The 60,813-nt window shown below is 36.1% G+C and overlaps 1 protein-coding gene across 1 annotated transcript; it reads right to left on the bottom strand.

Moving 5' to 3' along the window:
* Window positions 1-6,250: 6,250 nt before the first annotated feature.
* LOC125683526 (leucine-rich repeat-containing G-protein coupled receptor 5-like) lies at window positions 6,251-52,888 on the bottom strand. The gene is made up of 20 exons (XM_048924774.2): window positions 51,702-52,888; window positions 35,585-35,656; window positions 34,487-34,558; window positions 32,527-32,598; window positions 31,490-31,633; window positions 28,809-28,880; window positions 20,035-20,106; window positions 19,790-19,858; window positions 19,409-19,552; window positions 17,074-17,214; window positions 16,352-16,417; window positions 16,079-16,222; window positions 13,342-13,413; window positions 12,628-12,814; window positions 11,855-11,954; window positions 11,418-11,573; window positions 8,756-8,989; window positions 8,476-8,655; window positions 8,201-8,326; window positions 6,251-7,923 (listed from the first exon to the last, which is right to left on the bottom strand). The coding sequence occupies exons 1-20, from the start codon at window positions 52,007-52,009 to the stop codon at window positions 6,359-6,361; spliced, it is 3,996 nt and encodes a 1,331-aa protein (XP_048780731.2). The 5' UTR covers window positions 52,010-52,888; the 3' UTR covers window positions 6,251-6,358.
* Between the last annotated feature and the right edge of the window lie 7,925 nt (window positions 52,889-60,813).

Genomic DNA, 60,813 nt, shown 5'->3' with positions numbered 1-60,813 from the left:
GTAAAATTTCCTGATATAGAGTAGATTTAAATTTGTTCACATCATGGCCTTCGGGGGTAGGTGGGGTCACAAAAGGGGATCACAAGTTTTACATGCAGATATATAGGAAACTCTTCTCCAGAACCACTGGGCCAATTTCAATCAAACTTGATACAAATCAATCCTTAGGTGAAGGACGATTGAAGTTTGTTCAAATGAAGGGCCATCCCCCGCAAGGGGGAGATAATCACAAAAATGCAAAAATAGGGTGGGGTCATTTAAAAATCTTCTCAAAAACCACTGGGCCAGAGAAGCTGAAATTTACATGAAAGCTTTTTGACATAGTGGAAATTCAAGTTTTTTAAAATCATGATCCCGGAGGTATGTTGGGGCCACAATAGGGAATCAAAGTTTTACATGTGAAGATAAAGGGAAAATCTTTTAAGATCTTTTCAAGAACCACCTGCTTATAAGAGTGGAGATTTAAGTGAAAGCTTTCTGGAATAGATTAAATTCAATTTTGTTCAGAGCATGGCCCCAGAGGGTAGGGTGGGTCACATTAGGGGATCAAAGTTTTATATGCTGATTTATAAGAATATCTCCTACTCCAGAACCAGTGGGCCAATTTGAATCAAACTTAATACAAATCACTCTTAGGTAAAAGGGATTCAAGTTTATTAAAATGAAGGGCCATGCCTTCTTCAAAGGGGAGATAATCGCAAAAATAGAGTGTGGTCATTTAAAAATCTTCTCAAGAAAAATCATGACCTCTGGTGTTAGAGTGGGGCCACAATAAGGTATCAAAGTTTTACATGTGAAGGGAACCAAACTAAATGGCACAAAGCATCCTTAGATAAAAAATTGTTAATATGAAAGGCCATACCGGTCTACAAAGGCATATGATATTTAATGAATTTGTAGTCAAGTTTAATAATTAAGTTTGATATTTTTTGAATTTTTAGTTGTTACCTTTCTCATCCAAGCTGTTTGTATAATGATAGTTTTGCGCAAGTGTTTATTGCTAGGAACTGCTGCTCAGGTGAGCGATGTGCCCCATGGGCCTCTTGTTTTTTGTTGTGCTTGCAGATGTTCATTTGATAGTTGGTATATTGCTTGTCATAACATTTTACAAGTAAAGTTTGAATTTTGTGATTTTTCGCTGAGTTATGGCTCTTGGACTTCGATTGATGGATTGAATCTTGTTTAAAATAACGTCCCTCTCGAGAATTTTTCACTCATATGGAGACGTCATCAATACCGGTGAAGGGCTTCAAATTTAGGCCTATGCTCGGCACTAATGGCCACTGAGCAGTGAGGGTTCTTTAGCGTGTCACATCTACTGTGACACGGGACATCCGTTTTTAAGGTCATTTCCGAGGACCCGTGACATTCACACCTATGCCGACTGCCGAGCGTTTGGCGATGGAACTGTCACTACCTGTTTTAACGACTTGGGTCTGTCGCTGCTGGGATTCGAACTCCGACCTACCGCATGCGGGACAAACGCTATACCTCTTGACCACCACGTCGGTTCTTGAAAAATAGTGTAAATTATAAGTTTTTGTTCTTGTCTAGTGGAGTCCCATCCACACCTGAGCTTAAAGTTTACACCCAAGTCTCTTATTTCTATAGATAAGAATACTACACTCATTAAAACTTCTAGTATAGTAATACAACAATGTAGTTAAATTATTGATGATCACCTACAGTTCACAGTTATTTGACCTGGTTAAAGACCTAAACCTTATTATAAATTTGTCCTTTTTCCTGGTTTACTCTTTGTAACTGAATAGTAGTTGATTTCCAACCATTCCTATCCTGGTTCCCCAATTTTCACCTTTACCATAACCTACATAATGAACTTCAAATAATGTTGCGGTCTAATAATTTTTGCAACCGTTAGGAACTACATGTGTATATATTATCATGCAATACTCCCAGAATGCTCGTTCAAGGTCAAAGTCGTAGTATCAGTTAATAGGAAAACCGTGTAGACAGAATACAGGCCGAACTATTGGAGCTAGGATATTACAACCTAGTAGATTTAATGTACACTAATGAGGTTTATCCAACAACAATCCAACCATACTGGTGAGAAAAGTCTGATTATGCTGCATTTCTGTCAAAGAGGCAGGAAAGGTCTGCACGAGTTCACTCTCAAATCCCCTTTGTCTTAAATAAATACGACATAGGTAAGGAGTAGTTTTTGATGACATACAATTAGTTGGACAAGTAACGCCATGGTGCGGAATCAAGAGGAATCTATCATTTACTTATATTCCATATCTGAAAGTGATCTCTTCTCAGTCAAATCACGTGGGCTGAATATGTCGAAGCGCAACCCCAAGAATACATTGTCATGCAATACTCTCATAATACCTGTTTAAAATACGACCTTGACCTTTGAACATGAGAAACAATAGGCATCCTCCACTTGTCATAAGGTGTATGTGTACCACTTTTGACGGTCCTAGCCTCAAAGTTTGGTCTGTATCCTGCCTACAGGGTTTTCCTATTAACTGATATGATTTTGACCTTGAAAAACAATAGGCATCTTTCTCACATCATGGTGATTAAAAGTACGAAGTTGCAAGATCCTAGCCCAAATAGTTCGGTTTGTATTCTGCTTTCAAGGTTTTCCTTGTAACTGATACTACGACCCTGACCTTCGACCCCGGACCTTGAAAAACAATAGGTATCTTCTTTTCATCATGGTAATTAAATGTACCAAGTTGTTAGATCCTGGAGCTTACAGTTAACTTTGCATTTTACCTACAAGGTCCGGACAGACAGACGGACGACGTCACACTCTGATACGACCCGTCTTTGATGGGCGTATAAGAATGTTCAATTGTAAACGCATTGAATCACTGACCATTTTGGTCCCACCTTAATACCAAAATCCCTACACTTGGAATCATGAAATTCACAACTTTGGTAAAGAGCTACCTGCTCATTCTGAATATATATTTAGTTTCATTTTAGTATCAATAGCATTTAAGATGTTTTTAAATGTTTTCCACATAAATACTATATACCAAGTTTTGTCCCGCCATGGAGTCAGAACCTCTACCCCAGGGTTGCAATTTTGGTAGAAGTTGTCCTGTTCTACATCACTATGCATTTCGTTATGTCTTCCCTCTTCCAGGGGGAGATATATTGTTTTTGTACTTTCTGTCCGTCTGTCACAATATCTTGTTAATGATTCTCCTCCTGCATGGTATATCGGATAAACTTGAAACTTTGCACAACGCTTCATTGCCATTTGTAGATGTGCATTTTGTAGGGACAGGATGATCCAATCATTTTCCTAAAAGTTATAGTGGATCTAAGAGGGGTGGAAGATGTAAAATGGTTTGTGCACACTTCTCCTATATGGCTTATCGGATAGGGCAATTCAACTTCGATTATCATCCGGGGTCACAAAAAAATATTGGGCGGGTTAGGAGGATTTAAGTTTTTGATTTCTATTTCCCGGGAAAAATGTTAATAACAAAAGGCATCACTCAAAGTGTTAATCAAGTTAACATTCAAAGAATCCTTGGTAGAAGATATAAAACCAACATTCTGTGATTTTAATCATTCACTCATGTCACTGGGAAGGGTAGGGGTCTAATTATCATATTATATCGAACTTTTCGCCGAAATTTTCAAGGGATGCAGCTGGTAAAAAAGAAAACCAAGATGGCGGCGTGATATATCTTGTGAATATTATGTTTACAGGAAGACTATTTTTTTAATTATAGATATTTAAAACGTCGAATGCCTGTGCCTGCAGGCTATCTACGCTTTGACGCCATCATGCAACTGTTTACTTTCAAAATTCCGCTTGCAACATCACGTGACCATGCATACCTCGAAATTGGGCATTCACTATCGGAAATTGTATGATGAAATAGGAAATTAACTTGATTACCTTTTCATTTAATTGAGTTAAATTGCATATAATTTGCATATAGAGTACAACTTAATAAATTGCTTGATATACATGTAACAGACATGCTTTTTATTCCTACGGGAATATCCAAAAAATACGGCATATTTAGTTTGAAATAATACTCTGGGGGTACATATTGAAAATCACAATTTTTGATATGACACTTGCACTTACATTACCTAATGCTGTAAAATACAGTTACCTGCCTTTTATACAATTTTGTAGAATGCTACATATATCTGTCATGTGCAAGGACGTTACAACATTCCACAATAATTTGATACTTATTCACTCGGGAACAATATGGAGCGCCAAATTAACATAAACTCAAATAATTGAAGATATCTTCAATAATTTGAAGATATTATCAATTCATTTGATGCGCGCAACAATTGAATTAAAGATCTCTTCAAATAATTAATGATATCTTCAATTCTGAATTATTGCGCGCATTAATTGAATTGATGAGAGCATTAATTCTTCAGCTGATTTGATGCGCGCTTTAATTGAATTAATGATCTCTTCAAATGAATTAATGATATCAAGAATTGGATTGATGCGCGCTACAATTCAATTGAAGAGAGCAATAAATTGATATAATGCGCGCATTAAATCTATTGATGAGAGCAATAATTGAATTGATGCGCGCATTAATTCATTTGATGAGAGCAATAATTGATTTAATGCGCGCATTAATTCAATTATTGCTCTCTTCAATTGAATTAATGATACCTTTAATTCATTTGAAGAGAGCAATAATTCTTTTAGAGAGAGCAACTATATAATTAAAGATATCTTCAATTCAACATATCCACAATTCAATTAATGACATCTTTAATTGAATTGTTGCTCTCTTTAAACGAATTGATGCGCGCAGTAATTCCTTATACAAAAGCATTGTAAATGATTTAAAGATATCTTCAATTGAATTAAAGAGATCATCAAATTATTTATACCGAACTCTAAATTAATTATTGCCAGCAATATTTCTACTAAATTGATGCTCTCATCAAATGAATTGAAGAGAGCAATAATTGAATTAATGCGCGCATCAAATCTATTATTGCTCTCATTAATTGAATTAATGCGAACATCAATTGAATTGAAGAGAGCAATAATTGAATTAATTCGCGCATTAAATCAATTATTGCTCTCATTAATTCAATTGATGCGCGCATTAACTCAATTGATGAGAGCAATAATTGAATTGAAACGCGCATCAATTCATTTGATGAGAGCAATAATTGATTTAATGCGCGCATTAATTCAATTAAAGAGAGCGATAATTGTATTGATGATATCTTCAAATAATTGAAGATATCTTCAATTATTTGAGTTTATGTTAATTTGGCGCTCCATAGAACAAAATATGAAAAACATGTAGTCTTTCCATAATTAAATGATCCTTTGCATTATTCTAGCATGGACTGCCATATACATGTAGGCAGTAGGCATGAATATGAAAGTTGGATAAACTATTATGATAAAGATTTCAGACTGTCAACTTGATTTTTATCTACATAGAAATCCACAGAATGTTAGACAACCAAGGACATGCATCTAGCTCGGTAGTCTGAATTTAATCTCAGCTGATGTTTAAATACCGCGTACAAGAACATTAATTCTCAAGATGTGGCTTTTCTTGAATGAATAATTGACTGTATTCTGCATCAATCTACTTAAGATTAGACTTGTAATTCCGCTCATCAACGATGCACTCCTCTGCCTATGATATAGCCCATAAAACGAATGAAGTGCGATAGAAATGATCTAAAGCGGAGAATTGATGACGTGGCGGACTACGACAAATGACGCCCGGTGGAAATATAGCTCATACTACCTAAGACTAGGTCAGATAAAATATCAGATTAACACCAAATAGGCAGATGTATTTTCAGAATTTATGAAATAAACGATGTAAAAAAGATCCTAAAGAAAAATACATGACCAGTCTTTATAGATTATCCTGTCCTCCCTCTTCTTACTTTACGTTACAAGCGCTCCGAGTTTTAGCTAACCTGTGCCATATGCGTGAGTGAGATTTTTCTCACTATCGTTTATCAGTCGTTATCGTCGTTGTCCTCGAATGCCAACTTGGAACGAAATATCCTTTGGTCAATAGGGATTCAAGTTTGTTCAAATCAAGGGATATATTCCTCACTAAGGGAAATAAATGGGAAGGATTGAATTTTGCAGAATCCCCCCCACCACCACCAAGAACCACTTGATAAGAATGGCTGAAACGAGCAGGGCAACTGCAGAAAAACTTACATATAATGCAAATTCATATTTGTTGACTCCCGGAGTCATTGATTAAACAAATACAACTACTAATGGCATGAAAATATATTTTATTTCAGAATTATCTGAAAGACATTGGGAAAACCCATCCTCCATTACACCATTACTCTGTTTGTACCAGTAAGGTACCCATCTTGATAGTTACGCTTCAGAACTAAAACCACTTTCTTTATCACACACTTCCCGTCTTGGTGAACACGTATTAGACACTGAAAGCAAATGACTACGCTCGCTGGCATTTGATTGACAGATGTCACCCACCGTTTGTCGTTTCTCACAGGTCTGAAGTTCATATCTGTCATCAGGTGATTGTGACATATGTTTGGGAGTCACAGACTTAGAGTGACTCATAGTATATGTTTTGCAATTATTATATTCAATCATTTCCTCTTCATCCTCGTATGCAGAATCTCTGTTGCTATTCTTAAGCAAGATATATCCCTCATGGTGTGACGATAAACTTCGCCTCTTACATGGTGATCCCTCAAATCCTTTTTTTGTGAATGATAAGTCTACTAAACTGTTAGATTTATACGACTGAAATCTTTGTTCTATGGCTAAAGAATTTGTCCATATGTAATTTAAATGTGAAGACTTTCTCCATTCATTTATGTGTGAAGTTTTGTCCGTGCCTTTCGCAGTTGGTAGAACCAATACTCCTTTACTTTCGGGCATTTGAACATTAGGAGCAGACCTCCCATGCTGCTTTACCGCTAAAGGTGTCAAACTTATCGAATCGTTCTTTACTTTGCGTTTCTTAAAATGATCTGTAAAAGAACGTTTTGGCATGTCGGAAACTTGTTTGAGTAATGTAACGTCATTATCTTCTGTTGATGACGTGTCTTCATTCTCAATATTCGTTATTTGAGTCGCACAAGAATGTAATCGCTTCGGATGAGATTTGCCTTTCGAAGTTTTTGGACACTTTCCATTTTCTGTGGTATGGACTTGTAAAATCTGGTCACTTTTGTCATTTAAATGAATAACTATGGCTGTCTCGAGACCACCCCCATCATCTGAAACCTCTCGATGTCCAGATTCTCCAATGCAATTACAAAATGAATGGACATCATTGGGGTTTGGCAGATCAGATGACTTATTTTCTTTCTGATTTTTATTTTCTACAACACTGAACTTCACATCACCGACTTTACTTCTTTCGTTGTTTTCAAACAAGCCACTGTTGGTTTCTTGCACTTGACTTGGGCCCCCTCCAACACTGCCACCAGATACCGAGTTCGTAATACTGCTGCGTTTCTCTGTATGAAATGCACTGTGTAACTGAGACTGTCTCCACGAAGAACCAAATGACACCCTTCGGCTATTAAGATTTGAAAAACTGCGAGTCAAGGAAGACTCTTCAATTCTTCTACACAATTTCACACAATCTCTTTTGAACTGTTTAGTGAAAATGGCATATAGAAATGGATTTGCACAGCTGTTTAAAGGCAAAACAAAAATTGTAAGCACTTTCGCCTCATTCAGGCCAATCAGATTCTCTCCGAAGGCAGACGTAATTGAGAAGAAAATGATTGGAGCCCAGCAAAGAAAGTCTGTAAAGACGAGAATAGCCATGCGTTTGGCGATACGAAAATCTTTGGAATTCCAAGCGTTGGAGCCCATAATGGAACAGTACATCTTAATGTAGCAGATCACAATGATGATGAAAGATACGGCATTGAAGAGCATCAGGAAACACACGTATGCTGTAAAGTTATAAAAGTTTTTTTTAAAACATCGCATCAATCATACTCAATAATAAATACGATAAAGTAAACTTGTATGTGCATGTATTTAAACACGTGCGGTAAAACCTGATCAACCTCTAGAGTCAAACAGTTTCATTTTAATCTCTATTCACTATATACATGTACAGAGTTGCATTAATATTTTTCTTACTTTGGGGAACCACATTATCCTGAATTCACTATTACCGTGTTATTGATTTGATTCACTGCATTTTACTGGGTGTTTTAGTGTTACCTAAAGAGGCTCTATCTGATGTTTCGAATGGAAGGCAGATGGCAAATTTTCTGTAGTCACTGATTCCAAAGAAAGGTAGACTGGCACTGGTGATTGCGAAAGCCCACCCAAAAATCATTATTATTCCTGAAAGGGAAACGATTCTCATTTTCACCCAAATCATGCAAATATCTTCTGAAAAATATGCAATATTCTAGTACTTCATTTTTCTATGCAAAACACGGTCTGATAAAGCCATTGACATACTTGCAGCAAGAGAAAACGAATACTAGTACCTGCTTGTTTTAGCCGTATTCTTTTATTGAGCTGCATTGCATTTGAAATGGCATAATACCTCTCCACAGTGATAACAGTTAAAGTGAAGACACTAAGCATACTGGAGACTATGCCCAAGAAACCAGCAGTCAGGCAGCCACCACTTCTCTGCCACTTTATGGCGTAAAATTGAAATTCGTCTACAAAAAAACCCCTCATTCAACAATTATCTCATAAAATGTAATCCAATGCCCTGATAAAAGAAATACCATTGTGTTCATCCATGTACATGTATCATACCTAGCGTTGAGGCATCAAGAATGGCCAAAATTCCCAGATAAGCTCCCATCATAAGGTCTGCACAAGCAAGGTTACATATGAGAAATCTAGGGACATCCATGGCCATTTTAGACCTGGCTGTAATGGATACAAAGAGAACGATTCCATTTCCGAGAACAGCTAGAAGGAAAACAATCCACACGCCGCAACGGAGGGACCACCATCCAAAGAGATCATCGCAGGGAAGGAAGGGGCCTATAAAAATAAAAAGGAATTCCAGATATGTCATCAGAAGGCAGGGAGGGGCCTGTCAAAATAAGACAACAGCTATTGATTGATTGTTTGTTTGTTTCACGTCCCGTCGAAATATTTTCACTCAAACTGAGACGTCACCATTTGTAGGTGAATTTACACAAATTAAGACTTATGCTTAGCTCTTTCGGCCGTAATAGTGAGGATTCCTTAACGTGACAACGCCTGTCGCGACCTGGGACCTCTGTTTTTAATGTCATGTCTAAATTTAAAAGACCCGTAATTCTCACTCCTAAATGTAGAGTGTTTGACGAATGAGCAATCTATGTAGAGCTCACGGCGGGTGTGACCGGTCGACAGGGGATGCTTACTACTCCTAGGCACCTGATCCCACCTCTGGTATATCCAGGGATCCGTGTTTGCCCAACGCTCTGTTTTGTATTGCTTATGGGAGTTATGAAATTGATCACTGTTCGTTATCTTCGCCTTTCATGTTTACGTCTTGGGTTTCACGCGGACATGGCACGAGCATGGCTCGAACTCACGACCTTTCGGTTACGATGCGAACACTCTACCACTGAGCTACCGCGCCAGACAGGGATGACCTGTCATAATAAAAAAAAATCACATCCAAAATAGGTCATCTTAGGGTAGAAACGGGCCTGTCCAGTAACAGGGACTAAATAGGCCATCGCAAGGCAGAGAGTGGCTTATGAAAATAAGATGAATTCCAGAGGGGTCCATCAGAGGGCAGGAAGGGGTCTGTCAATGTAAAAAGGAAAGACCCGTTAAAAATAAATTCCAGAGAGGTCAACAGAGGCCTAAAGAGGTCATTAAAGGCCATGATTGGACCAGTCTAAATAAAAGAAACCAAAGAGGTCGTCATTGGGAAGAAAGCTATCAATAAAGAGGTAACAGGAATGGGACAATCAAAATAAAGGAAACAAAGACGTCATCATTACACAGGGACAATCAAAATAAAGGAAACAAAGACGCTATCATTACACAGAGACAATCAAAATAACGGAAACAAAGACGATATCATTACACAGAGACAATCAAAATAACGGAAACAAAGACGTCATCATTACACAGGGACAATCAAAATAACGGAAACAAAGACGTTATCATTACACAGGGACAATCAAAATAACGGAAACAAAGACGCTATCATTACACAGGGACCTGCCATTACCAAGGGAACTAAAGGTGTCATCGGGGGTAAGGACCAATAAACATAAAGAAACCAAGAGGTCAGTATTGAATAGTAATGTACTTGTCCTAATAAAGGTAACATACATGTAGGAGGTCACTATTGGACGGAGTCTGTAATGACAACGGAAACAGGGATGGAATGAGTTGTTAAAATAAAGGAATGTAATCATGTTCTGAAGACGAAATACTGTGAATGAGAAAGACGTAATTATTTTTATTATATAGCTAATAAATAGTCTATTATAAAATCTGCGTAAAATCTAGAGAATGTTAGCGTTCAATATCCTGAGAATTTATTGAACGCTAACTTTGTATTGCGTAAATTGTATGCGCCCGAAACATTCCGAGTATGAACGTTCAATATTGACGTTACCGTAACGATGTAAACAAGCCAAAATGGCAGACGACGGTCCTCCGAATCTGACAGAGCCGGTATTTGATATTTACTTAAGCAAAATGTTTTACTGTACATAAATTATGATGTCCCCATTTACAAAATCAGTTTGCTTCATGTATTAATGACGGGTTAAATATTGAACAGTTAAGAAATGCATGCTGTTATTGCACACCTTCACCTTAGATGCCAATATTGATGAATTCTCGTCTGTTTTGGAGTCGCAAGCTCGTGCATTTTGACAGCCAACTCGTGCCAATATTCACCAATATAAGTTCAATAACCCTATAATACTACCTTCAACTATTTACTGTATGATAGTGCTCCACCCAGCTCATGTTTATCGATAGTACATAAGAAATAGTGAGCGGGTTTATCAAATTTATTCCTGCTAATTCCTCATGAGACTTATGGTATTCGTAAGAAAAAGTAAGTCATCTAATTGATGAATTTTTCTGATACTAGTACTCTGACACGGATATACCCTGTTCCCTGTAGTAGACAACAGAGTATATCCGTGACGTGTGCTACTTCTGCATTGCTTTTGTACTGCCTTAAAGTGTGATATTTTTCCATTAATTATCCTTTCTTCCCCTTGATAAACGTGTGTGTGTTTCACGGGCGAATGCTCAAGTGTACATTTTTGATTGATCTGAAACGATCAATTTAGATAGAGATTTCGCAGGAGGAATCTTTTGGTCATGTTGAAGTTGAAGTCAATTTTATCATTAGATTAACATGTACTTTGGTTACCTTTTAAATCTTTCGAATTCATGATTTTCACCATTGGATATTTTGGAATGCTTTCTGGTGCTATCTTACCTGGTACAGGTTCACACTTGATAGGAGGCTGGACTCGTGCCATATGATCTGTTGGAATGGACTCAATCACGGGAATCTTGTCGTCTGACTCAAATGACGGAAGATGTACGTCATAGTTCGGGAAATCGATAGGAAAATCCACCAATGTTTGGTTTTCTTACAGGAATAAAATAAATGTTTGTCATGCAATTTGCATTTGCAATTTCGAAAAAACGGATACGTAATAAGAAATTAGAAGTGTCTCATAATACATGTATGTAATGCCGTGTTATCATTTATTCGATGACCACCATTTTTGTTATGGTTTGCTGTTTACGAAAATACCTTCGAACAAACTCATTATTTTCAACAAAACTACGAAATGAGGCCCACAGAAATCTATGAAACAGTTGATAAAAGACGAGTTTCGTCCTACGGTAGTTCAACAGTGTTCTTACCTAATGAGAATAAGGTGTGATGGCCCCACAAACTGTGATCCGTCTTGTTCGGATTGTGCAACCAAATGACTTCTTCATCCACTGTAACCTTGGACCCACCCTTGAAATCAAAATTACAATGTATTTTGAACTTTTACAATGCAGATATATGATTTATCGTATGAAACACGACAGAAATTGACAATGAAGCAAATTATGTTTAATGTTTCAAGTTTCCATCACTGAGTTCATGTAAACTTAGAAAACATTCTTGACAGAATAAATGTTTATCTTTTCTGTAAATTATCCTTCATTCCCGAAGCTACCATACTGAACCCCGTGATCTTATTGTTGAATAATGTAGGTTATCTATAAAATGCTTTCTGCACAGAGTTTTGGAATTTATACTATCATTCTGCCTCCTTTTCCATCCTTATTTATCCACATCATTTTCTATTCCAAAACCTCTCTGCTTTTGCCAATTCCCTCCACCCCTATCTCACTCCACCTACAGGCCTCATCCATTCTTACTCCGCCTACAGGCCCCATCCACTCTCACTCCACGCACAGGCTTCATCCACTCTCACTCTGCCTACAGGCCTCATCCACTCCCCCTACAGGCCTCATCCACTCTCCCTCCACGCACAGGCCTCATCCATTCTCACTCCACGCACAGGCCTCATCCACTCTCATTCCACCTACAGGCCTCATCTACTCTTCCTCCACCTACAGACCTCATCCACTCTCCCTTCGCCTACAGGCCTCATCCACTCTCCCACACATCTTACACCTACATCAGCTTTTCTGGCGTTGATGAAACTGCAGCAATGGTAAGCGTAGGACAGCACTAGGTTCTGGATGTAAGGAAGGTTCTCCGGGTCTATACGTTCTTGGAGATTCTTGTTGTGGAACGTCTTCAGAAACTTAAGGTGTATTAATCCGTCCGTAGGAAGCCTTGGGAAGTCGTTCTCGGCTACGTTTCTGAAACATTATCGACAGTTTTAGATAAGACAAACTTTTAATCAACCTACAGTCTCTTTGATGTAAATGTGGTTATTTTGGGTCTTTAATTTGCTATATTAATCATTAATCAAAGAAAATTGAAGAACCTTGCAACACAAAATCGAATCTTTAATCATTCATTGAAAGGCAGTTGATGACCTACGCAGAGAACGCGAGCATTTCTGGAACATTATAAAGTAAGACAATGAGCGTTCCTATTCTCTCCTGAATGAGATTTCCTATATCAAAACTTTCCTCAGATAGATCACGAGATATTTCCCAAATTCGTATTTATAAAAATCAAGTATGTTATGAAAATCTCTTTCAGTGTCGAGTCAAAAACCATCACAATTTAGTACTATAAGTTCTATTTCGCAGCTGTCTATAACTATTTTAAACTTATCCTAAATGAATACCGTCTTATTCTCTGTTCTGACGAAAAATGAGGTAATTTTAGGAAAGCTGGATGACAATATCTAAAACGCTTTAAATTTAAATTGACTTACAAATCAATGAGAGATTCAAGAGGCTTAAAGGCATAGGGCTCAATCTCCGCTATCAGGTTGAACTGTAAATCTCTGGAAAACAACAGAATATCGCATAAAAAGATATCGTTGGATGATAGAACATGTAAATACAAAATTTGCTATGCGACATTGAGCAACAAATGTGGTCAAAATAATCAACGGAACTGCAAAGGCGATCATATTGCTAAATACATTACAGTATGCACGATTTTGACAAAGGTTCGATAGAGTATACTTCAACGAAAGAGTAGTTAGTACTAAAACAATGTCTATATATAAATCTGTCATGTTCTGTATATTTGTTTCAAACATCAGTTCTATTCCTAATAAAAAATTCATTGTACGCTTAACCTAAGTTGTTTTAAAACTTTTTATTGGCCTTTTTGATAGGAAACAATGTTTTCAAATAAGATCTTCAATTTGATTAAGCAGATGTTGTATAGTAGATTACCCCACGCAGGAGACCCCCTAAAAAGTTGAGTACAGAGTAGTTCTTCCTAATGGGGAGGGGGGGGGAGGTGTTACAGGGGGGCATTGGAAATGTAGTAGAATACAGTACAAGTGTCTCTTTTAGAATGCTTTACCCCCATTTCAGTTTGGTTTGATCTTATTTGAGAGTTCAGACGAATCTGACTGAGCGTTGCTACATGGAAGTACGGATTCCGGAAAGAATCCGACACGTCACAGTCATACACATCATCGGTTACCCAAATGTGCTTCTCGTCGATTCTCGCCGGGGGCGTGTGTGGACCGTGATTTGCGACGATGCGTGATGCACCAAAACACAAATTGCGGAACCGTTCAGAGAAATGTCTTTCGGCCTTCTCAAAACGCGAGCTGAAAAAGTGTAAATTTTTGTTTGTTGAATATACACTCTAACTGTGAAAATGGCGGCCATTTTGATAAATTTATTTAACAAAATAGTGACATTTGTCTTAAAAAAAAAACAACAACAGCAATAAAGTTCTACAAACATGTTTTGATGAATCACGTCCTCTCTGATTCTTATAGGAATGATTATAGCATGGTTCTGTATTATGCATCAAATGATTACAGATGCAGACTTTTATTTTAATTTTTAATATTATTGCAGATTTTCAACATGTTTCGAAAAATCGAAGAATCGTAAAAGTAAATTCAAAAGGATAGCAAAACTGAAAATTAAGACAATGTTTGAATGATTCTAAACAAGAAAATTAAGACAATGTTTGAATGATTCGAACCAAGAAAATTAAGACAATGTTTGAATGATTGTAAGCAAGAAAATTAAGACAATGTTTGAATGATTCTAAACAAGAAAATTAAGACAATGTTTGAATGATTCTAAACAAGAAAATTAAGACAATGTTTGAATGATTCTAAACAAGAAAATTAAGACAATGTTTGAATGATTGTAAGCAAGAAAATTAAGACAATGTTTGAATGATTCTAAACAAGAAAATTAAGACAATGTTTGAATGATTGTAAGCAAGAAAATTAAGACAATGTTTGAATGATTCTAAACAAGAAAATTAAGACAATGTTTGAATGATTGTAAGCAAGAAAATTAAGACAATGTTTGAATGATTCAAAACAAGAAAATTAAGACAATGTTTGAATGATTCGAACCAAGAAAATTAAGACAATGTTTGAATGATTGTAAGCAAGAAAATTAAGACAATGTTTGAATGATTCGAACCAAGAAAATTAAGACAATGTTTGAATGATTGTAAGCAAGAAAATTAAGACAATGTTTGAATGATTCTAAACAGTACTTTTTCTTATAAATATCACAGAAATACTCAAGAATTATTGAAAGTGTTTATGGAGTTCATAAAGAATAATCAAACAATACACTTCAAACTCTTTTATTTGCATTCAATAGCTCCCCCCCCCCCCCCCATATTTCTTCGATGTCAACCACGATCCAGGCTGGTATCTTATTTACTGCCGAAACTTTGAAAGCGACAGGTGTCAATTTTCCTTCATCTAAAATATTTATTTGTAATTTCAAGCAAATTTAAAAATATTACCAAAAATAAAATCTAACTAAAATGAATTTCTTTAATTTTTTTCTGACCAAAAGAAACTTCCGACTTTTTCGCCAATCAAAAAATCATGCGATCTCCTGTTTTTGCTGTTCTATTTAGTTTTTTCACTTTACGGAACATGGTTGTAAATGTGTATATTGTAGACCTTAGATTTTGTCGTAACTTTGCACGTAAACGAACGTTACGACTTTTAGTAAAACGCGTTATAATTGTACGTTAGGCCTACGTCTACGTTTGACTTTTCGAACTTTAGTAGAAATGTGTCAAAAATCTGATCATGAACTAATGAAACGGAGAGGGGGGTCTCTTTCACAGGAATGACCTGTCATTCAAAGGGGGGAGCCTAACTGTATGGTCATATGTCCATAATGGAAATCCTTCTACATAGTAAATCATACGGAAGAAAGAGCTTTTCCGGGAGAAAGGTGGACAGTGGGAAGTGTTTTCTATATATACATTCGCCATATCATGAATGCAAATGAAATGTCATCGTTTAATTCCAAACATGACACAAGGGAAAACATTAAATGTAAATTTAGAAAAGTATCTGCAAAAAACCTTGGAACACAAATATTTCACGATCTGCAATCATAGTAATGAAACTAAAAGTGGCCCCACTTGATAACGGTTTCTAACATCGCACCCACTCAAACTTTTAATGGTTGTAGAATAAAAGATCAGCTCACAAGTACTCCAGTTTCTGTAGTCCTTTGAACGCTCTATTTCCAATAAAAGGTACATAGTTATGCGATAATGTCAAGTCTTGCAGGCGACTGGCGTTCACAAATGGACTTCCCTCCAGAGATGCTATCTTATTATTGCCAAGGTTTCTGTAAAAGAGGAAATGTTTTAATTTTATAGCTTTCCTTATGGAAAAAATAACGTGTCGAGATACGAGAGTGTGATTTATGTATACATGATTTGTGGTTGCAGCAATAAATAAGTGAAAATTGACTTACAATTGTTTCAGATTGTGACAATATTCCAGTAATGGAATCCGGGAGATCTTGTTGGAATGCAAATCTCTGAAACAGAGAATCGATTAAAAAGTTTAATTGCCTAAGGTAAAATTCGTAAATATTCGTCACAGGCCATTCGGAAGGGTACAGCGTACTCAGTAATAGGAGGGTGGGCACGATAAAGAGCATTCAGGTCTGTAGCTGACATGGATACAAAACCCACACGACTGATGTTGTCTCCATGATTACTAGCAATAAATGTAAATGAAAAAATACCTCCCTATTTCAAGAGTTTGCTTTTAAAATTGCTAGTTCAGTAAAACGTTTAATTCAATATAAACATACATGTACTTTATAAAAACATAACATTTCCACATGATTTCAATACTATGAATCCCGTAGGGATCCGGGTTAGAATAGGCCCTCTGTACCCCTAACATGTCGTAAGAGGCGATTAAATGGGGCGGACCTTAGGATGAGACCGCAAAAATCGAGTCCCCGTGTCACAGCAGGTGTGACACGATAAAGTTCCCTCCCTGCTCGAAGGCCGTAAGCGCCGAGCATAGGTTTAAATTTTGTAGCCCTTCACCGGCAATGATAACGTCTCCATATGGGTGAAAAATTCTCGAGCGGGACGTTAAACAATATACAATCAATCAATACTATAGATAGCAATGGATTCTAAATGGATTTCATTATATAAGATACATGTATATACTAACAGAGTACTTAGATTTGGTAGAGTTTGGCAGAGATCGGACGGAATCTCTGATATGCTAGCTCTATCCAGTCTGAGTAACTCTAACTTGGAGGACCCCGTGACGTTAGGAAAGTGCTCCAGGTCCCGCGCTTCCGATATCGTTCTGAAAAAGAAAATCTATTTCTGAAGTGTTTCTTATTAGCAATGCTGTAATTGTGTTTATTGGTTTGTGTATTTCGATAATGACGACCATTCTTTTTGGCTTTTACGATCTGTATCCCCTATGTAGTTGATTTATTTGCATATTGAACATATCCGGTGTTACTGGTTGTCGTAACAAATTGTTCTGTCTGATTCGAGAGCCATTTTGGCACTTATTGTCTGAACGATCGATGATATTCGTTGTAATATTACGAAGATAAATGGAAATGTTCATTCGTTCCACACTTTCTCACGACTTCCATTTAAATACTCAAGCAGACATAATATTTTTTTTCCGTTTTCTGTATCTCTGTAAACTAGCTCATGACAGTTGTTTTAAGAGGGTTGATATTTCATTGTATCATCAATAAAACCGTTTGTTCATTCATAAAGATTCTGCTGTATAAGTTTTCATAGTGTCGTCTGCTAATTATCTAATTGGTCATATGCACTCATTTAAAACAGGAGATTGTTAATAAGTAAAAGACAATATCGCAAGTTTGAGAGAGAGAGAGAGAGAGAGAGAGAGAGAGAGAGAGAGAGAGAGAGAGAGAGAGTGAGAGAGAGAGAGAGAGAGAGAGAGGGAGAGTCAATATATGATGCATGTATGCAACTGATTTGAATATAGTCTGGAGAAAAGATCGATGTCCTTTAAAACTACCTGGACTTTAAAACCAAGGGTTATGTGATGTCTTCAACATCGATTTCTGCTCAACTGCTTGCATATTTTTTGTTTTATTTATACAATTCCTTTCGATACATTAAAAATATGATACTTAGTATTGGAGACAGGTGATTGAATTGCAAGATAGTTGTGGAGACATCGAAATATTTTCACGTTGAAACATGATAAATTGAAAACTTTAAATACAGTGCTCCCTCGATATATTGCCCCCGTTATAATGCCACCGCTGCATATTGCATGAAAATCCTAAAGAACAGATTTCTCCCTATGTTAACACCCCCGTTATAATGCCAACCCCGCATAATTCCATATGCCACTGATTTTCACAAACAAATGGTCAAATCTAACAGGATTCACCCTCGATAACAATGCCAATTACCCTACACCCATCGGTAATCATACCTGTAATTCAAGAGCAGTGTCGTGAAGTGTGATAGTCTGGACAAGGTATTCAGGTGTTGAAGTTAATTACAAATAATTGGTGACTTAAGGTGGTTCACTACACCCAGAAATAGTTTCTCAAATCAGTACGAATTGGTTTAATCATAAAAGATATGATGATATATAATAAGTATATATGCCAAAAAGGCAGAAAATATGCAAAATTGGATAAAAACATGATTTTCAAAAAAATTATTTCAACACATATGAACAAAAGACTCTGGCGGATTTGAATTCGAGATCTGCGGTTCACAAGCCCAACGTTTTAACCACTGAGCTACGATGTTAGACAAACAAATCGATCGATACAAATACTTTCACAAAACATTTAAATCGCCATCTTGTGACGTAGTGTCATAAAGAATATAAGTGTAGTGAGCAACCTTAAACTCAACATTATCTAAATGTTTATACAGAATGGAGCCCAAATAAATTTGCAGAGTTGAATTTCTGTTGACTGCTCAGTAAATCGTTTGTAACGGTGAATTCGTTGTATTGCCACCTCCGCTTTATTGCCAAAATTGGCTTTGAACAAAAGTTGGCAATATATCGAGGGAGTATTTCAATGTATGGCATAGAACACATTACAGATATTTAATAGTAAGATGTGCGTTTTGTAAGTCACAATATGACATTAGTGCAAAGCATACAGTATACTCCAGATAAATTGAAATTTCAGGGACCAGCTGATTATTTTCAAAATATTCCAAGTTCAAAATAAACGATGGTGCGGAAAATTTTAAATTTTCATTTCAATTCCATTCATATATGCAGCTTATGCAAATCCGAACCAAATTGATTAGTCACATATTTATCATTTTGTAAATATGTACATAAAATGAAATGAAAATGAATTAAAGTTCAAACTGCATACATACACGAGTACATTGAGCCATGGTGATGATAGGTGTACTGTAGTACTTTGTTACATCGCATGAATTTTGAAGAGAAACTTATCTAATCACGCACATTTTCTCCCGAATAAATATTTGGTAGAATTCTAAGTAAACATCAATTGAACAATTCATACAATTCTCTCAGACACGGAAGTCCTTGAAAAGCATTGACGCCAAAGGATGAAATTGGATTGCCTCGTAGCTTAATGTCTCTCAGGTTTTTGTTCAGTGCAAAGACGTGACTTGGGATGAACTGGATTCGGTTGTTCTCCAGATTTCTGAAAGCAGAAGAACAACTATGTCGTTGTGTAACCCTAGATACTCAAAAGCAGCAATAGGTTGCTTGCATTGAACACCGAGACGATGGCGTAGAATCATCAATTACATTTTCATACAGTTTATTACACTCATTTATATCAGTCTGAAGATTGATGTTCATGATACAAATTGCAATACATTGAAAGTTTTTAATCATGTTTATATACTAGCAATACAATAGATTGTAATTAACGTACAAGTCCATGAGGTCTGGTAGTGCCACTATTCCGGCAGGGATGTGTGTCAGTCGGTTTCTCTGCAGCTCTCTGTTCAAATACGGTTAAGTAATGAGACAAACACGCAAACTCTAATACATCAACACCATTCAAAGTACATCAGATATCATACACTACTCATTTAGTTTTTACGTTGTAGAATTTACGCAGTAAAACAATATGAAAAATCAACTAAACACAGATTGTTTTCTCCCCAGCTTACGTACAAACTTGTTAAAACGTGAAGTCCTTCAAAGGCATGGTCACAAACAAGCGAAATTCTGTTGTCATGAAGAGCCCTGTTAAAAGATTAAAGCAATATTTCACTCAATAAAGACACTTTCCCCAAAGTCTTCGATGAGTTTCCCGACATACATCTGGCATTTATAGGTCTCATCCGAATTACTGACATCAACTATCTTATACACCAGTCGCTGCCTATTCTAAAGTTTGTCATTGCATTTGATACTTGTTGTTTTCTTTTTAGAAAAGGTAAATTAGTACTTTTGAAAAAAGATAGAAGAAGGATTATCTTCCACAAATGACAGTATCATTCAATTTACTTCGCAAGATTGCGTCATGGCAAGAAAGGTCGCTGCGCGTGCTCCTCTTTTTATCGGTACTGTGCAGATGCATTATTGTGCATGTTAATATGATAACGAAAGTGCAATAATCGCAGACATGTTTCTGTTGCATATACATCAATTATTCATGAAAGACGCATTTCAAAGGCAGAGATTTACTGTTTTCTTTTTTGCAACGAAGTTTGACCACATAAATTTCATTGTTCTTGTGAGAGAAACAAGCAGATACTGGATGTTTTCAGAAAGTTTAATATCGTAGTAAACATTCTTACAGTCATAATCATTGATTAGTTCGGTTCATTCGGATGACAGACCCGGGAACAAAATCAGCGATAAGATCGCTGTGGTGAAACAAACAGCGGGATTACAGAACGAGTTCGATTTTTCTGCTGATGGCAGTTCCAGACAGTACCTGATTCTAGGTCAAAGATAATTTTCTTTCCTTATTGAAAAAAAGTACTTCTAACGTAAAGCTGGATCTGCAAGCAATATGTCTAGCGAAGATGGCAATATGTATTACAGAATATCTCTGAACATTATAGAGAAAAATATCTGTTAACGATACTGTTGGCACCATACGACTTTCAGGTTTCGTTTTAGGATGGATAGATAGATAGATAGACAGATAGATAGATAGAGAGATAGATAGAGAGATAAATAGATGGATAGAAAGATAAATTAAAAAAGAGATAGAGAGATAAAAGAGAAATATCTAAAATGAATAGTAAAGCGAGATATGGTACTACTTCACTTTAAACAAAAGATTCAATGCAAGGTGAAGATAACGAACAGTGATCAATCTCATAACTCCTACAAGCAATACAAAATAGATAGTATCCCACTTATCCCATGACGTCATACACTATTATTTTGTTTTATCCCACTTATTCCATGACGCCCTACACTATTATTTTGCGTCATACAAACTGACTGCCTGTACGTACCTTTTGATGTGGATTGTAGGAAGAAACCACCCCGTCACCTTACATCTCATTCTATAAATATGTGTCAGTGCATACTATTTAAGTATCTTTTATGAACAGTGTTTTTGCAGATTTGAGGCTAGATTTCAACAATCTCAAATGACGACCGACCATAAAGTTTTGTGCACAAGTACAAGTATAAAGAATTCTACCACAAACATTGCAGAGATCAAAGAAATGCTGCTCCCATTATTCTCCAATGTTTGAATAATGAAACGCTTTCTTTGATGATGAAGGTCACAAACATCGCAGAACAAGATGTGTTTGTGAAACACAAATGCCCCCGATAATGGCCAATTCCAAAGATGGCCAAGGTCACAAGGACAAATATCTTGGTACTAGTAAAAAATCTTGTCATAAGAAATGCTCATGTGTAATATGAAAGCTCTAATGGTTACCATTTAGAAGTTGTGACAAATGTCAAATTTTTAAAAAGTAGGTCAAATGCCAATGTCAAAAGGTTTAGTACCCATGGAAAGGTCTTGTCACAAGAAATACTCATGTGAAATATCAAAGCTCTAGCACTTACTGTTCAAAAGTTAGCAAGATTAAAGTCTTCAAAAAGTAGGTCAAACTACAAGGTCAAGAGGTCAACTATTTTGGTACGTACCCACAGAAAGGTATTGTCACAAGATATACTCATGTGAAATATCAAAGCTCTAACACTCACTGTTCAACAGTTATTAGCAAGGTTAAAGTTTTTAAAAGTAGGGCAAACTCCAAGGTCAAGGTCACAGGGTACAAAATGTTGGTACCCACGGAAAGGTCATGAAGTACATAATATATAGATGTTATTGACCTGCAAGTTATTCCAACGATGGTAAAGGGAAATAGTCCTAGAACTCTAAACTCAAAAACTAAACCATTGTGTAAAATAGATAAACTTTATTTATTATACTAAATTCAAATAAAAGGTAAAAAATAAACCAGAAACATATTTTCCATCCCTTTAAAAATAATGCCGCGAGGTGGGTCACAGAGTTCGTGAAATGTGTATATTCACGTGTGGACAGACGATACTAAAACCGGATCTATCTAGATCTAACTAGATTGGAACAAAATGTGTTTTAATAGTTGCAAATGACAAGCAATGGGTTTCAGTAGAATGAATAAAATTCTTATAAAATATATATTTCTATCATGCGCAAAGTTTTATTTGATAAAGATTTTTTTTTTTACAAAAACCTATGACATCACATGAGGATCGATCTATCTTAAACAGGATACACTTAGTTGATATAACAATATATCGATTCTGAAGTGATCCACATATGGGTTTAAAATGTAATACTTATTAAGACCATATCGTTTTGACGTCGTCGACCTGATTAGACATTGTGTATTTATTGCCTTATAACAGCTGTTGGGTGTATATCCATTTTATGGCTCTTCCGCGATCCTATCTCCTGTTTTTACACATTCGTGATTTACTAAAAACAATAACATCAATAACTGATAATTTCACTTCATTATCATGAAAATTAATCAATGTGCACGTACGTCGTTACACACAAATTTATGAACGACTGAAGGGTATTTGACATTCATACAAAAATCATTCGTCTGCATTCCGAAATCGATACTCGTGCAAATAAAGATGGCGATGCAAAGAACCAATTCCATATATATTCAGAGCTAATCAGATAAATACATTGATATAACCCGTCAACATCAAACTAATACATGTATCTATCAAAATAGAAGACTCTACCATATTTACTTTTTGTAAGCAGAAACATATACATGTATTCCGTTTCGGAAGCTGTTATGACGTCATGAAATGATCTAATTCGTAGCTGTATCGAGAAACCGAGCAACAGTAACCTGTTGTAGAATAGAAATAAAGTTCTTATTTTCGTGAATGACGCAGGAAAACCTCAGTTTCAAAATGTTTGATATTTAACAGTCACGGCTTTTATATTCAAAAACAATTCATGGTCATAAAAACATTTCTCGACCATGAAGGTTGTCCTGCAATTTAACATCCACGAAAAAGCGTACTTTATTTCTAAAATAACCGAACGTAGAAGGCACTTTATCTTCACTGTAGGCCAAGGAAGGATTAGCATTGCGGCAGTGTACATCAACATCTAAAATCTGCATTTGAATATATAACTAATTCTAATTCATATCCATATCCGACACGACAGACGACGGTGTCTGTCCAGCACACTGTATTATTGCCATTTTTCTCACAACCGTCCAAATCCATATTGACAAAAGAAGGACAATGAAAAAAGTACAGACGCATTAAGGGGGATATAAGTTCAATATACCAGAATAATTATACATTTCCGGAGGTCCAGAATATTATTAAAACCTATTGTGCATGCATATAGTATCATGGACATTGGAATTTTCAGCAGTCATTATTAGTGAGTATGGTTGGTTTTATAACCTTAATACAATAATACTAAGACTATGTGAGCACAATATCAAATGCCTCTTGTGCTGTTTTGCATTCAGTGACATCCACTTCACGACCTCAAAGTTCTATCACATGACACGACTGCATGATGCGGAGATTTCATAACTGCTGTAAGGGCATACATACTTGTAGTCATTTAACGCCCATTTTCAAAACACAAGCTTTGTCCCTGGTCAAATATGAATTAACACTGGTTGTTTAATTAGAATTGGCAGACCTCTTCGGTTTAAGAGAAACTGGTCGTTTCGCACCGAAAAATGCCTGAGTTGTGGGAGTTATTCCATTCAAAAGCGATGTAAACTATATGTAGTATTTGGAATTTATTATATACTTTCAATTTCATCTCTTCTTTTTTCTTTAAAAGTTTGCGGGCATATATCGCACGATATATGCCCGGAAACATTCCGGCCCGCAAACATTACGTCACAATCAAATTTCTACGCCGTTAATTTTCAAATTTTTCGTTTTTTTCATTCTTTTACTCAGTTAAACCGATAAAGTTATTGTTAAAAATAAAATTATTGCTAGTTTCTAAATGAAATTGAAAGTATATAATAAAAAGGTTATAGACTTTGTATGGGAAATATGACGACCTCGATTTTTGTCATATTTTCCCATACAAAGTCTATAACCTATAAATATATAATACACTTTAGGTGCCATCCAAAATAACTTCAGCACAGCAGTCAAGGGAAACTTAGTTATAATGGTACAAAATCAGGAAAGAATACAACACGTGTACATTGTATAGTGTATCATATTGGATTGAATCAAATTGAGTTACTACATGAAAACGGGCTACTGAAAATTCTTCGTTTAATTTAAATGTCAACTTACAAATGTACGTTAATATATATCTAGAAGAGAACAATACACAACACGTTTTGTAAGAAATGTGTATAGCTGCTGACACGTCGATATAGTCTGCAGCACCCTAATCACAGAATAGTGTCGGTATAGTCTGCAGCACCCTAATCACAGAATAGTGTCGGTATAGTCTGCGGCACCCTAATCACAGAATAGTGTCGGTATAGTCTGCAGCACCCTAATCACAGAATAGTGTCGATATAGTCTGTGGCACCCTAATCACAGAATAGTGTCGGTATAGTCTGCAGCACCCTAATCACAGAATAGGTTGGAATGAGTGGTATCTCATTTTTGTCCATTTTGTTGAGAACCATGAGGTAAATGTCATGTTATGTTAAAATTTCATGTTCGAATATACATGAGGGTACGAACTGCGACTCTTCACCCCGGCATACTCCGTGAAGCGCGTTATTTATTTGTATTCATACGCACATTCTTTACAATTACATTGCCTTCATGAGGAAATTGCTATCATTACAAGTTGTTGAAACATCAAATTATACACTGTAAGGCCCAATCATACCTCGGAATTTAAAAACAAGTTGTCTCTAATAATATCGATGTCATCAAACAAATCTTTCTAAAATGTGTTTGTCACAACTGAACTGTTATAGGAAGGAGTTTGAGTGTGGTCAGATTGATACAAGATGAAAGCTGTTCGAATTTCAACTAACCTTCTATATATAAACCCCTAAAAGAACCCTTTCCTCTCATTAATCAATAACGCCTGTCTGACAACAGACGTCCAATCACTATGGTGTCCGGATAGGGCCATTTGCAAAAGCGTGACTGCGCGTTAGTCACAACACGCCGTCACGCCAACAAGCAACGCGCTTTCGCGCTCTCACGCCAACAAGCAACGCACCTTCGCGCAGACAAGCAACGCGCCTTCGCGCTCTCACGCCAACAAGCAACGCGCCTTCGCGCAGACAAGCAACACGCCTTCGCGCAGACAAGCAACACGCCTTCTCGCTCTCACGATAACAAGTAACGCGCCATCGCGATGTCACGCCAACAAGCAACACGGCGTGAAGGCGTATTACTTGTTGGCGTGACGATGCGAAGGCGCGTTGCTTGTTGGTGTGACGGCGCGAAGATGTGTTGCTTGTTGGCGTGGGAGCGCGAAGGCGCGTTGCTTGTTGGCGTGATGGCGCGTTGCTTGTCTACGCGAAGGCACTTTACTTGTTGGCGTGAGAGCGCGAAGGCGCGTTGCTTGTTGGTGTGAGAGCGCGAAGGCGCGTTACTTGTTGGCGTGACAGCGTGTTGTGACTAACGCGCACCCACGCTTTTGCAAATGGCCCTATCCGGACACCATACAATCACTGTCCACTTCGTGAAAACAAATCTAACTGGCCAAAAAGAAAAAAAAAGTTCTGAAAGGCGTGGTTCTATTTTCTTTCGCGGCACCTCTATTGAAAGGTCCAGTGTCTTAAAAGTCTTCAGAATGAATTATTTTCACATTCATTGGACGCGTTGAGGTGTGTTATTTTGTATGCAACAACTACATGTAGGCTAGAGATTTGCTTTGACAGACAGGAAAGTAAGTGTCGCGGTCTCGTGTGTGTGTGTGTGTGTGTGTGTGTGTGTGTGTGTGATCAAATAAACTTTTATCATTAGAAGGTTAAGCTTCATTTTGAGTCCATGGTACTTGAAGTAAATGAAATACATGTACAAGTATCCTTTGTTGAATAAAGTATCTAATGTTGATTACGATGAAGTAGACGTAGTTCCAACATGATTCGAACCAAGATACATGTATAACAGTTTCACCTTCATCTCTCTCTTAATCCTTTCTACAAAGATTTCAAAGATGACACTGGGATATTCTGTATCAAATAAACAGAAGCTGTCTCTTTTCTGTTACAAGTATACGGAAATTGCTATTTTTCAATTACAAAGACTGATCAGATGTTTTTCCCCCGTTTGATTAAATAATCCATAATAACCATTGAGCTTAAACAAGTACGGATGAACATGATCATGATAAATTAGATTTTTCGCCATTTTTTTTTCACTATAAGCGTGATCTGCTTCATCAGACGATGTATATGGACGACGTTGAAATATTGCTTTGTTTACCGGTGACAGATTTAAATTAAAGTTTTAATCCAATTCGCATACCGTAATCAATGCTTGATTAAACTGAACTATGACAAGCGAAACAGACGAATGGTTACTGAGATTAATGTAAAGATACTATTTATTAATTAATCTGCTGGTGTACAATTCTTATCGTATCATCATCTTACTAATTTCTTAGTGAAACTGAAACTGACAAATCAAACAAACAAGATGGAAGATACTGAAGACCATGACAACCTATCGATTGACACGACAGCTCAGATGTTGATTCAAAGCAAAACAATAAATTAAAAAAAAACGATAATATTTTCAAGATAGACTTGTATAAAAAAAAAAAAAAATAGAAAAAAGTCATAAAAGATTATTGAAACAGGCAAGAACAGACATAAAGGAAATTCCGTTATCTGCGCACATCAAATCCAACAAACAAAACTGTTGTGCAGACCTGAAAGCTTGATTTGACTTTTACAAAGAATCCAATGACACAACCACGAATGATAATGGTGATGATTATCAAGTACATTACGAAGAAGAGCTGTCATCGCTATCTGATGTGGATTTGATTGATCAGATTATAAGAATTATCATGGAGAAAGTTAAAAACTATTTGGGGTAATTTTTTTATGCATGTTTGCTTTTGTTTTGTAATATCTATATTGATATCCTTTTCAATAGTTTGCATTGTATTGCAAGAAATAAAACTTTAAGTACTTGATTACATGTATCGTTGGTACCTGATCCCACCTCTGGTATATCCAAGGGTCCGTGTTTGCCCAGCTCTCTATTTTGTATTGCTTATAGGAGTTATGAGATTGATCACTGTTCATTATCTTCACCTTTCATCGTAGAAGTTTTAGTAATCGCTTGCTCATTTTAGGTGTCAAATCGTAGGAAGGTTGGTTACGTAAGACCGACAAACATTAACATTGATTTTATATGAAATTGTAATACCAGCAGCAGAGGCAAACCTTTTGGGGGTAAAGAAGGTGATACCTCATCGATCACGTGATATAAAAGACTATCCTCATATGCCTAAAAAATCAAAAAGCAATTTCTACATTTTAATTTTTAAAAAATCGTTCTCAATCAAAGCGTGTTGAAACACTTGGCATATATTTTTTGTCTGCTGTGGTATCAATCACAAAATTATTTCAAATGTATATTCTCAAACACCATGATATTATGCTTTCGAGTGTCATGTTATTATTGGTTTAAGTATTCATTTCTATCCCAAAAGGATAAAATATCATGCCCTCTACGGGTTTATTTTTCTTATATCATCTATATTCGAAATAAGTAATAAACACCTACCATAAGCCCCATACCTTGATCAGGTTAAAGGAGCAATCCGTAGTCAAAATCAGTAAGTAAAGAACGGCCCAACAATATAGTATGAAATACGTCGGACAACATTCGACCTAATGACAAGCTGCATATGCAAATAAGAACATAAAAACGACTACAGAATTTGTAAAATGACTTTAAACTTTAAATTATTATATTAATATTTTTCAATATTTAAGCAAGAAAATTTACAAATTCCTTATTTTTTTACATAACCAAACTAAGCATATATATATATATATATATATATATATATGTATATATATATATATATATATATATATAGAGAGAGAGAGAGAGAGAGAGAGAGAGCGAGCACTAAAAACCAACCACACTCAACATCCAAAGTGTCGGATCTAATAGTATATATAAGCATTAAAGATGACATATCTATCTATCTATCTATATATATATATAATATATTGGGCATTCAAAGCATGTTTAGTTCATCTAATGTTGAATTGGGCATTCAAAGGATTGGAAATATATCAATTATTGATGATACGTGCAGGTTGGACTGGAATAGGACCTTTTGCACGCTCTTTCTTTGCTACTACGAATCTATGATCTCCGTGAGTACATTATGACAACCTAGAAATACTAATCAGCATATGTATCTGACGCTGCGACTAGCCTAATAATCATAAACTATAAGAATGTCACCATCTGTAATCTTACCCCAATGTGTCGGTTTTCATAAAATTGTAACTTACAAGGAACCAAGGTTTGTGTTGTTGGCAAAGGCAAAGTCTTCGATTTGTTGAATTCTGTTCACGGAGAGATCTCTGAAAATAAAATAGCGTCATTACACTTTGATCGTATCAAGTCCAGATACAATATAAACGGTTTACATGTATTGGGATTCAAAATTATAGCATGCAATTATCTTGACAAGACTGCAAAGATGAGTTTATATTCTATCATCAGACAATTAATGACTCGGGAGCTTTGTTTTGCTCATGACATTCAGACTGGGATAGGCATGACAAGCGGAAAAGAGTACCAATTCATTTCCCAAAGAATTTAATACAAGCCTTTGGCCGTCTAACTATTTAACAATATTGTTTTGAGACAAATACTCACCATCATTTGAAAGTTCATTAAAAGCTCTGCTAGAAAGCCACAATAATATTTAGGGTCCCATTGCTTTAATATATTTGTACTTCTTTACAACATACATCGATCTACAGCGAATTACAAGTCATTTCAATTATCCCCCAACCACGATAATGTCTCGATTCCGTGCAGTAATACTTATTCCTAGTATTAATACAAACACTTATTATATTTCTTTCAATTCGAAATAATTTCATTCTCTCTCTCTCTCTCTCTCTCATTTTGGTCCAATCACGTAACACCCAAACATTTATACCTCTACTCTACTTTGAATAACCCATCCCCAGTATAAACATACTTTCATTCCCAAAGAGAATTCGGTATATTTAATTGTTATCATTCACGAAACATTAAGGACAACAATCCCAACTTGAAGTTGCACTTAAAATAAAATTCAGTCATTGTATTTTTGAAAATTCCTTTAGTTGTACTTTGTAAACCCTAGTCTCTCATTTAATATTACAATGACTCGCATTCCAGAAATTGTGCACTCTCATTCTACATCGAGGACGCATGGGTGGTTTTTTGGACGTTCATCTTTCAAACTAATTAGTGCTTCATATGAAATTACATGAGAGATTCTATGTTTCATTTTCTAATTTGGAAACACTTTATGTTGGCCATAATCCCCATGACTCGCAGAAAAAGATAATTCTATAAAGCTTTAATCATACACTTCAACAGAAATACTAAAAATACCTTCTAGTATTCGGACTTTTTCTATTAAAATATACTTATGCTACAAATATTGTTTTCTCTCTGACAGTAAAATAGAATCAATGTAAGTGTCTGCAACTTTACATTTAAGCTATACATGTCATATACATCATGCTTTGTGAACTAAAAAAAGTCCATGTTTTGGGGCAGATGTGTCTTGAGCAGATCGTGTTTGTTTCCAGTATTTCCCACGTGAGTTGTGAGAACATGTATTCAAAAGGGACATGGAGGTAATAATTGGTTTTCTGATAGGAAACAATTGATATTGCCAATAGTTTTAATTATTTAGGCGTGACTCTTAATTTCAATGGTAACTTGGCTCTAATACAAAAAACATTAGCTCAACAGGGTAGCGAGTGTATGTTTGGTATACTAAAAACATGTAAAGATATCTTTTTGAATGTACAATGTTAAAATTGTTTGATACTTATGTTGCCCGTGTTCTCCATTATGGAGCAGAAATATGGGGTTTCAATATAGAAAAGGGTATTGAGAAGGTTCACACGGTTTTTTGTAAATTGATATTGAAAGTTAAGAACTTCACTTCAAATTACATGACGTATACAGAATTGGGCCATGTACCATTAATAATACACAGAAAATTACGAACATGTATATTGAAGGATTGGGTCAAAATCTTGAGTAATCAGAATTGTATTTTGAAAAATTTATATGATGAAATGTACATATTTATGTCTATCCATATCATAATTCATGGGTATTTAAGGTGAAGGGTATGGTATGATCGATGTTTTAACAACGGTATTCACAACGTGTTAAGAACAAAGGCTGACAGATATATTTATCCAAGAAAGAAAAACCCTTTCTTTGAAAACTCTTAAATGTTTCATTTACAAATAATTATTGGAGACATTCGATGTACAGAATAAGCTTAGAAAAAATATCCCGGAAAACCTTATACTATCTTTCAAAATATAGGCTATCTTCACATAAGTTGGCTCTGGAGCAAGGCCATTTCAGTCAAACAGAACATGCTCAACGTATTTGCAGATTATGCAATCTACTAAACAAAATCGAATATGAATATCACTTTAGTTTGGAATGTCTATAGTATAGTCACTGGCGTAGTACATAAAAATATCATTGGACAAGGTCATCTACCTTTAAGCTTGTTCGGTTACTTAGAAACAGAAAACAATTTCACAATCGTTGTATCTTTCTTTAAAAAGGTACTGCCCATAGAGATAAAGCATGCTCATAGCGTATATAATCAATTTCATATCAGGATATAAATGTTAAAAATTATATCAAATGTTCAATATATATGTACCTACGTTTATGTTAGTATAATGTGTGTTGTGTGCACTGCTGTACTCGCAGTGCCATTGTATGTGTATTTCGATAAGTCGATGTATGCTCTCATCTCTTCTACAGATATGTGGGTGTCTTTAATAAATAATTTTGTGCTAATAAACTGAAATGATCTGGAAAAAGAACTTGTATTCCAACCTTTTGTATACCATATATACATTGCAATATTGTCCTCAAACTAGTAACAAATTTATGCACCGGACAAAACCAATTCATTTCAATCACTTACAGCGCTTGTAACCGTTCCAATCTGCTTAGGGCTTCTGTCGGAATGGCCGAGAGATTATTGGCGTCCAATCGCAAATACAACAAACCATAAAGCCCGTCAAAACTGTTACTGGATATAGATGAAATCTTATTGGCATCAAGGAACCTTGGTCAAAATAGATAACATCAACTGATGTAAAGTGTTTTAATGAATCGATGACTACATTTTTAAAAACACCAGATATCACTTAAAGAGATATCAAATTCAATCATAATTTACTTTAACGTTTAATTGATTATGCAACATTTTAACATCCATGAAGAAGAGGGACTGCTAAGCACCGGTTTGTTTCTGTGGCAGCCATAGTGAGTTTCGTATTTTATCTTCTATTAACAATTCAGCGAAAAGGTACAATTGTTGATAGTTTCTTTGATTTAATAAAATTGTAATACAATGCAAAAATGGAATCAATTTTGAATGTTCCTTTGTTCCTGGTTTAGATATATAGTTTTAACATTTGTTCTGTTTCCAATAAGATGCAGTTGTATATTACGTATAATAACATTGTAATGCAGTGGAAAAGATGCATTTACTGACAATTGTTATAATTGTTATGTACTCTCAAACGTAAAGTAATTCTAATTTTGAACTGTTTATTATAGATATTTCAGATTTAAAATGTTTAAACATCCTACGATCGCCATTTTGATGCAGCTGTGTTTCATTCATTTGTATACTGGTATTCGTTAGCTTTCAGATGAACACCAAAAAAAAAAAAAAAAAAAAATCCATTGATATAACTTGAATAAACTATTTCTCGGTATTGATCATTCAAATAAAAACGAAGACCAAAAAAATTCCAAAGCTGAACTCTATTTGCCATTTTATGGTACTCTTGACGCCATAACATCACGGTCCGTACTGGTATTATTCCATTTCAAGGAATAATATTACACGGCTGCTTTTATGTTATTTGTTATCAGAACCGATGTCTATTTCACTTATTTATTAGCTAGGTATTAGTATCCTAGTGATATATCCCGTTTTTCTTCACTCACAGCTCCGTCAGTCGGTACAGATGCCGGAAGGTGGAATCATTTAGAGACATTAGATTATTCCCCATAAGATACCTGTTGAAAAAAGAGATCAATGATATAGAATAAACAAGATACTGAAAACATTAGGTTCAGTTTACAGAGTGCTTGATCGTGAAGATTATATAATACGCTGGACTGTTCAATTCACGCATGGTAAAATGTGTTTGATCCACAGTGAAAATACAGTACTCCATCATTTTATATAAAGTAATATCGCCATAAATATACACGATATTACATGTATACTACCTGTGATTGTGTACGTAAATCGAATGGCGTTGATGAAATAAAACACAGGTTTCATTATATTTCAACAGTTTAAGGAGGTATTCTACATCGTCATAATGACCGACTTCCTTTTAAAACATGGATGAAAATATAAATATCAGCAATATTTGTCTGTTCATATAAAAATTTGTCGCCTAGCCGAGTAGTTCAGTAGGTTAGCACGTCGACTGCTGAACTGTAGATTGCGTGTTCAAGACCAGCAGGGGTTTTAAATTTTTCTCAGATTGCTTTCAACTAAAACTGCATTTTCTGACTAAATAAAGTAAATTTGAAAGTTTTCAATTTCAAAATATTGTTGTACATGTCCACTTTTCATCCATATCAAATTTCTCTGGTGTAGCATACCTCCTTAAACAGAATTTAGTGTACTTTACAGACTTATACTTCTCGTGTCAACCTAATTGTGTGGGCTTTTTCATTAACGAAATATACATGTACTAGATAGTTGATTGCATAATTGAAACAGTAGTAAATCTTTTGGAAGTGACGCGAATCTTCCTGAATAGAAGCCACTATTTCCCTTGATTTACAGCTTTTTAAGTATCATGATACGTTATCTCCAGAAACAACCATTTTTCAAAGACTTCCATAGATTGAAATACCATGTTGCTGAATTTTGAAGGATTTGGATTGAAACATAATTGTTATAGAAAGGAACTGCATTTTCCCTCCATAATTGCAATGAAGGGAGTGGTCCTCGCTGTATGACATGTCATTGTGAAAAACATGCCATTAAAGAGAGACTGAATATTAAGCCTCATGACTATATAAACTGAGAATAGACTTTAAGTCAAAATTATGATTGAGTTATGATTACTTCTGCCTTCAACAGGCCGCAATAGCTCAATGGTAGAGCGTTCGCTTCGTAACTGAGAGATCGTGAGTTCGAGTCCCTTTCGTGCCATGAGAGTGTCAAACCTAAGGTAGTGATTGCTCCTTCGCCAAATGCTCCGCATTTAGAAGTGAGAGTCACGGGTCTGTCGGATATGACTACCTCGGCCTAAGTCGATCATCAATCATAGTAGTGGTCTAGTTAACTGCCGAAACTTAATTGTTCATGCCTAGCTTGCTTTCGGACCTTCAGTACGCATGTCTGGATACTAAAGTTTAACCATTCTGTAAGCATAGGTTGCTGTGTGGTAGACCAGACATGCGCAGTTACACCTCATCTGGTTTCGACCAAAGACAGTTCGGTCGTATTACGGTTCAACTCTAGTTACTATAGTTAATGATCGAACTATGCCTCTACAAGCATAGGTTACTGTGTGGTAGACCAGACATGCGCAGTGACACTTTTTCCGGTTTCGACCAAAGGCAGTTTGATCGTAATATGATTTAACTCTAGTTACTATAGCTGATGAGTAGGCCCTTAAAATCGGATGTCCTGTGTCGCGGCAGGCGTTGGCACACTAAAGAACCCTCACTGTAACGGCCCTGAGTGTTAAGCATAGTATATTCTCAGTTTATGGCCTTGAGGTCAGATCTTGTTTTATTTGGGTTTTGTTTGTTTACTTTTTCTCATATCATCGAAAGATAAAACAAATAAAAAACTAAGTTAGAATTGGCTACAAATTTTTCAAAAACCTAAAAATTTTCGGAACTAATAATGTTTCAATCACTTTTCAAAACTTACAAGGACCCCAGCTGGTACAAGAACTGGAAGGCTGTCTCAGATATTGAGGTAATTCCATTGCCAGCAAGTCGTCTGCAATTCAAAGTGATGGAATCTATTACATATTGCTTTGGGACAACATTATATTCATAACAATCTAATTCAATTCTAGTAAAACACTTGACAAAGTTTCGGGGTGTGTCATGAAATAACATAAAGTACAAATTAGCCAGAGACACGGTAGCACATGGATATAAATGGATGACGTCATATAATTTACATACACCAATATATCAACAAAAACCAATACACTGTATATACTATTAACTCAGTTCATTGCAGTGGTGACTAACCGTTTTCATAAAGCAGTGTATACGTTTGCCATCCTGTCATATGTTGTGTAAATCTTCAAGACATTGAGATAGATAATACTTTTAAAATTGCATATAATCTGTCCTGTTTGGAAATCAGTCGTATTTCTTTTAAAAAGTATGCAGAGTATTTTATCGTGCAGGCAGACCGATTCTGTTACCGCTTTCACTGGTATGCACATTCTACAGTTTCTATGTAAAAGACTGGGATCTATGTAATACCACAAGGAGTGTTTGTGCGACTGACAGATAAACATGGAAATCTAGGCAAATCTGCTGTTGAGCTGAGGGCATCAGTCAAAGAGCGTCATCGTCACCAAGAAGAAAATTTCTTGCCTGTATACTGGTCTGGGAGCCCACTTAATTGAAAAAAATGGTTGATTGTATATTGTTTAACGTCCCTCTTGAGAATTTTTCACTCATATGAAGACTTCACCATTGCCGGTGAAGTGCTGCAAAATTTAGGCCCAAGCTCGGCGCTAAGAAGGGATCTTTATCGTGCCACGCGCACACCTGCTGTGACAAGGGACCTTGGTTTTCGCGGTCTCATCCGACGAACCGCCCCATTTAGTCGTCTCTTACAACAAGCAAGGGGTACTGATGTCCTATTCTAACCCGGATCCCCATAGGTCTATTTGAAATGAGGTATTTTACAGACTAACAAATCTACAAACACAACTGAACGCATACCACTGAACTGCACGAACCATTGAACTAAACTCGAGAAACACAATAAGTGAATACTTACAAAGCTACCAAGTGCCGGTATCCCGAAAAGGCTTGGTCTGGCAGCAGCGTCAGATTATTCATACTGAGATCTCTGTAAAATGATATGTTACTAGATCACTTTAGATCCTTTCTGAGATCATATGCTTATCAAGTCTAGCATAATGATAAAGGGACGTTATTAGCTATCATGTAGAAGGTAAAATCTTACAAGTCTAGCATAATGACAAATAAAGGGACGTTATTAGCTTTCATGTAGAAGGTAAAATTTTACAAATCTAGCATAATGACAAATAAAGGGACGTTATTAGCTATCATGTGGAACGTAAAATCTTACAAGTCTAGCATAATGACAAATAAAGGGACGTTATTAGCTATCATGTGGAACGTAAAATCTTACAAATCGACTAGCATAATGACAAACAGAGGGACATCAATTCTCTAGTGGAATGTAAAATCTTTTAAATGTTGAACCGTGGTTAAAATGCTGGAATTGGTTTAAAATAAGAAAATTAAATCTGGGTGTGAAAAAAGGGGACCTCCAATCGAATTTTATGTTTATGTAAAATGTCTCCGTTAATGAATTATATACCTTCATGCAATAATGTTTCTGCCTTTGTTTCAATGTAAACAAATTTAATTCTAATCTCAAGATTACATGCTGTATGATTTTGACATGTCAGTGGTGAGTCTTATACCATTGTTTAAATGTAAACAAATTTAATTCTAATCTCAAGATTACATGCTGTATGATTTTGACATGTCAGTGGTGAGTCTTATGCCGTTCTTTAAATGTAAACAAATTTAATTCTAATCTCAAGATTACATGCTGTCTGATTTTGACATGTCAGTGGTGAGTCTTATGTTCTGTTAAGCTGATTTTGGTACAATCAGCACACGTGACGTTGACAGCTATTGCTCCTTTAAGGCATTTTCGTCTGTTAAGAATTCTCTTTAAAAAAAAAATAGGAATACTACATGTAGTACCCATAAAACCTGAAATATTTAAGTGGATGCTTTAAAAATAAAAATGGACCTTAAACATTTAGTAATTGACTTAAGGAGAGAACAATTATAGGCATTGCGCCTGCTGTTCAATCCCATTCATCTTAGTCTTTTTATTTTTCATTTTTTTTCTTTTTGCATGAATTAAAAATTTCATACAATAATTTCGTAATTGGAACTATTCTTCTCAGCAAACCATTTATCGTTTGTTTTAAATAAAAAGATGAGTTTGTAAGTCAGGAAATTATCTCTTCATGTTGCAAGTGCGTGACCTTCTGTCTCCATCCAATAATATCAAAAATATTTTGAACTCTAGTGGACTTTCTAACATGATGCCATTACATTTTGTAGATTTCGAACATGCAATCACCATCTACCGATTGAAAGTGAGCGTTGGATTAACATACTAAGAGAGGATAGAATATGTAGATACTGTAATTTACAAGAGATTGGAGATGAATTTCGTTATGTACTCATCTCTCCAAGCCATGTCTTTCAAAATAAAATGTATCTAAGGAATATTTCATACTTTAGACTGCGGAACATTAACTAGCAAGATCAGAATATTACAGCGTTCGTGATTCATTGTCATCTGTTGCAGTCAAAACCTTTGATGTCACAATGAACATCATTGGTACGATTCATTGAGGACAACCGTGGAAAGTCAGTATTATTATACGGGCAGTAAAGATTCACCGCAGAGAACCGGAAAACAGGGGGTTGAAATTGTAGTTTTTTAAAGTGAATTTCGACCCACTTTGCATTATTTGTATCATATAACGAATTGAAAGATGATGTATCTTTCATAATTAAATCAAATCAAATTTCAGTATTAAATTAAACTGTTTTAATCTTTGATTAACATCACTGGAGTCGCAAAATCAAAAGTTTCATTTTGGTAATTGGATTCTAATCCATTTTTAACCTTCAGTGTGGTCCTAGTCAATTAAAAGCACGACGAAAACACCTTTAAACAGTAATTTCGTCAAGTACATCTTGGGGAGGAATAAAGACACTGATATTTTTATTCAAATTCAAAAAGTGCAGAAAAATACATTAACAGTTTTCAAAGATTTCCCCCAAGAATTCATTTAAGTTCATCAATTTCTTTAAACAGACACAGTACGAGATTCGAACTTCAAAAACTGACGCTATAACTGACTGAGCGATTTAGATACAGACGTAATCAAATATAGATGGAGATAAATAATATCTTTTTTTAAAATGAGTTTATTTCTATTTCGAAAAGAAGTATGTCACATACATGTAATAGAGGTGTCTCATGCCCGTATTAAGTGAATGAGAAAAGGTGTACAATGGTCTGATTTTCTTTCAAAATATATGATAAAATTGTATGCCGTAACAACAGCAGAAATCAACTGGGAAAAGGAAGTTCTGTCCATTGCAAAGTATCTACGAAATTTAACGCACAAGTTTCTAAATAAGGATCTCCTAAAAAAAAAAAAAAACCTAGAAAGAAGAATGTACATGTAAAATTTGAATTTCATTTTCGGAAAAACATGAGGGTATAAACTACAATGCTTCACACTAGCATACTTTTCATATTTTCAAAAATGAAATTCATTTCTTTAAAAAAAAAATAGTACTTCATCAAGTACAATATAAAACCCTACAGAACCCAGGACTTAAGGAGGTATGCTACACCAGAGAAATTTGATGTAGATGAAAAGTGGAGGACATGTACAACAGTATTTTGAAGTTGAAAATGTTCAAATGTACTTTATTTTGTCAAAAAATACAGTTTTAGTAGAAGGTAATCTGAAAAAAATTTAAAACCCCTGCTGGACTAGAACCCGCGACCTACTGAGCTACTCGGCTAGGTATTTAAATGGAAAAGGAAAAGTCAAATATCGCTGATATCGATTTTTTCATCCATGTTTTTAAAGGAAGTCAGCCATTATGACGATGTAGAGTACTACCTTAATAATAATTGACACGTCATAGAGCACACAGAAACCATTAATTAATTACTCTTTAAAAAAAAAATACCCGAAGAGCTTTATATAAATGTAATAAGATTTTATATATTTGTACTAAACAGTGTCTTTTCAATGGGCAAGAGGCTAATTTCTCTACAATCTGTGATCTTAAAGTAACTAACATTTTGAATGAGAATTTCAATTACATGCCCGGTGTGGTTACAATGCAGATAGACGTACATGAAGCCAGTTTTGAAAATATCTTTTATAACACACAGACGGTAATGTTTAGTTGATGAAATTATTCTAAAATATTCAAAATATTTTTGGCATGTCATTTAGATGTTATAATGAAAGAGCCGACAGCAGTTCATTCAAGACAAGGATCATTATTTCATGGATTGTCAATTTAGATTTAGTATTTGTATCTTTGAGTGCAAAAAAATGCATCATTGAGGTAGGTACAATACATTAATCTCCGTAAACATCTCAATGGCGACGACAGTCACAGACAAAAACCTAACCTTGTGTCTGTCGTGATATCATTATCGCTTTGACGTTCCCATTCAGTACTAAGGAAAAAAATGCAATCGTGGTAATTATGCAACAGTTTTTGAGAATTTTCATAACACTGGGAAATGTTTTACAAAAGACAAAGCTATTTCAAAGAGTATTTAGGGGTGATAAATTAAATAATTCACTAATAAAAACTGGGTGTTTTTTTCTAAAACCAGTCCAGCCTTTATAGATCCGTCATCGTTCTATCCAAGATCAAAACACGTGGGTAAGTCGTCACACGACATGCCCTGTATCATCCTCCTCACCGCCGCCCCAGATCGTCAAGTATTCACTCAAACCAACAATACGTGGTACATGAGGTCAAGTACATGTGATACATTCTAATGGGAAAAGGGATACAGGGAAGAGAGACACAAACATAATCATGTTCACATATGGAAAGAAAAAAAGGAAGCGAGAGAGAAAAACAAAATAGATTATACATGTATGTATGAGTTATGGAGGACAGACTAAATCATATAGTTTTGTTATAAACAAACATAGGTTTCTCAATTTTTTGACACTTGTAGTTGACATTATTTCAGAAAATTTAACCACATTTGGATTTGTACAATACCTCGAATGTAAAAATTGTTTTCTTATGGCACACATTGATTTGCATTATGAAAGAAAATGAAACTCGTCTGCAAGTACAAAATCTTTGATTCAAAGGAATATTTGCTCACCTAACTGTCTCTACTGGGTGCCGATGATTCGAGGTTCTAAATTTGATAAATATTTTTACGAAGTTGCGAAGGGTATGATGTTTTTGACCTGTCCGTCTGTCTGTCAGTCCCTTTTTTTGTCAGCGCAACTTCTCTGAGACCGCTCAACAGAATTTCGTGAAACTTTGTAGTTAATAAGGACACACTGTGTAGATGTGCATATTCCCAGAAAATTCTGATTCAATCATCTTTCTGGGAGTTATGCCCCTGGTGAACTCAGAATTTTGAGCCCGTCTGTCCTGTTCTTGCAGTAATTCATAACATAACCATTCATTATGTGAGGCATTATCAAGCAATGTTGGAGCGTGGGGTAGGTGAGCTTGCTCACCTCTGCTTTCTTTCATTCTCTCCACGGAGGTTATCTTTTTTGTTTTTATATGTCATTTTACGTCACATTCGAAAACTTTTCACACACATAAGAATGCCCCGCGTTTATTTCACAAAATTTGAATACATACAGCAAGAAGCCATAAATCACCAAATCTGGACTATAGGGTGGGCATTTTACGATTTCCATACCCAGGGATTTGATTTTGTTCATCATAACACACCCCTTGTGCGAGATGAATCCAGAGCGCATCAAGTCTGGGCGCTTTCTTTTCATAGTCCGCAGCAGATCTTATTTGATAATCTGTACATGGTAGTTACATGTACTGGTAACTGATGTTTAACTGATGTTAAACTTTAAAAAATCCATTTTGAAATCAGCAGATCTTAAACACACAGTTGTTGTAACATGAAGGATGTTCAGAGAAAACATAATTGCAGTATGTGTTCTTGGGATTTCTACTCGTTTTACACCAGATTTCATCATTAAAATGCAGTAAAACACTGGTCGTTTTGGGCTTTGTCCCTGGGCCATCAGGGCGAACTGGGGACCTAAAAGTGACCGACAGCCACCCTGTCTCTCAGATTTTCCCCACGCCCCTCTGAATTGAAATCCTAAATATGCCGATGCTTATAAGGCAATTTGATTTGAAGAAGCTAAATTGATTTATAAAATATTGAAGTACCATCATGATGGGAAGCAAATGAGGCATGAATGTTGTAGATTTTGAGTGTCAATAGATTGTGTATTTAAAAAATGCTTCAGAAATGTGGTTAATGTGTCTCATAGATTATCAATAGAATGCAAGACATACTCCGGATCTATGTCACGTGATGATGACGATATCATTTGCTGGACTGGCTATACTGTGCATGTCTGCAACTCTGATTTGCACGTCGCGGATTTTAAACAAAGCAATAATCAAAATTTACATATAAATAAATATCTGCAGTTGTTGCATACTATTATTTAAACCGAAATAATTTGTTTTATCAGTTCATATTTAGAAACTCGGGACGAATTGCTTCTATATCCTATACACTGCCATTACCGGGAGTACATGTTGTGAAAACTTTGTATAAAATCGTAAATTCATCATATTTGTTTAATAATGAATAAAAATGACACATATTGATTACAGTAATCCAGACTTAGATATTCAGAAATTTATGGCATGTTATTTATTTGGAATTATTCTAACGAAACAATGAAACATTATTTCTCATTTCCCCATGCGCACCTTCTAACACAACCACATATAGATCGACTGCTCCTATTTAATGAGCTTCATGAAGTATGCCGACATGAAGCATCGCAGTCATACCCTCATGTATTTTCAAAAATGACAATCTCGTGGGGATCCGGGTTAGAATAGGTCCTCATGCAGATCAGTACCCCTTCTTTGTCGTTAGAGGCGACTAAATGGGGCGGTCCTTCGGATGAGTCCGCAAAAAGCGAGGTCCCGTGTCACAGCAGGTATGGCACTATAAAGATCCCTCCCTGCTCAAAGGCGGTAAGCACCGAGCATAGGCCTAAATTTTGCACCCCTTCACCGGCAATGGTGACGTCTCCATATGAGTGAAAATTTCTCGAGCGGAACGTTAAACAATATTCAATCAAAAATAATATTATTTCTTAGGTGACATTCCGTAATTAGGAGTCTATTTCCAGATGAGAGACTGTAAAACGTCTGAGATATTTACGTACTCAGAGGGGAACTCCATTTAGGGAAATAACACGCTCCCGTGCCATCCCATCTTATTATGTTTATCATGCCTATAAGTGTCGAATAACACAAACTAAAAGGACTCGTTACAAACTTATCCGAAAATGTGCATGGGAGTGTATAACCAACATACTGCTTTATGTCATCTACGTACTGTGAAATCTGCCTAACCCGACATGCACTGGAAGACAATTTTTGTCGGAATACACAGTGTGTCGGAATAGATAGTGCATAAAATATGAAACTGAAATTATGAATGAAAATAAGGGGTGGAATGCCCAGTGAAACGGATGAGGCAGTTTTCACAGTTATTCTAATAATTATATATACTACTCAAAATTTGATAAGGATCATAGATATTTTTCTGTTTAAAAAATTAATAACTGCATAACTGGCAATATTGTGTCCAAGTGAAATCAAAAACGCCTTCAACAAACTTGCACGTGCATTTCATGCCATGGGAAATGCGTTTCTCATCACAGTTTATGCTTTTGCTACCATTGCACGATTTTCACTCAGGCATCGGTGTCTGATTCTTTCTAAAATTTCAAACTCACTTGAGTTTTTACACTACGTTTATCAACGCAATGCCCCCTCAACGTGTAAGGCGTCGCCTAACGACAGAACAACTGGGCAGATGTATTGGAATGCTTGACACTGGCTATTCACAACGTGACGTTGCAAATGCATTAAACGTCAGCCAGAGCGTTGTAAATAGGGCCTGGAACCGACAGCAAACTTTTGGTACAGCAGCACACCGACATGGGGGTGGTCGTCAGAGGTCGACAACACAACACCAAGACCATTTTGTGGCTCTTCAGGCACGACGCCATCCCTTCTGGACAGCAACCAGCCTACGTAACGACCTCCTGAACGCCTCGGGGTGAATGTGTCCACTCAGACGATACAGAATCGGCTTCACAATGCAGGTTTCAACTCGAGAAGGGCATGTGTTCGAGTCCCTCTGACTGTTCGACAACGGCGGGAGCGATTGGACTGGGCTGAAGATCATGTCACTTGGACACAAAACGATTGGGTTCAAGTTCTGTTCACCGATGAGTCCAGGTATTGTTTGGACTTTACAGACAGAAGGCACCGAGTGTGGCGACGACAACGTGAACGTTTCCATGATGCCAACATCAGTGAACATGACCGTTATGGTGGTGGTTCCATCATGGTCTGGGGTGGAATCAGCAGGGATGGAAGAACAGATCTTCATGTCCTGGAGAGAGGAACAATGATGGGGGTGCGGTACCGGGATGAGATCTTCGATGTTTACGTCAGACCCTACGCTGGTGCTGTTGGCCCTGAGTTCATCCTGATGGATGATAACGCCCGTCCTCATCGCGCCAGGGTGGTGGAGCAGTACCTTCAGCAGGAGACAATTGTCCGTATGGACTGGTCAGCGCGCTCGCCGGACTTGAACCCGATTGAGCATGTATGGAACATGCTGCAGGTTGCCCTTTCACGCTGTAGAGCACAACCCACGACTTTGGCAGAGCTCGGAAACGCCCTCGTGGAAGAGTGGAACAACCTTCCCATTGGAAACATCCGGGTGCTTATTGACAGCATGGCTCGACGTTGTCAAGCCGTCATTGATGCAAGGGGAGGCCATACCCGGTATTGACACTTCATCGAGTAATGATGGACTATCCCCAAAAACTGTGTAATTCTTTCTCTGGTTTGCTGTTAACTTTTTGTAATGAAAAGCCTTTTGGTGTTGTTATCAGATTTCAAGCATTCCGTATTGATAAAAGTTCATGCCGTTCATGAATTTTCATTCATAACCTGAGTAAACACGTTTCTGAGTCAAATTTATGTCTTTTGTTATGTTAGTGGTAAATTACACACATATAACCTAGTGATCCTTATCAAATTTTGAGTAGTGTATATATATATATATATATATATATATATATATATATATATATACATTTATGGATCTTTGGTTAAAGATGGTAGTGCATTTTTTTTCCTGGTTGTGGAGGACTAGATTTTCAAGGCCACAGCGAACACAAGTCTACGAGGAAATTAAATGTTTTTACGGCAAGTGAATTTCTCGCGATCGGTATGTAATATTTACGTAGCAGTAGCAAAATTGGGAAAATAACCATTGCATAATTTCATTTTAATACTGAAGGTTTTTTTTATAATTATGCGCGATACTACCACCGGATTTCATCCATCAAAGCCTACGAGATTCAATTTTCACACTTCAAGAGTAACGCCCGTGATTGCTGATCATGTTTCACCTTTATTTTAGATCATTACATACTTTGAAATTTTACTTCAACACTTTTAAATCCTGGTGATAAAACTGCTAAATGGAATGTGACGTTGTTACGGTGCAATAACGAACGGTGCCACATCAATTTCTGTCAACCTAAAGAATCGTTCCACACTTCCGGAAATGGCGTGAGGTGAATGTCAAGTGCAATATGTGAGAAAACTTAAATGAAAGAAGTCTAAGAAAATATAGAAAATGAAGCCAACCCACTGAGACCTTTTCAAGTGGCCCATTACGAAAAATGGAGAATACACCAATACCATCACAACTCAACTTTTAAGGAAAAATAATGCAACTATACGTGTACAAAAATGAAATGATCAAGCTCACAGCACGTCAGCGATATACGTATTGTACAATTATACATAATTAGTATCAATGAACGATAAGCTAGATACTTCCGTTGTACCACACAAGTCTCTGCAGTATTAATCAAAGGAGTTTCTTGTTGAACGACACTAAGATTTTTTTTTACATAGACTCAGGGTAATTAAGTCAGTACGGAAACTTCAATCCTTGGCCTTCATACGGAGGAGAATTCCAACAGCGTTGATATAGAACAAATGACAAGAAAAGATCAATGTCTAGGTCTAGCACCATACCATTAACCAATGGAAGTTTAATCAACAACTCTTCAGCACTTGTAATAAAGAATTAAACAAGAGAAAAATTGCTATTAAGAAGCCTGCCTCTCTCTCTCTCTCTCTCTCTCGTGAAAAAAACATCGCCGACACAATAGCGTGACTTAATGAATTAGTATCTTCCTACACACATTCAAGCATGCTAGAAGTCTGCGTTTTTTGTTTCTCTGACACGTTTCATATGACGATGTATTTTCTGCCATTTTAACCTAGCAGAAAAATCTACGATTTAGTTAATCGTAAAAACAATTTCAAAAGTCGTTTCTACGATTTAAAAAAAAAAAGTTTCTACGATTTAGTAAAATGTGTATAAACAGTTTTAAGGAGGTACTCTACATCGTCATAATGGCTGACTTCCTTTTAAAACATCGATGAAAATATAAATATCAGCAATAATTGTCTATACATTAAAAAAAACAAAGCTTAGCTGAGTAGCTTAGCACGTTGACTGCTGAACTGTAGGTCATGGGTTCGAGTCCAGCAGTCAACGTGCTGAACTGTAGGTCGCGGGTTCGAGTCCAGCAGTCAACGTGCTAACTGTAGATCGCGGGTTCGAGTCCAGCAGTCAACGTGCTAACTGTAGATCGCGGGTTCGAGTCCAGCAGTCAACGTGCTAACTGTAGGTCGCAGGTTCGAGTCCAGAAGTCAACGTGTTAACTGTAGGTCGCGGGTTCGAGTCCAGCAGTCAACGTGCTGAACTGTAGGTCGCGGGTTCGAGTCCAGCAGTCAACGTGCTAACTGTAGGTCGCGGGTTCGAATCCAGCAGGGTTTTAAAAAGATTTTGCAGATTGCTTTCTACTAAATCTTCATTTTTTGATTAAATAAAGTAAATTTGAAAGTTTCCAATTTCAAAATAGTGTTATACATATCCTCCACTTTCCATCCATATCAAATTGCTCTGGTGTAGTATACCTCCTTAACAAGAAACCCACAGGTCTCATCGGTCACCTGAGTATTAGTTAAAAATTTCACTAGCCCCAAGGGTTATGCAATCTGTAATAATTTTCCTGTTTTTACGTATCTAAGCTGAATTATAATATTCCGCATCAGTAAAAAACAAGATGCGTTCTTAAAACAAAAGTGTTCCCGAAAGTGCCAATATGGATGGAAGATTTCACATATGTTATATAAACACTATATGACTATTTTGGACCCGCCCTCGAGTCCGAACCCTGGGTTTGCGAAGTTCACCATTTTGGTACATCCACTTCCGTGTTTCCTTTATATACATTTAGTTTTTACACAGTATCAGCAAAATTGAAATCTTTCAACTGTTGAAAACAATAATCACTATGATAATTTTGATCCCACCCTGTAACCAAAATCTTATCCCTGGGATCATGAAATTTACTATTTTAGTATAGGTATACCTGTTCCTTCTAAATACTATCCATTCAGTTTCAAATTTAGTTTCAATAGGATTTTTAAAAAGATGTTATTTAAATATTGTACACATGAATACTATATGCGAAGTTTGGCTCCAGCCTTGAGTCAGAGCATCTAACCCAGGAATCATAAAACTACAACTTTGTTAGAAGTTTTCCTGCTTTACATGACTAGTTTACTTAGTTTTTCTTGAAGATGTAGATGTATGGTGGTAGAGAAGATTTTTGAAAATTTGTAAATTTTTGAAGTTTTTATCCTGCCCCTAAGGCTTCGGTGTTTTAGAAGCCCTGATATTTGCAATATATGCTCCCCTTGTCCCAAAGATGCTGCATTTGAAGAGTATTATAACTATCAAGAAGAATTGGCAACACACGACGGACGTAGACCAGGGCCCAGTTGCACGAAGATGAGTAAAGGTTAACTGACAAATAGCGTCTAGTTAACGCTGTATGAATATGGGAGTTACTTGAACGTTAACTGTCTGTCAAAGATAACTAACCGTCGTGTAACTGGATCCAGGTGACTAAAACGTCTACAATTTAGTAAATTGTATAAACGATTTCAAAGTCATTCATACGATTTTCTATATGGTAGAAACTACTTTTAAAACCGTTTCTACAATAATGGATTTACTAAATCATACCAACGATTTTTTTTTTTTAAATCGTACAAACGATGTTTTCAATCGACTTTTTAAAAAAAATCGTCCCTACGATTCACTAGATCGTACACACGATTTATTTTATTTTTTCTGCTAGGTTAAATAAAATGGCACGAATACGCCGTCATACATACCAATTTACACCATGGATTTGACTATAGATTACTCCGTTTACCTGATCAAGATATATGGCTTACGGCGGGTGTGACCGGTGGACAGGGGATGGTTAATCCTGCTAGACACCTGATCCCACCTCTGGTGTGTCCAAGGGTACGTGTTCGCCCTACCCTTAATTTTGTATCATCTATGGGAGTTATGAGATTGATCACTGTTCGTCATCTTCACCTTTTCATTTATTTTAAGGAGAATGGTGTGCATGGTTAAGACTGCACTGTCTTCGGAAATAATATTTTCAATTTTACTTAAAGAGGTGAATGTCAGATTTAATCGTAGCAATATTGATGTTATCATTGGTGGATAAACAATGCTTCTGGAGGTATATTTTGTACAGTAATATAATGACATGTTGCTGTTCTGCATGTGCCCTTCACATACACAATGTTTCAAAGGTAAAATAGATTTATAGTGCAACAGTTGTGATGCATTAATGGTCTATCGATCGCAATAACCGAATCAAGAGCAAATCAATCTATCAACGAGCCCGATCTTCTGGATGTAACACGTGCCCAATATCTCGGTTGCTGTAATGAAGTGCGGAATGTCGAAATAATCCAGCCCCTTTGTCCTTGGCAAAGATTGAAAACATTGCGAACCTATATCGTTTTGAATCGATTTCTCAGTACCTAGATTTGTTTGTCTAGGATCTACTTGGTCGCTATTTAACACATCTTCATTCATCAACAAGGTAGTATTATCACATTTATTTACTAGCATATAAACAAGCAGGTAGATAAGCAAGTAGGCAAGATATCGCGTAACAAAAATGTAAATAAATACACTCATATGAACAAATGATCAGTTTTACTAGGTTTGTAATTGAGAGATACAAATGAACAAATCGGTTTTACTAGGTTTGTAATTGAGAGATACAAATGAACAAATCAGTTTTACTAGGTCTGTGATTGAGCGATACAAATGAACAAATCAGTTAATTGAGAGATACAAATGAACAAATCGGTTTTACTAGGTTTGTAATTGAGAGATACAAATGAACAAATCGGTTTTACTAGGTTTGTAATTGAGAGATACAAATGAACAAATCAGTTTTACTAGGTCAGTGATTGAGCGATACAAATGAACAAATCAATTTTACTAGGTCAGTGATTGAGCGATACAAATGAAAGACAAGAGTAAAGAAAAGAAGGAATACGAACGGTTTTTGCTTGTTTGTTTTGTTATTTATTTTAAAAAAAAAATTCTTTGGTTTTTTTTTTTTCACGTCGGGGCAGTTTTTTGTGAGGTCAGTTGAATAGAAGAAACAAATAAAATTTTAAGGCCCCATAATGCATCTTATCGCATCCCAAAATCATCCATAGGCTTTCCATGCTGGAGGTCTTTGATCCCTCCTCATAATCAATTATTGGCGTTATTTAGCTATCAGAAAACTATGCTTTGGAAGTAAAAGAGTTAAAACAGTCTTTATGGTTAATTGGAGTCTACCGTTAACCGATATTTGTTGCATTTAATTATGAAACGATTACTCAATTCACCGACGATATTGAACTGTTACGCCATTATACATGCAATTATGGTGACAGCGTAGTCGGGTCTAAACCGTGTGAAATATTGTAGAGAACTGATATGTTTCATAATAAGGCAAAACTTAAATATCCATTTTTAAAAAACAATTAGCTTTCACTGGCAAAACAAAAGATACCCATTTACCCCGATAGTGAAATAACATTTTCTACAGCATTCACAGAGATAAATCTAATAATAAACATTGAACAACCAAATATGATGTATATATGTGAATTGCATACAGAAAAGGGGTATAAGGTTTATATTTCATTTTTGAAAATCTATGAGGGTACAGTATAATATGCGACATTTCACGTTGTCATACTTCGTGACGCGCGTTAGCGCTTCATGAAAAGTATCCTGGCGTGAAGTGGTGAGGTTAAACCCTTATGTATTTTTTTTTAGATGAACATTATTTCTTATATTTACATTCTAATTTCATCTCTGTCGAAATTCACAGTCGTTAAAATAGACATACTATATATATTCATATTCATACGCGCGTTTATAACAGCAATGCATTTACGAGAAAATGACGAAATCTTTGGGAGTGTAAATATTTTTGTAAAACATTACGTAAATCCTAGAATACCTATAAGAACAGATTTGATTGTAGACCGAGTGACGGTAGATATATTCAATAATTCAGATTATCGTAATACCTATTCACTGTAATCTTATTGATACCCATTTCTTACGTTTGTATATATCTAATACAATAACAATGATAATCCAGGACACGAATAGAATTCAAGCAAACCTCAATTCTACCGTCTAACAAAAAGCTTTCGTTTTATTGTTGTTGTTTTTTTGTTTGGTTTTTTTTTGTTTTTTGTTGTTCGGTTGTTTATTTTAGTTGAAGAAATTTTAGATTACTATAACATTTACAATAGGATTTATAATATGCAGGTCAAAAAGTAAATTAATATTATCAAAATCATCACGATATCAAGGTAAGCCGATGTAAAAGAAAATGACCTCATCTTTTTTCTCTTTTTTTTTTTTGCATGCATGTATGTACATTGTATACTGGAAAAAGGATATACATTCTCAGCTACGGAAAGCGAGTTCACCCCCCGAAGTGATACATCACAGTCAACGTTATCAAGGTTATATATAGGCTAACTATTAAGTTCAACAATTCATATCTGTATTTTGGGCATGAGACAAAATGATGATAAACATCTTCAATTTTACAACCAGTACACAGAAGACTGTCAATCATATTATATCTAAATAAATCACTATTTAAGACACAGTGATGGCGACGTCAACTGTGTATAAGATACAAGTTTTTGTTACCAAAAGAAAACTTTGTAGGCAGCGTGTCGCTAGTTTTGTCATTACTTAAAACCGTTTTTGAAACTAGACAAGGATTCAATTTGCCTTGCATCAAGAGGCAATGAATTCCACTCAGGAACGAGGGATGATTAAATGCTTTTACAAGTTACTCTTTTCAAAGTAGAATGTTGTAAAGCCTCTAGAGCCGAAATACATCGTGCAGATGGTGAATAATATAACCTTTCAATAGGTCGAATGTTGTCTGACGTGTTTCACACCAATTGTTTAATCGACTGCTTTCGCACACTGATTTTGACTACGAATTACTCTGTTTATGCGCAGGGGTTTTGTTTTTTTTTAGCAGAAATTACATGAAATGGCTCAAAGTCAGGGATAAGCGACTGAAGATTCAAAAAGTTATTGCAGTGCCCCAAACTTGTATTTTAACCCTCAGCAAGAATACTCAAAATCATAATATGGCAACGTATTGATTGTATATTGTTTAACGTCCATCTCGAGAATCTTTCACTCATATGGAGACGTCACCATTGCTGGTGAAGGGCTATAAAATTTAGGCCCATGCTCGACGCTTACGGCCTTTGAGCAGGGAGGGATATTTATCGCGCCACATCTTCTGTGACATGGGACCTCGGTTTTTGCGGTCTCATCCGAAGGACCACCCCATTTAGTCGCCTCTTATGACAAGCAAGGAGTACTGAGAACCTATTCTAACCCGGACCCCCACGGGATAAAAATGGCAACGTAACCAAAAAAGTGACGACATTGAACGTCAAAGGTATGCACACGCCAACAAGTAAATTACACCCGATCAATTCAAATTAAGCTATATAAAATTTGTTATATTGATGACGACGCAGCAAATTTGATAGAATACATGGGGTGTTTTTTCTTTCTTTTCTATAGAACTATAGATCTATCAATTTAAAATTGTTCTATGACGTCACAGTAATTTTCGAAGTGTTTTTTGAAAGATTTTAAAATTCGTAAAGTTTTCATGTACATAATATTTTGTTCTATGTTGTAAAACTAAATGAAGGAAATGAAATGATAAGAAAAGACTCGCAACCCCTCCCCCCCCCCCCCCCCCCTTCCCGAATGATTTGAATATCAACCGAAAAATTGAACGAAAATCTTTTAAAGCGCAATTTACATTGATGAAATTTTCCGACCAATTTTCCTGATCATCCAAAATAAAATATTTGAGTGATTTCTTAAATATCCCACTGTCATGCATGCAATTTCCGTGCATGAAGTCTTTTTTCTTAATTAAGAGAAACCGATGTTCAAACTATGCAAGTATCGGTTAGTTTTGCATAAAATGTATTAACTACCATACAAAAACTAGTTTTTCATCAATTTTGTTCAAATTAAGGTGTAATTAACATATTTATGACGTATTAATTGAATGGTAATGATCAATATTAACGGGGAAATGCATTGGTTTCCCCGAGTATGATTCCACTTTAGCCTATGTAAACGTGAGTTGGAATAGAACGTGACAGACTTCAATAATACAACTACAGATAGGATTGGTAAAGTTAAATATGAGAAAGGGAATGGGGAACTGAAACAGCAACTCTACTATCGAATAACCAATCCACCCCTACCCCCCAAAACCAAAGAAATTTCTACCATCACCACAATACGTTTGGACCAAAACACAGTAACTTTTTGGCTGAGTTTAACGTCAACGAACTGCGACATCACAACGGTGTTTTCGAATTTTTATGGCAGTCAATATAAAATATGAATACGAAATGAAATATCTACATCCATTTTTACCAAAACAATGGAAATATAAATAAAACGATCTGTCAATTACATGGGCTTGTGATGGCGTGAAACAGTGGTAAAGCATTGTTTGAATGCAAAAACTTACAGATTTCTTATGTTAGAATCCATCTTGTCCGGGATAGTGGTCAAATTCTTTCCAGAGCACTCGACAATTTCCGAGGAAGGACAGTAACATCTTTGGGGACAGACCAGTTGAGCTGTCGCTCCAAGCACCTGCACTGTAGTGATCACTGTTAGTATTCCGGGGATGCAGAGATGCATAGCTAATCTCAAAATTACTGCACAATTCCCACATAAAGAGTAAATCCTTGTCGGGTAAATGTGGACAAGAAATGAGGACGAATCGACCAAAACAAACTGAAAATCAGAATCTAATCGGGTACAGACAAACATTTACCCAGTACTGCACTCGGCATAGAGATAACGGTCATTTTATCTGGGTTTATCTGCTCTTCAAATACATAGAACGAGGTTTCCCAGTCTCCTGTTGAACATCACACAAGATAAAGATTCCTAATACAGAACAACTGGACATCTTATCTGGCTAAGATTTGACGAAAACAGGGGGCTAGAGTACTCGGGGGTCAGAAATGACTTCCGACCTGTCCCTGGTAGGATTTACAGGACGCATCGCTCTTTCATTGACTGCAAAATTATCCTCATATGTGTTTTAAACACGTGAATGTCATAAAACGATAGAAGCAAATGATGACTACTGTTCACCTTTAGAAGCGCAAAGGAATCGACACTATCAACTAATGATTCAGAACACCCTTCATCTGGCTACAACAGACACACGGCTATCTCACTCGGCCTGTCAGGAATGATTGTCTTTAGCATGATTGCTGCCGGTCTCTGTCAATTGCAACATCTCTTTCCCGGAATTTCAGCCCGCTCTTTTTTCTCTGGACGCGCAAAGCTTGTACTTATAGCCTATTCCGAATGTTGCCAATCTATGATAACTTCGATACAAACAATGACATCCATACGGCTTTATATCATAATGCAATGTTCTGTTTGTTGGCGTTGAGGGATTACTTTCTGAACACTTTCCATGGAGTCTGACGTTTTTCAGTATCCTTTAAATAACATTTTTGACACATTTCTTAATCAGATTACAGATTTTGGCACCAATACATTTTATTACCAGTCACCGTTTGTTTTTAATCCTCGGGCTATTGGAATCGAATACTGTGATTTTCGAGAGAACAAAATTTAATTTTGAAAAGAGATCACTTTCCTCATACAAAATGCTGAAGCGTTTTTGATGATGAATCGACTGAGCAAGAACATTATATATAACATAACCTACTATTGATTGGTGAGACATACGTCACCGCTCAAAACATAAACACTACGTGTAGTTCCCTCAAGAGGGATGAAAAATGTTGATTGCTTAGTCTGAATCTTAGTATACATTTCTCCAACTATGTCAAAGTTTTTCCGTGCAGTTTTATCGGAGATCAATACAATGCTTCGATGATCTGCAAAATCATTCCCTATTTTGATCGTTAGAAAAAACCTGAACATTAAAGGTTTTGAAATGACAGTCTGGCAGAGAGTACATCGCTCGAATTCTGAGAAGGAATTCACCAGTTATTTTAACCTCATTTCAAGAAGGAAATGAAATAGATGTTCGTTGAACACTTATTTGAATGTCCATACAAAGCAATGATGTTTCACTGGGAAAGTATATTATTTACAATGATGTTTCACCGGGAAAGTACATGTATATTATTTACAATGATGTTTCACCGGGAAAGTATATTATTTACAATGATGTTTCACCGGGAAAGTATACTATTTACAATGATGTTTCACCGGGAAAGTATATTATTTACAATGATGTTTCACCGGGAAAGTATATTATTTACAATGATGTTTCACCGGGAAAGTATATTATTTACAATGATGTTTCACCGGGAAAGTATACTATTTACAATGATGTTTCACCGGGAAAGTATACTACAGTGTATTTACAATGATGTTTCACCGGGAAAGTATACTATTTACACGCCATAAAATGGCTGAAATATTGCCAAAACGGCGCAAGACCATAATCAATCAATCAATATACTATTTACATATTGTGAATTATCTGACAGTGTAAAAGTCAGGGGGAGGGGGGGGGGGGGGGGTTGCAGTTAACGCAATCTCTGCTAAGAGACTATCACGTGATACGAGTATTTTGATTGCTTGTTCGTTGATGTAGCATACTCTAATGTACTTGGGGTTGGGTTTTTTTCTTAAATGAAATTCCACATTATCTATTTACGTAATGTATACATGTATACAGTGTTTAGAGTGGTAAATGAAGTGAAACACCGTGGGCGAAAAAAGTCATAAGGAGAGAAATAGAAAAGGGGACTCCCCAGGAGGGCTCGGTAAGGCAGGGCGTCCCTTGGAACATGATAAGAGGCCCATGGTCCTCAATGGTCACCTGAATACATACAACAACTTATACAGTTCAATCAAACAAGGTGTTGATTATTTGCAAAAATGAAAATAAAGAGTCCTTAGCTTTCCAGTTTCCGTTCTTTAAATGTCCAGGAGTACGAGAGAATTTTCAGATCCATGTACTGTAGTTTTACGACATGTATATGACTGTTGCTTCATGAAATAGTCTAGGGCATGGGTATTTCACAATTTTGATCATGGGTATTTCACAATTTTGATCATGGATATTTCACAATTTTGATAGTAGTCTTCACTCTGTTTATAAGCACTGTATCAACCATTAATGATATAGAGTCCACTAATGATGAATTTTGCATTAATGAATGCATTTGCGTTCGCTAATGCAAAAAAATCATATCTTTAATGATGCACCATCATAACCATTAATGATGCATTAGTGGATGATTTTTACATTTCTTAATGATATTTTTTAATCTTATAGCATTACCAACAAATTAAACTCTTGGTTGAATGAGGCAACTTTTTAAAAATGATTTTTCGAGCCCTACTTTGAATTGTACCTATTGATTCCTACAAACATTTAATTCTGTAATATCCATCGTTGTTTTCCGAATAAGGATTTTTGGAAGAAACAAATCCCAAAATTTTAAATTAAAAAAAACCCTACACATAAACCCTGAAAACTATTATGGCACAAAAATATGGAGATACGTCAACACTGGCATTTCAAACTCGGAGACGATGGAGGGGGTTCTTCTCATCCCACTCTTTTTGTAATTGACGTATCAAGATTTAGTTCTGTATCTATGAACCCATCTCTGAAAAGTATTTAAAGCTGTATGGTCCGATGTTCATTAATTATATTTCAAACAGAATTACATTAAAGTTCAAAGTTGTTAACTCGTGTGCTTGAAAACATTTACATGTAAAAGAAAACATTGAGGAGATTATTTAAAAAGAAAATAAAGTGGGAAACCATAAATACATTTGCCGCTCGTTAGGTTTGTTAGGCGTCTATAAATAGCCCCACGCGCATGAGAGGAATCCTAACATGATGTATAGAACTCAGACACAATGGTCTGAAATTAGGTTTGAAAGAGCGTAAAACAACGAATCACTGAGATATTATATATTTTTATTTCTCTTAAACTTTATTGCACACAGGCAAGACCTCCGATGATGTTACCTCTGGAAGTCGGAAATGGACACGTGACTGTCACTCAATTTGCATTAAAACTGGTCGAGTGACAGATGTTTGTAAACGCTGATTTAAAACCAAATAACTCTGGTTAAAACAGGTGAAATGATGTATGACATGTCGTACAGACTCATAAATAAGTACGTGCGGTGAACATGTTTTTACAAGGTGGAAAAATTTGTTGAAACTATTTACAATGTCTTTGTTTTCTTGCAACATAGTACGGATTTTGACTACGAATAACTCCGTTTACCTGATCAATATGTAGGGCTCACGGCGGGCGTGCACGTGACTGGTCGACAGGAGATGCTTGCTCCTCCTAGGCACCTGATCCCACCTCTGGTATATCCAGAGGTCCGTGTTTGCCCAACTCTCTATTTTGTATTGCTTATATGAGTTATGAGATTGATTACTGTTCGTTATCTTCACCTTTATAGGAGTTATGAGATTGATCACTGTTCGTTATCTTCACCTTTCATACTAATCCCACAACTATTTCGTGCTAACACACAGTATAGTCCTTTTGAAATAACCACAATTACAATTCGTTCCATACATGTACATTGCGTTAGATGCCGAGTTTGAGAGAAGCCAAAGGAAAATTGAAAATTGAGTATATTTACATACGCCAATGAATAGGTAATGACCTTGGCAATGGTTATAAAGCATAATGCTTTTTCTCAAAGTAGTATGAAATAGCATTCTTGTCATAAAGTCGAATCCATCTGCTCTAATAACTCGGGTGTGTCTGAAAATGTAAATATTTTTCGTTTAGGTATGGATTTTTCTTATCATAAATTGGGTAAAATACAAAAACTATATATGACTCGAAAACCCTTGGTCCATAAATGGTTTTTATTTGCTAACCGAATGAATATTCAATTGAACACTTTAGGAAATACCGGTGTTTATTCGATGCCTACTTCATTATGTTAGTGACGACTTTATCTGCCTCTGCTCATTCCGGCACGTCTTTTCCTTAAATGTGTTTAATCAAACCACAAAAATGAGATATTTCCTGATAGCCCCTTGGTCTATAGATGGTTTATTCGTATACTTTAAGAGTTATCCGTCATTACTCAATGCCGACTACTTCATTCTGTATTCCAATTTGTTCGACCTCTCCTCATTCCGGGATGCTTTATGCATATATTTTGTCAAATTAAATGAAATAACTTTAAATATTCTGTTAGTCCTTGATCCAGAGATGTTACATCCTTTTACCGCATTAAAGATATTGACTCCTTTTTACATCTCGCTACTCCATTCCGGCGTTTAGTACCGTCCCCCAGAATAACACGAAAGAACACTCCGACGTGTGCACACGATGAGTTGAGCAAAAAACAATTGTTGCATTCCTTTTCTAAATTGTTTGCAGTAATGCTAATGTCCTTATTTGAGTTCTCGGTGGTAAAATAAGTACATTTGATTTGAATCCCTCGAAGAGACTGTGCGTCTGTGCATCGTGAGAGATTTCAGTAAAGCTTTTTTTTTCGGTTTACGAGGCTAGTCATGCATGCCTATTCCGTAAATGGATTGCTAATTGCGAGGGGATAAAATATCACAGAAAATGGAGTTTCATTTTCTTGGAATTTTTTCACAGTGAATTTCTTTCATGCGATCTCTGTTGAGGGTGGGGAAATATACAAGATGATCATAACCACCAAGTCACGTTAAAAACATGTTTCCACAAATCTGAGATTGTCTCGACCAATTCATGTAAATATGACTTTATTTCATTAAACGCTTATAACTGTGCGATTTGTATTATCATTTATTTTTACATGTTACACTCTTTTTCATTGGTTGAAAAATTATTGGAATATTAATTGTATCCAACGAAAATAAAATAATAAAAGCCGGAACTACTTTCTATTGGAATGTTGGGGATTCCTCTGGATGCTTCGTATTTATATATATATATTAGGGAATCCTGAAGAAAAACTTCACAATTCTATCGATCTATATAAATTTATTAAACAAAAACAAACAAATATCAAATATAAATAATGATTAATTATCCAAACTAAAATAAACATGGCTATTTGAGGACACCCCCCCCCCCTCCTAAATATAACAACACACGTCTGCTTCTGCCACAGGGGATATATATATCACTCTGATCAATCATATAACGGCTTATCGATAGAAATTCAGAGGCCTGTGGCTTCTGTAATTCCGGACTGAGAGTTAAATGTCTTCAACCGGGGATGACAATAGTCCAGTTTGCACCTTGCGACAACTTCCTTCATGTCACGAACCCAAAATACCAGATACACCGCACACTGCCTCAGAGATACTGCAATATCGTAGCCCTTTAAAATGAATATGGTTTCGAACTCCGGCATAATATGTTCTTCCATAATCCTGCCAGGCACAGTAAATATCAAAATCATAAAAAAGCCAGGAAAACGTCAGATATTTCGGACTAAATATGTTTTTGAGTGGGCACCGAAACGAGGCTTCCGTTCGACGTTACAACAGTGTGACGCCTTAGGAATTCACTGATAAAACTCGAAAACCCCTCTGTAACACTCACTTGTCCACCTGGAAGCCGTGACAACCCTCAAGAGAACCCTACCTGGCATCCCACATCTTGATTATGCACGTGTCCCACGCTTTCCGTTAGTACTGTAGTATCTGGGGAGTCTTCCCCAGTACGATTTTTTTATTCCCCGAATGGCAGAGGATCAACATCCGGCAACACGAAGAGATTTCCCGCGTTTATGGATTATGCCAGACGTATAGCAGGACCTACCCGAGGCTGAGACCGACAACAGGCGGAGCAGTTAAGTCCGTGGGACCCATGTTATATGTACATACACTGTAATAAATACTATAGATACTGTAATAAATAATATAGATACTTTAGTACCGACATTGAATTTGCACTTAATTCCAGTTCCACTCAACAAAATTTCTGCAATTTTCTCTCAACAGGACTTAACTCTAACTCTCATCCTTTTAAAACTGCATTCTTCAGTCCACAAGAAACCCGTTTGCTCAACAGTTCGTGGAAGTCGTCATTAGGTCTAACGGATTTAGGTTTTTTTAAAAGTTGTGTATTCACAAATTACTACGCCCATCTCAAAATGACATAGAATGTAGTCCAAGAATAACTCGTTAATTCAACTCAAATCAAATGATTTTTTTAAAAATATAAACTTAATGTTTTAAAATATTAAACGATAAGGAATGAATTTATTATTTTTTCGTTGGATGGAGGAATTCCATCAAAAAAAAAAAAGAAAAAAAAAAAGACGGAAAACTTTTGCATCATGCGCTACACGCAATGATGCAGTTTTCCGTCTTTTTTTTTTTTCTTCGTGGAATTCCTCCATCCAACAAAAAAATAATAAATTCATTCCTTAAATCAATGCATGTGCTAAAATCGGCGATTTAATAATATAATCAAATAAATCATGGAGGGTTTTATCAACATATCTCCAAAACTTTGGATATACTGGTAAATATATATTTTAAAGTAAAACTTACACGGTACCGATTTTGATGCACCAGATGCGCATTTCGACAAATAATGTCTCTTCAGTGATGCTCAAAGTAATATAACGCTCTCCTGGTAGGTGTTCAAAGAAAGTCCTGAGCAAGCTCCAACATATTCAGAACACTGCCGCACGTCTCATATCCAGGACCTCTCGTTACAACCATAACACTCCAATACTAAGAGAACTATACTGGTTACCTGTGCAGTATAGGGCACAATATAAGATACTTACTTATACTTACAAAGCCTTACATGATGAGTGCCCAACTTATATCAAACAATTACTAGAGGTATATAAGCCTACCCGAAATCTTCGGTCTATAAAACAATCAGTCACTTTAGTTATTCCAAAAAGTCGAACCGCAACATACGGGATTGGTGTTTCAAAACAATAGCTCCAAAATTGTGGAATGCCCTTCCAGACCATGTAAGGGACTGTAGAACACTGTGTGCATTCAAGAAGTCACTGAAAACACATTTTTTCCATCAAGTTTTCCAGGACTAGTTTCTATCATTTCAGTCATTCGTGTAGGTTAGATTCTGTGAAAAACTGTGAAAACTAAAGACTGTGTGTCTTAGCTTTCGAGTACCATTTTGTGATGTTTTATTTTAAAAAAAAAGGATGGTATGTTTTAATATATTATACCTGAGACATTATATGCTGTATTTCATTATTATTATTACTTTAATAAGCCCTGAAACTGATGTTTATTCTTATCTAGCATATTTATGGTATCTTGTGTTTTCATGTTTTATATGTACAATCAGGATAGGTACAGCTTTTAATGTTTTATTTATTTTCTATGTATTATGTGTATAACATTCTGTTGTAAGGTATATATGCATTGTAAAGCACCTTTGAGCGTACATAGTGTATGAAAAGGGTGCTATATAAATATGGTATTATTATTATTATAATTTTTCTGATCTAAACTTTAAATAAAAAGATATTCATGTACAAACACCAGCAAACTCTCCATATACATGTATAGGAATCCAAATCAGGTATATTTCATATACGCGAGTGTGCTACTTATAATAGAAACGATATTATTCACAAAAGAAAATGTAATCTACCGCGGTTATTTTAAAGATCAAAGGAATGCCGCGGTCATTATTCTACGATATATCTTCATACATTTTAACTGATTATGAGAAAATTGATACATATCTCGCTTGTGCTTCGAGTTTTGCTAATGCAACATTAAAGTCAATGACTAATAATTCATTTTTATAATTACAAAATCAATCAATATATGTTACAAAACAAATTCATAAATAACATTTGTCATTCAGTATAAACCAAACGTTTGCATTCCGAGAGCGATACACATGTACATATGACGATGCACAGCCAATTTTTTTTAAAACTGTATACAAAGCAATTGATATAAAACTAAATACTTGAAATATTTTTTCAAAATGGATTTAGAATACCCTAACTACCTCCCTTTTCGTCAGCTAAAAACAATATAGACCGTTTCGGAAACTGTCTTGACGTCACAGTGAACTAATTCGTAGCTATATAAAAAAAACGATCGGCTGTATATTTCTGAGCCATAGTAGAAAGAAAATAAAGTTTTTGTTTTCGTGTATGTTGCGGGATAAACCCCTTGGTCTCGAAATGTTGTTTGAAATATAAAAGCCTCGGCTGAGACCTCGGCTTTATATTTCAAAACAATATTTTCCAACCTCAGGGGTTATCCTGCAACATACACGAAAACGCGATAATTATTTCTTAAACCATTCTGCGTATAGTCAGTTTTTAAATGGAGGCAAGCTACTGACAAACACGGACCCCTGGACACACCAGAGGTGGGATCAGGTGCCTAGGAGGAGTAAGCATCCCCTGTCGACCGGTCACACCCGCCGTGAGCCCTATATCCTGATCAGGCAAACGGAGCTATCCGCAGTCAAAATCAGTGTGCCAAGAACGGCCCAACAATCGGTATGAAACACGTCAGACAGCATTTGACCCAATGATAGATTGTATTGACGAAATAGATCTTTATAACGACCATAGAATTTGCGAAATGCTGACTTCAATTAAGACTGTTGAAACCCCTGTACCATCAA

Source organism: Ostrea edulis, chromosome 6 (assembly GCF_947568905.1).
Source record: "Ostrea edulis chromosome 6, xbOstEdul1.1, whole genome shotgun sequence".
NCBI classification, from domain to species: domain Eukaryota; kingdom Metazoa; phylum Mollusca; class Bivalvia; order Ostreida; family Ostreidae; genus Ostrea; species Ostrea edulis.
The sequence above is the reverse complement of the archived record's forward strand: the minus strand, read 5'-3'. Positions and strand labels throughout refer to the sequence as shown.

Excerpts from the sequence above, each read along its gene's own strand:
- LOC125683526 (XM_048924774.2), bottom strand. The coding sequence starts at position 52,009 with ATGTTTGTCTGTACCCGATTAGATTCTGATTTTCAGTTTGTTTTGGTC. Across the intron at positions 35,657-51,701 it reads GATTCTAACATAAGAAATCT|AGATCTCAGTATGAATAATC; the intron begins GTAAGTTTTTGC and ends ATCATTTTACAG. Across the intron at positions 19,553-19,789 it reads CTACCAGACCTCATGGACTT|AAATCTGGAGAACAACCGAA; the intron begins GTACGTTAATTA and ends TTCTGCTTTCAG.